Source organism: Xiphophorus hellerii, chromosome 11, assembly GCF_003331165.1.
Source record: "Xiphophorus hellerii strain 12219 chromosome 11, Xiphophorus_hellerii-4.1, whole genome shotgun sequence".
Classification (NCBI taxonomy): domain Eukaryota; kingdom Metazoa; phylum Chordata; class Actinopteri; order Cyprinodontiformes; family Poeciliidae; genus Xiphophorus; species Xiphophorus hellerii.
The window spans coordinates 11,955,620-12,009,762 of NC_045682.1; the positions used below are offsets into that span (position 1 = coordinate 11,955,620).

General features: G+C 39.7%; 1 protein-coding gene across 1 annotated transcript; it reads left to right on the plus strand.

Moving 5' to 3' along the window:
• Positions 1-2,864: 2,864 nt before the first annotated feature.
• On the plus strand, positions 2,865-53,143 carry ephb4a (eph receptor B4a). The gene is made up of 17 exons (XM_032576900.1): positions 2,865-3,776; positions 31,261-31,331; positions 33,894-34,181; positions 36,228-36,618; positions 39,478-39,630; positions 42,661-42,996; positions 43,109-43,233; positions 44,109-44,274; positions 44,554-44,653; positions 47,001-47,065; positions 47,203-47,316; positions 47,687-47,934; positions 48,026-48,241; positions 48,367-48,516; positions 49,390-49,583; positions 51,663-51,821; positions 51,935-53,143. The coding sequence occupies exons 1-17, from the start codon at positions 3,692-3,694 to the stop codon at positions 52,041-52,043; spliced, it is 2,970 nt and encodes a 989-aa protein (XP_032432791.1). The 5' UTR covers positions 2,865-3,691; the 3' UTR covers positions 52,044-53,143.
• Positions 53,144-54,143: the final 1,000 nt, after the last annotated feature.

The window sequence follows — 54,143 nt, forward strand, 5'->3', positions numbered from 1 at the left end:
CTGGAAAGGAATGTTTTCATGAGGCACCATCAACTGAATGAAGTCATCAGTTGAACTTGAATTTCTTCTCTTGTAAAAAGTCATAAAAGATGATGGTAAAAATGTGCACTAGGAGGGCAAATGGGGTTAAAGGTTTCAGAACTAGGTGTTGTATTGTGATGTGTTTGCCTCGTTGCAAACTTTTCCCTTTGGAAATAAAAAAAAAAAATTAAAATTGAGTTGCCTGATAGCCTCAGCTTATCCCCAACACTACAAATAGGTACCACAGTGTGCACAATCCAATGGAAAAACATTTTTCATTCAATCTGAAATCCTGCAAGGTTTTTTTTTTCAAGCTTTAGATTTCATAAGAACAGCCAAATATTTTAAAGGCATATCTCACTTTTATCTGCTTTGTAAATATTCTCTATTGAACTTCACACGACAGAATCTCAGAGCTGAACGTTGGAAGTAAAATTTATTTCCTCATAAGCTGCAGGTAAACATTCCAGAGTTCAATGACTGAAATAATTTTAAAGTAATCTAATATACAGTGCTCTGACTTTTTGTGTATTCATATCTATTTCATGTGGACAAAAAACAAAGCAAAATCATAGAAATCTGTTGAAATTTACCTCGCATATGAGCAATGTAAGACGTTCCATTCTTCTGACTCATCTTCAGTCAGAATTAACCAGAGTTTGATGTTTCGTCATATTCTTTCTTTCCTGAATGTGCAAAACAAAGGAAATCAAGGCTGTCAGCTGCACTGATAACTGAACTAAAAGAAAATTAAAGTTAATACAGTTTAAATCAATGAACTCTACTCTGACACAGCAAAATAAACACAGCAAACCCTTCTTTTCTGTGAAAGGGGGGAGAGCTGCTGGTCTTGATTCGCCAAAATTAAACATCGGCTCGGCCTTGTTAGCCAACTTGAATTGCAAATGCCTTATTTACATTTTGTCATTTAGACTTAAAATTAGCATTTCCTCCTATTTATTCTGCCGTCTCGTTCCGATTTTCTTCAAAAAAAAAAGGGATTTCATTCAGCTCCCAAAGGAAAACAGTCATTAATTAAATAAGAGAAAATAAGCTGTGCTGCAAGTCTGATGCAATGAATCAGTAATGTCATGGCTGTCATTAAAATACACTGTGTTTAGAGAGACTGCTGCCAGAGAATATTCACTTTTTCCTGAAAGATGTGATGAACATGTGAACCTCTAAATGAACAGCAATGCACAACAATAAGATTATAAAATAATGTTGTGTTGGGATGTCTTTGAATTCAATATAAGTCATCAAAAATCTACAAAATCTGACTGAAGCATTAATCTGGTCCTTAAATTTCATGCTGCATAAACTTATACTACCAGTGTCTTTAAAACCAGGAAGCCTTTCAGTGCTGTTTACTCTGTTCCCGTGAATTGCTCAATTTGGAAGTTATTGCCAAGTAATAACTTCTATGAGAGATATTCTTAAGTAATGTTTTATCATTGCAGTTTATTCGAACTGCATGCCTCTGCTTGCACTAGGACGTTAGGCGTTTTGAAGTCAAGTTACCTGGAAAAACTTAACGATGCACCGGAAACTGTAATCTATCTCAAAATAAAAGCTCAGCATTTAATAACAAATAAAGGTATTAAAACTAAATTTGTTTTCGTTTCTTTCCATCTCTACGAGGCAACTATTAAAGCAGTTTATTTCAAAAATAAAAAGACAACACAGCTTCCTAAATGATACAACCATCAATATAACGCATCAGTGCAATGCATTCCCATAATCGAACGAATCTATTGATTTCTACACCGACCTCTTATATTAAGTATAAACTTTCAGATTTATAAATTTATGTATCTACATCAGTTGTTCTCAAAGTTAAGGCTTCATGCTGGAACATAAAGGCTTTGACATGATTTCTTTGAATCAAATCAAATTTTAAAATGGGGGAAAAAAAAATCTTTCCATAATTCTTGCAAAACCTTAAAACAGAGTACAGGGATGTGTGTGGTTGTGCATTGTTACTTTACTTAATTTTAAAGCATAATAAACTTTAGTAATATAACATTATCTTTCTAAGTCATAAGCTCAAATAATTTATAAATATTTTATCAGTTGAGCTGTATTTATTTCCTGCCAAGATACAGTGTATCCTTTCTCATGTTCTTTTGGACATGTATTTGTCATTTCACATTTATTACATTTTATACCATAATAATAAACTGGGTTTTCATTGTCCAAAGGATATTGATAAAGTTGTGTCTTTTTTTATTATCATTTTTATTCCGGTAAGTTATGTTTCACGTAATAGAGGCCGTCAGTTACTTTGCATTCTACCTTGAAATGACCAAAAATGCAAATTTGCACTTGCTAAGAAGTGATTGTGTTTCCAGCGACTTCATTAGTGTAGGCGTGTACCTTATGGCCAAAATGCAGTGTTTATCATAAAGTAACTAATAAGTAATTAATTCATTAATTGATTAATAAATATGTATTTAGCTCAAAGTAACACGCCTGAAACAGAGTGATCAGCCAACATGCTGCTGTAGGACAGAAATGTTCAAATGCAGCGACCCCAAAGGGAAGAATAAACTCAAACACAGTCATCCATTCTGCCTTCTGCAGTCATCCTTAAGTTTCTGTTTGCAATATTATTTCTAGAATACGTCCGGTTAGAGCTTAGATTACCCTGTTAAAACGTCAAATGTTAAAAATGCTAAATTCAGTGGGTATAGAATGAATAGTTCCGTCAGTCCCCAGACCGTTTAACATTTCCCCTGTAGCCTGTGTTGTGTTTTATTTTGAAGTAGCCGGACGGAAACGGAGCGTCACGTCGCGAGCTTGTGACTCTTGCTGTTATGGAAACCAGGGTGGGAGGGGCTAACTGATGCCAGTCGACTGGAGGTTTGATGCGGAGATGTCGTCCTCGGTGACCAGCTTAAAGCTCCCCGTCCTGCGAGCTACTTCAACATAAAACTTTTGAATCTCGCCGCAGTGTAGCCTTTTCTGCTGACTTGCCTTTTGACGAAACCAGACGTTTTCCATCGCGTCTTGTTTCATTTTCTCCTTAAAACTAGGCCAGGCTAAACCTGTCGCGCTGTATATTCCCCCCCCCACTTCTCTCCTTTAGATTTTTTCCCCCTCTGCTGAAGACAACAATTCTGGTGTTTAAGGGAACATTAAGAAGAAAAACACTCACTTTTCTGGACTTTTTCTTTCTTTCTTCTCCAGAAGATGCGGAATAACCTGTAAGGCGACTGAAACTAATCTCTGCAACTATCAGACCCTGCGTTGATGTCCCCTGGTTGCGGCGTCTGGCTGCCCGGTCATTGGGCTGAGGGGCAGATTTTTGTGGTGAAGTCGTGTGGAGCACAAAGAGCTTTTTAATGCCGAGCAGTCAGGTTTTTCACCGTGTGTTGACAGAGGGACTGAGGTAGGAGTGGAGTTACAGCGCTGGGGTTTGCTTTAAGACCTACACTGCAACACAAAGTTAGTCAACTTTTCAGTTACTAATAAAGTAACTACGTCCAGAAAGGTTTTTTTTACCAGCTTCCTTTGGTCCAGGGTTTATAAAAATCATCACCGTCTGATGATTTTTTTCAATCAGGAGTCCGATTTAAATGCAGACTGGTTTGCGATCACAGCCGATCTGCCAGTGCCGCTGGGATTTTAACCCACGTCCATTCATTTTTGACCACCCGGCTTCAACACTATGGAGGTGATATTAAGGAACATGCTGCTGCTGCTGGGATGCATCTTATTCCTGGACTTGGCTCGTCTGGCTGATGCAGAAGAAGGTGAGTCTGGTTTTTTTTGTTTTGTTTTTTTTAATCTGCAGATTATGCGTGATAAAATGATTATGCTGTGTGAAAATCTTCAGTAAAAAAAATACCGCAATCTCGTAGTATCACCACCAGCACCTAAAAGCGGTGCGAGCCATGTAATCAGCCGCTTAAGGCCCTCCCGACCAGCAGAGGGCGACGAGGAGCGCTGTGTGTATTTATATTTCTAGCAAAAAAGTTCGAACACTAAATAAACTAAAATAAAACCAAGTGTTTCATTTACTTTCCACTCTTCTTAAAGTTAAACCGAATCAACAAAGTCTGAGCTGTGTTCATGTTTCTTGCCTATTTCATAAATTATTTCCTGCCCCCCCCCTAATATACACTGTAAATAAGATTTCTTTGGCAATAAAGCAAATGAGTTAATCAAATTTGGTTGCGTCAGCCATGCCAAAACTTCAAAAGTTAACGAAAAAAGATAGAAAACATGATATTCAGTGTATCTTTACACTGAATATTGCTTAAAAAAAAAAGCAATCACAATAAAAAAAAGAAAGCGCCTTTTGAGGGCGGGGGCAGCTGCTAGCATAAACACATATCCAATAATTGGCTCAAAAGAGGCAGCTCCATTCTCATAGTAACATAACTTAGCATGTTAGCAAGTGTTTTTATTTTGGTTTATATTCTAAATTAGGAGATCAAACCATTTATTTTCATCCACTGCATAGCAACAGGTTGGGAAGGGGAAACTCTGTGCTCTGTGCTGCAAACTCTCACACTTTTCCAACAGGGTCTTAGTAGAAAAGAAAGTGGTAGACAGGAAATCTTTGCGGTTTTGAAACAGTAAATTAAAGAAGAAAAAGAAAAACCTAAGTATACCTTGTTACATATAACCGGCTCGTTTAAAAGGCTGCCATTTTTATACCGAAAGGTCCAGTAAAGAAAGAGCTGAGGCTACCATAGGATTTACGAGCATGTAGTGGTTACAACGCAAAAGTCATTTACCAAAATCTCAATGTAAAAGGACACAGGTGTGTCATAAATATCTGGCTATAAACTTCACAAGGTGGATTATATGTTTCATACCAGTTAGCACTGAAGCCAGAAATGCTTGGTTTTTGTACCCCCTTTAAATGTAACACAAAGGGCCTTTCTGAGTCCACTTAAACTGGATCCAATTCCATTTCCTGTGGGAATATTAGCCAGTCATACCCTAAAATCAATATTAAAACATTCAGGGGCAAATATTGGCCTGGTGAGATGTTTATTGGGCCAGTGCAGAGTGCTGCGGCAAGCAGTAAAACATCCAACCCTCTGTATCAAATGTGCAGTTTGCCTTGTAATTTATATTCATTTCTTGAAAGCTGCCTTGACATTAACAGAGAAATTGTCTCGGATCAGTTTCGTGAAGCATTTCTAATTACACTGGGGAAAATACAATTTTTGGTTGACTACGCAGGTGTAGTCACGTTAGTGGCAGTTGTCAGATAATTTGCCTAACACGAGAGTGGATAGATGAGTACAAGTGACAAACAGCAAGACTAGTGGGATCATGCTTGTGTGTAATGCTATCGTATGATCCCAAGAGTAAACAGCTTGGAATAGTCTCAGGAATCAATTTTTATCTCCTGTTTGGCTTTGCTTCGTTTTGTTAATAGCTTGGTTTCTCTACATCTGTGCATTGGAGTGAGTAGAAACCTGCCTGGAGTCTGTTAAGAATGCAGCAGGATCACCTGTCTGCAAAAACCTTTGATATGAAATGATCTTTTGGAAATAATAGGCCTGTGTTTACTGCAGATCAGATAACCACTGCTGGGTTGTTTTTTTTTTTTGTAACTGCAGTGTTTTTTTTTGTTGTTTTTTTCCTTTTTTTATGGAAAACCTACTGCTGTGTGAGCTGCTTATGGTACTTCAGATGGGAATGCCAGTTTATACATTTTTTTTTTGTTTTGTGTGTAGATTTTCATCCCCATATGCCAATGCTTAGGCTGTAGAAGAAGTAACATGATCAGCCTTAGTAGCTACCTATAGCATACATTTCTGTGGTGATTTCCCTCCTCAAGGAAGCTTTTTCATTTGCCGAGAAAAAGAAACATTTTCCATGAAAACAATGTTCCCTTTAACAATGAATGTACAAAAAGTTACTGTAAACAGGAACACAGTGAACATGCATGACTTCACATCTTGCGTGGCAGGAACACAAATCTGTCAGCTGCGTCTGGTTAGGAGGATTCGGACCTTTCCTCTTCCACAGACTCGCATTTTGTTTTTTTCTGCTGCTGTGCGCTGTATAAACAGGCAGCACATGAGGCATTACCACTGGCTTCATTAAGTGTGTCTTTTAGGATGTGTGCATACACACCCACGAGAGAAGCGAGTTAAATTACGGAGGCTGAATTCTTGCGGGGAAGACTTGTTGACTTTGTAGTCCTAGAGAGAAGCTTGGGATTTTCCCAGACACTTAATTTTGGTCAGTTTTCTTAAATCTGGAATACAGGTTGTTAGAGGGGCTTCTTCTAAAGCCGGAGCTGGAGCCTCTGCAACTTAAGATCAGAGTTGTAGCTTTGAGGTTTTGTTCATTCGGCGTGAGACAAAAATGCTTAACCTGAGGCATTTGTGTGGATTCTTTGTCAGATATTAGAGATGCACTGATGAGAAATTTACAGCCAGTAGGCTTAAATTGATTTTAGCCTATTCATATTTCTACAAAAGTAACAAGAAAGCACTATTTGTACTTGTTGCATAAATTTAAAATTGAGTGGTTTAAACAGTAAAATGTTTATAGTTAAATTAAACTGCCAAAAGTTAAAAAATAGGTATCAAAAACCAAAACATACATTATTTTTGTCAAAGAAGATGGTTTTCTACTCGTTTTTTGAAGTTTGTTTGCTACCAACTAGAAGCAGAAAGATATTTTTAAGTAATGTCTGATTTGTTTTACTGCTCGTTACATGTGTTTGTTTGGTTTTTTTGTTCTGTTGTTGTGCTCCCACCAGCTGAAAGCACCTCATCCGATTCCGAGCCAATTTCTCGCTGCGTCTCTAAAGAATACGAGCCGCTAGAAAATCACAAATTGTCACAGCTAATCTATTTCCCCCATTCTTTCAACGATCATAAGCTGGTTGTTCCTAACAGGTGCAGCCTTAAGTGGAAAACAGGGATTTAGATGGCAGCCAAGGAGTCGGAGCACCTAGTCGACTGACTCCAGAACATCTGCGTTTTGCCAAGTGTGAACAAGATGTCTGGTTTTCGTTTCTTGGTCTGCGTCCCACTCCTCAGTCGGTGCACTCAGGATCATTCTCCCCCCACTTGTTCTCCACCTATTAGGGAATTCTGTAATGAACTGATGGGAGGGCAGATGAAGCTCTCAGCTGCCAAATCTCTCCTCCTTTTCCAACTAAAGGATAAATGAGTCACTTACACACACCGCTTGCTTGTTCATTGCTTGGATCTCTCACGCTTCTGTCTCTATGAAGATTAAAACACAGACCTCTTGATCAGATAATTACTTTGGCTGGAAATTAATAAGGCGCTTTGGGTGGAAAATTGTATCGGGTCCACACATTTCACCATCGCGCGCACACACCCTTTAAAACCACACTTTTCTCTGCTTCACTGTGCATATAAAAAATGTATAATGCACAGAATACTATAACCAACGCATTGAAGTAAAACTGCATATTCTTTTTAACCACTATTAATAATTTGTACCATCAGTGTAGACTTACTACAATTTTAAACCATGTTTGACTTTATGAATGTTAACTCTAAAGATCAAACTTAACCTAAAGTCCTCATCTTGTGAGTTTCTGTTCCTCGTTCATGCTGTTTTTCAGAATGCAGCCAATGGCACAAGCACTGCAGTCTTTCCCAACTGTTCAGATTCTTTTGCGACGCCGGCGCTGTCATCAAAAGTAGTCTGTGCTATCAAATTCACGTGGCTCCAAGTCGTTTTTGTGAGCCCATGTCAAATTGGTCATTTGCTTAGCTGTATGAGGTGTAACAGGTTCGTAGAAAGCCGTGCCTCTTCGCAGTTTGTGCATTTATTCAGAGCAGATTTTATCTAAACAACCAAAAAATCAGGGGGAAAAAAAACAAAATGCAAATTATTGTTTTCTATTCTCTACCTCACTGCTGCAGTTCTCCTGTGGGGTGCCATTAAACTATAATTAAGTAATTAAAGAGCTCTTTCATCTGCAAACAAATGAAAACAATTTGGACAGCGTCGTGGAATAATGGCATTGTGGCTTTGTTTCTGTAATAGTTTAACTTTTTCTTTTCTTTCTTACGGAAAAGTACAACTGATAAGGAACACAAGACTTTTTCTTTTCTTTTCCGAACACTTTTGAAACTATATTTGCTGGACACGTGGATACAAGCCTGCAGCTTGGCTTTGCATTCAAAATAAAAAAACAAATTCAGCGCTTAGGGAAAACTTCCAGTTGTGAAAACATGTATCATCATGGCATAGAAAATATGGGAGGGAGGGTCTTATGCTAAATTATTGTTAATTTTACAATAAATATAAATTCAGCAGGTGTTTTACCTGTAGTTTTGCTTAGGTCACTGTATCAGAATCACATAGTAAATAAATGTTTTCAATAACATTAAAAATGTAGTAATTAGGTACGTACTAGATTTTTTTTAAAACAGTAAGTACATGTACTTACACGTTCTTACACTTAAATGCTTGCCAACACCGAGTACCAATACAAAATCTAAAAAATGTCAATATGCTCCTTATAATCAATTATTAAATTATTTTTTTTATTTTGTATTATTTAGCATTTATCTATTTTATTATTAAGTGTTTAACACACTCGATTTTAGATATTCTGCTGTCAGTGTAGAATAATCTGTTCTAGTTTGAAGCGGCTACGTATTTTATGTTTTAAAGCAAAAGCAGATTAAAAATATTTTTTGGAATCGCCCTTTAGCCATTCCCTAAATTGGAAACTGCAGTCAGAAGCCAACTTCGGCTTTGTTCAAGGTTGTCTGTAATGTGGTGGCAGCTAATGTCATATCAACACTGGATAATGTCTGGTCCAGAGCAGTGTGTTGGCTGAGAGCCTCTGTGATTTTCACTGCCTCTAGTCGTCTTCAGAGTTTGATCCAAAGTTGGTTGTTGCTTGTTTCCCGCTCCAGTGAGAAAACCGCTTGAACTCAACGTCATGTTGGTTTTTTAGACGTTCTATCCAATTATATTGGAAGTGATTGGTTTTGTTTTTTCTCTTGACAACTTTGCTGAACATAATTTGCAGTTATCCTGGAAATACCTCTATACTGCAGACATGGCTCCTCCTCTACTAGCCGTCATGCTGCCGCTAAGTGGTTTGTTCATCTCAGTTGCCGTACGTTGTTGTGTTCTTCGTTTTATTTGGCTCCTATTCAGTTTATGGTGGGTTAGAGTGTTTATGTACAACATAATACTGTTTGCTAGAGGGGAAATAACACTAACATCATTCTGGTATCAGGTTCTGTGGTATCGGGGAACTTTTCTGAATACTAGTACACACATCGTACTGTTACCAGCATCCCTAATAATAGCCAGCAGAAGAGGAAAAAAATAGTTACTTTTCTGTTTTATAAATAAAAGCAAATAAATCATTTTAGTTGTACTTTTTTTGCAGTAACTGTTGTAATTTACTCAAGGTTCTTTATCTGGGTCAATGTCCACCTGTAAGTCTGCCATTTTAGTGTTTGTATTTCTGAATGCAAATCCTTTCTTTACACATCGATACCTTGGATTATGCCCTGCAGCTGCTAAACCCATCAGTCTTCAGGTCATCTTCTTATTTTCTATGCAAGGAGAGAGTTGCAGCTGCCAGCAAAATTTGTTTAGCTAAGACCCGTCACGATGCAGTGATGAGAGACATCCACAGCATTTTTTAAGATGCTGCTGATGGATGGATGGATGGAGAGGTGAAATGTCATCCTGTTACATTTGCTCTTTGCACAGCTGTAGCGCTCTGCTCCACATTACTCTTACTTAGACCAAAGCAGCCACATGCACAAAAGAAGTGGCATTAACACGTTTTGTTTGGCTCCTGAAAAGGCGCATGTGCAGACACATTGTGAACAATGAGCTCACAGAGCTCTCAGCTGGTGGACTAAAGGAAAACCAAGACAGGTTTTATACATAAATTTTCCAAACTGTGTTTCGATATGTTAACACATTGTTAATGGACAGCTTTTATTGACCCATACGGCTTATTGTTCAAAAAGAATGTTGTGCTTTTTGCCTACATTTTTGCTAGAAATGCATCAAACAGGCCCTGACTGGCCAACACAGATTTCTGGATTCTTGTTTTTGTTCCAAAAACTTTAATTCATACAAACCAATAAATAGATGCTGAATAGCATCTATTTATTGGTAGTTTTAATGCAACAATTACATTAAAAACCCATTAAAAGAAGCAGTTCCACAGGTTCTTTGACAATTGTAGCAGTTTTAAAATCAAACAGAAAAGGAAGGGATTTCACTGTTATCCTCATTTATGCACGGAAGCATATGTCTTTATCAGAACCCTTTTCTAAGATCAGACAAGATGTACATGGAAGAAGTTTACAGCTTTATTTGCTATTATTTTAATATCAATTCCATAGGAAATTCAAAAGTGAGAAATTCTATAAACTGTACATGTACTGCTAAAATTTCAAAACATTAAGTACTAAATCTAATAACTGCAAAACTTTTTTTTTTTTTTTTTTTTTACCTCAACCCAAAAGCAGCCGCCCTGTCTGGAAAAGCAAAGATAAATCCACAGGCAACTGGAATCTATATCTGCATTCACCATCTTGTTCCTATCAGTGAACAGGCAGAAGTACTGCCAGGTCTTTGGCGTAAATTAAGAATATAGTTATATAATACACAATACAGTCATATTTGACAAGTTAGAATATGCGTTCCGATGAGCCCTGTTTATCTGACTAAACGTACCTAACAAACTTAACTAAGCATATTTTTACTGTGAAGCCAACGTTTCTGCTTTAAAATGTTTTTTGTTGGTCTGGTGTATTATGCTAACCTTGAATGTCATGTTTTCATTATCTTTAAGTAAAAAAGTATCAGAATTAACAGAAATTAATGTTTGAAAACATAAGTCTTTGTGGCTTTAATATATTTAATGTGTTTCACCATATGGAATGAGTTACTGAAATAAATGAAGTTTTGAGTACTATTTAGATTTATTAAATATCACTGGCGTATGGCGCGACGTCGCCTCTGCTTCTAAAAAGAAATGACCATTAATGAGCTCTTATGGTGGGAACATTGGAAGAGCTATTGTGTGAAGAACAAAAAACAAAAGTGGTGGGTTCTTTGCACATCCTAACTTTTAAAGAGGAATCAGTATTTGCCAAAATCTTTTTGGATCCAGTCAAGCAGAGATCCATCACAAAACTCTAATTAGACCATCTCTTGTTGCAACGTGTCTTCATGCTCACAGTGGCTTCTTGACAGATATTGTTTTTGAATTTCACTGAACCAACATGCCATAGCATGATTTTTATTCAGCATCTGCTTGCTCATAAATTCATCCTGAGAAAGTATCTGGTTTCTCTTGGCTCTCCAGAAACAATTCCAAATGTGCCTGGTGTAAGCAGGGAATTGTGCAGCTTAATGCCAGCTCCAGTAATATGCCGTAACGCCACAAGGACCCGATGCACTGGAGGAGCGTTCCAGATGGAAACCGTGCAGGGCGAGCGTGAACGTGACAGTTTTGGGTGAGGTTTACCATCTAAATCCGGATTCGCAGATGTTGTTTCTCAACATCACTCTTCCGTTTATCTTTTCACCTCCCGACACCGTCGTCACGTGGCCAACACGAAGACGCTATGCTGCTGATCGGTGCAAACTAAACTTCACTTAGCGCCACAGATGCAGAAAAGAGAGCTTTCATCTAAAGGACCTTACTTTAGCCTCAATCCTGTCTTTCACAGACGTGTACCCTTTTCATTTGCTACTCTTTCCACGTCCTTGGTCTCCTTGATGTTTGACTGGTGCTATTCTGTTTTCTCTTGCTGACTGTCTCCCCTACCATGGAAATGTGGATCGTTTCCCAGAAATCCTTTTAAATGGAACCGATTTTTATAAGAAAGGGATTTGCATTTAAAGCACCCTCCCCCCCTCTCTCTCTCCCACTTCTGAAAGCCTGTAGCCCTATCATCCTCAGCACCTCAATCCGATGATTAGCTTCCTCAAGAGTTAAACAGGCATCCGAGTGCCACAAGTACTCTCAGCCCGTGTCTCTCTCTCCTTCTCTCTCCCCCTCTGAGAGGGGATGCATGTGGCAGCTGGGAGTTGCAGGTGGATGATAGCTCGACTCGGTGAGAGGATACACCCCGAGCCCATACATTCATGTCAGGCACTCACTTTGGAGAGCCAGTCTGTCTTCCACCCACACGCTCCTCTCTGAGAGCGGGACACAATGGGGACAGGCTGCAGTGGTGAGGGAATGAGGCCACAGCCTATCAGCCATAAGCACCAAGGAGAATGGCACTTTTAGAGGGATTGGGGAGGGAGTGAGGGGGTCCTCTTTGAAGTGAGTCAAGGAGAAACGGGGAGACTGGCACGAGTGAATGAAATAGGCAGAGGGTGCGAAGGTTGCACGCATGTGCACATCAGCACGCCGAATAACGAGCCAAACGTGCATGCCGTCGATTTGCAGTCTTTAGAAGGGCGCGCTGTGAGCCAGATAGATGAGCCACAATGTAATAAAGGGGCTAAAAAGGCCTTTAATTAGGAGACAACAACAGAGAGGAATGCATTTATCTCAGGTCCATCTTCCTCATTTATCTTCCACACACATCGCTGCTGTTATCAGAGGCACGCCGAACATTGTGTTGGGGGGTGGAGGGGACACCCTTTGTGAGTTTTTTTCTTTTTTTTTTTCCTTTTAGCGATCTATTGTTGTGGTATGCCTGATGATTTCTATTTGTTGCTACATTCAAAAAGTAAAATGAAAGCCACACGAATGACGAGGCTGGTGTGCGAGGCTTTATGCAAAATAAAATAAAAAAATCTCTCAGCTGGAAGTGTTCGCCATCAGCAGGCTTGATTTGGGGTCTGGGAATATTTTTTCCTCCACACGTCATCAGCTGACCTACATCTCGCTTTTGATATGGCCGTTTTTATGTTAAAACTGCAATTCATTCGGTTTCAACATCAGTCTGGAGAATCCGTGCATATTTGCATCTCCTCTCACCTTGAGGATGTCTCCCAGGGCCTGCGTTCATACGTCGGTCTGAACCACTCGGGCTCGGCTATAAACGGCATGACAGAGACATTCCCGAGCGCCGGCTGCCTTCCTGTAGCTTGCACGCAGCAAAGAGCTCCAAAATGGAGCGGGCCACTTCAATTAAAGCAGCATTAAACACCTTTTTGGCAGCTTGCTGTATATTCCTCTCCTTTTTGCCTTCCATCAAGCCTTTTAGATCACCAAGAGATTGCTGTCTAAAGTCAACCACTTCCTTTTCATTCTAAGATTGGACAAAAGTGAGATGCAGACATTCAAACCATTTGTGAACTACTAAATCCAACCACCCGCTGAAAAGCAAATACGTCTGGGCTCTGAAGGCAAAATTATGCTCTTTGTTCTCTTGCAGGCGGCTTCATATCCGACAATGAGTTTATCTATATTCTAGATATATCGGTCACCGCCACACAGACATGCAATTGCAGGCTTGTAGAAGCAACGCATGGACCGATGAGGAGAATTAGCTCTCAGCGTGTATGTTGTCTGTTGAATATAAAGCAGTGTGCTGCCACAGAATAAAGCAGGGGAAATTCTTGCACAGAGTCGGTCCTCTCGTGTCTTTACTTAGATGTGTCAATCCTTAGATGGTTTATTTAGCTGGAGTCTGCGTCGACTTCAAGCCGTCCACCTCCCACTGCAGATTAGTCACTGAAAGCTTTGGGTGTGTGTTTTCATTTGCCTTTGTACCCCAGAGTAAATTGCAGATTGGAAGTGCATAAGCATGACACTGTATGTTCGGGAGTCAATGTGAGATTGTATGGTGCATCGGTCCTGCGGTGCCTTTTTTTGGAGGGGAGGGATTTTATTTTATAAACCAACACAACATCGTACGTAAATATAAGATGGAAGGAAAAAGTAGCACCACTTTCAAAAATTTTTACAAGTAAAGAATGAGAAAACTGGGTCATGCATTTGTTTTCTTTGCTACTTTTACACAGATTCCTTTTAATAGCATCCAGCTAAATCAATTACCTTCAGAATGCGATTTATTGCTGCTGAACGAAAACTGTAGGAGGTAACGTTTGCATTCTGCCAGAAGCCGTATAGAGGCCACAGCAAACATGTGGCATACATCACTCTGAACTAATCACTGTCATGCTGAAAAATGGTGGTGGCAGTATCATGCTGTGCAGATGTTTTTCTTAGGGTCAGGAAAACTGGCCAGAGTTGATGGGAATTTGGGTAGAGTAAATGCAGCCCAATCCTAGGAGGAAACCTGTTAGAGACTGCAACAACCATAAATGCAAAGCCAAAACTGTAACTGATGGTCTATCGCATTAAGTTTTAATAAAATTATTGAAGTCTGTGCTTTTATTGTGACGAAATGTGAAAAAACGCATATTGTGCAAGGCACTGCATGCATTTTCTAACAAGACAATTTTTAAATGGAGCACACCACGTCTCGGTTTTTATTCTGTCAACATTTTCCTTTGTAAATTCTAATTGAGCCATAGCTTAACTGGCCAGGTGTCTGCTCTAATTATTAAAAGACACAGGGAAGACAAGGTTGGAAGAGTTTCCTGCTGGGTAGGAAGATCATCCCAGATTTTAGCACTGTGTGACTCCAAAGTGTTTGCTCAGCAGGGAGTCCGGTTTTATGACTAACCGGTTTTATGACTTACCCAGACCTCAACCTTCCTGATGGAAGAAGACAAGTGGATAAATATCCTCTTCAGACTGAGAAAGTGTCTGAAAACAGGCGCATAACCTGCATTTTCTTTTATTGCCTCTGCCTTCAAGCTTTCTGTAAAGAGGATGGCTTAACTTAGGCTTTTCCAGTTTATAGAGTGCCTCAACGATCTTTGATTGCTCCGAGGTATAGTAGATAGTGAAATGTTCATATTAAGATATCAAATTTGTTTTTGAGAGGATTCGGCACTGAAGAAAGACGAGGCCAATGCAATTACTGATGATTTCTGTCCTAGCATATGTGTTAAATCTCTCCAGGATGGCAACACGTTTAACTGTCTGTCATGTAACAATGTTGTGTGGATGATAAATCGATGAGTTAATCTCATGAACGGTGTTCATGAGTGGTAGAGATGTTGTTTAGCAAACTAAGATTTTAACATTTATGTCTTTACGTCAATTTTGATTGAAATTAAGTATACAGAAGAGAGGGAGAGATGGCCTTTAAAACTGTTCACTAATAGATTTGTTTTTAAATGCTGAGATGTCAAGGTCTAAGAAAATAATGTATGTTTTAAAATGAGAAGAAAACATCAATCATGCGATCAATTGTTTGGATGAGTTTCCTATTTTTAAAAGTAAGGCATCCATGTTGACCCGTCATTGCTTGTGTTTTCTGTTCAATAAAAATGTTAGTTGGAACAAGGTAACACCTGGATTCATTTTGGTTTGAAAAATATGTTTAATGTCAAGTTAAAAAAGCATTAAAGAAAACACAGTCCCTATAGAGCCCATCTAATGCATCCGAAGTGCGTAAATTTATAGGTATATAATTGTGGCATGTCTTTATGTTTGTTAAGCACAGTTTGTTAATGTTTAATGTGAAAAGTTGAAAACATGGCTCCTGATCATTTTCTTCTCAGATAAGAAATTACATTTTTGGCCAGTGTGCTTGTTTATTAATATTACCAAACACAGATTAGAAGCAGCTGTACACGTATTTGTAGTTTCTGATTAACTCAATTAAAAGGTAATGAACATTTTGAAAGTTAATTGTATATCTGGTTTGGAAAAGTCTTGAATTTCAAACTTCATAATTACATTTTTGAATCAGTAAGTAACCTACTTAAATAATTACTGCAAAGTAGCTCTCCCCCCCCCTCACAGTTTCCAGCACTATAATAAATGTTAAACTTGTTGATACCAGCAACATTTCTTGCAACCTGAGTGCACACAAACATTATGTAGAGAGCCATTGCTTTCTAACATATAGTTAAGGCAAAAATATATAAACACAGCATAGGAAACACAAACTTTTTCTCCATTGTTTGATATTTAATCAGTCTAAACTTTTCTTGATTTAGGCCAGTTACCATAGTGTAAATATGCTAAATGCCAGAATAACTATGATTTACAAAATGCATTTCTTCTAATTCAGCGGTGTGGCTTTAATCAATTTTGGAAAGCCCAAATGTTTTTGGGGATGAGTGTTTTTGGTGAAATGTATCAACCCAAGAACAATTCCTGAACAAATCCTAATGATTTTCTGAAGATGCTGGTAAGAGAGTCCTGAACCCCATGGGCTGAAATGCCACTGAGCATGGAAGAAGCCGATCTCAACAGCAAGATAAAAAGCTAGATCACAGTTTGCAAAGGCACTCAGAGATACGTCCACAATTTGTGGCCTAATTCAGAGCTGAGAAGGTGTGTGCCAGCAAAGTGGCCTAAATAAACTAACCCAGTTGCACCAGTTCTAGCTGCTGTGAGAGAGAAATCCAGAATGTTTGAACTAACTCATACGATTTGAAATGGAATTCCACCAAATACTAAAATATTTTATGTGAAATTTTGAATTTGAAGAAAGTAGAAAAATAATATTTTATTGTTCTACCATTTAGCAAATAGGCATAACCCTTACTGGCCTAACACAGGAAGAGATTAGTCTGATTTAATGGCAGACAGTGAAGTAACAGTGTGTGTTAACATGTGGTGTAAAATATTTAGATTTCTGTTTTTTGTTAGCTGTAGATGTCTTCGGACAATGTTTCTGAGAAACAAGCAGCCTTAGTTCAGATATCAGCTATACATTATTTAGGTGTCCTGTGGCCACGCTGAAACCCAAGAAAATTGCACTTTTCTTTAGAGTCGTTCTTATGAGACTACATGAATTAGAAAACTGACATTTTGATAACTAATGGTTATGGTTTCATTTTTCAACAGACGATTTAAAGCAAATTTAGAGATTTAGACTAAAAATATAAATGTTTCAGAAACGTGTATGTTAGATTATAAAACGGATTTTATTTTTCTGGTGTGGTTTTGTTTTGAAATAAGTTTTTATAATTCTAAAGAGTAGGTAGCTATATGAAATGACACCACGCTAACATTTACACTTCAGTTTAACTCTGCAGTTAGCTAAATATGCTACCTTTAACACTTACATTTTAGAATGTAAAAATCTTGACAAATCAGGTTCCTAGTTTTATTTCCCGAATATGTTTTGTGTATTTATTCTCTAATTTAAGTTGGAAAACAGCCTCTGAAGTTAAGTAGTGTTGAAGTCAGAGATGCTGTAAACTCCAACCTCACATGGCTTCCACACTTATGAACTTTTATAACATACGGCAGGATTTCCCACAGTGTATTATAAGCCTGGCGGGCCACCAAGCTTTATTTGTTCTCCCATCAGGCTAAGCATTGTTTATTTATTTTAGGTTTTTTTATTATTGCCTTTTTTAAGACTTTATAGCTGGTGTTTAGGTATTAGACTTTCAGTCTTCCAATAACGCATCAGGTGATATTTTCAAACTTCCTGTCAACTTTAAACATTTTAACATGACTGTCCTTGCACCCCGAGCACCAGGCTTAGCATGTTTTCTGGGGGAAACCCTGTACGAAATTAGTTTTTGAGCTTTTGATGGTTTGTACAGGAACATTTTTAATTAGTTGCATTTAGCACTGTACCACTGTTTTCTGACTTTCTACTGGGGTGCTGATAAGTTGGGCTTGTTGTCATTCAGAGATGTTGTGTGTAAATATTCTCTCAAAAGTTGCCTGACTCTGGTTCTGTTCCCAACAAGCTTGTTCCAGTGTTAAACCGGTGCTAGAACTTGCTTAGAGCAAGTTCTTTCTGTTTCTTCCACTACAAACACTGGATCTGAAATGAGTGTTTTAGTCAGTAGACCAACCACTAACTCGGGTGTTGTGAGCATCATCGTTAAAACTCTTGAGTTAGATTTACTTCTAATCTACCCTATTTGGGGCAACAATAGTTAAAACATTGAGCTTTGACATAATAATAGAAGAAGCAGAGCTTGATGTCTCTTCTTCTGCTGTTTCTGCTCATGCTGCCCGTCATGTGAAATAAAGTGATGTTTGAATCTAAAAGTATCTTTGTGACCCTGGTCATAAACACTGTTAGGTCCCTTCATACCACAAAGCAATGTTAATTATGTGAGATGTGTGTGTGTAGATCCCATTTGCATTACTATCAGAAATACAGGTTTGGATGAAGCGTTCCCAAATACCAACTTTGATTTAAAACAGCCTTTATAAATGAAGTTGACAACACTATGGGATCTCTTAACAGGCATGATGAGGCAAATACCTTCACTCTGATCCTCTCCAGAAATCCTCCCAGGGAGGATCTGGCAGTTACTCAAGGAGACGTTTTTAGTGACGTAATGATGAGACACAGGGCTAGCTTTAAAACCAGACCAGTCATTTACCTTGTTTTTATAGAACCAGTTTAGAGCTTTGTCCTGCCCTGGTCCTTGGAAATTGCTTGAGTGAAACCTTACCTTTGGGGGATTATAGGAGACATTTGAAGAACTTCTGCAATGTGAGGAGTCGGAAGGTTCTGAAAGGGCAAGAGTCATCAGAGTTAAAATGCCAGCATCGCACCAGTTTTTGTATGCGAGATAGTGGTCACTTGAAATTGTGTGCGACTAAATTGCAAGGAAAGTTTATATTTTAAACTTGATGTGACAACAGCCTTGAGGAACAGAAACGGGAGGTGATATGTTTCGTGTTACTCTTACTCCCAGCCTTTCTGTAACGCTCTGAAAGTCTTGCTCTTTCTTTCACATCTACAAACTCGAGTTTTATTGTTACCATGACCTTGTAGCACAGGTGCAACACATTCACTGATCAGAAAAAGATTAAATTGTAGAAATTTCAACCTGTTGGTTGCCAATCATTGAAAGCCAACCTGAAAATCGTCCAATTCCTTTCAGCAGGTAACTTCTTTGTGCATTTCCCGTTAGTTACTGTCACTTTTTTTTCTAACAAGCAAAAAATAAAAACTGAATAAGGAATTGGCAATTTTATAAAACTTACTTATTGTGTTATTTCTTGTTGAATTGAGTTTTTAAGCTACATTGGAATTTAAAATCGGTAGTTTTGGGCAAACCAATGGGCAAATTAGACACTAATTCATTTCACACTAGAACTTCACACTAAATTAATCAGTATCCTAAGAGATCTCTCTGCTTATCTGGTAGTGTATTTGATTGTGAATTTAAAAAAGTAATTGTAGAAAATCTAAATTAATTTAAAAAATAAAATTGAAATTCAGTTGTTTTTCACATCTGAGGATTTTGTATCAATGAGCCACCAGGGAGCTGTTGCAGCCTGCAGCCATGTCCTCAAGAAGGCTCTGAGTTCAGTTTAGCTGTTTTTGAAGAAGAGTTGACAAAGGGATTTCATAATTGAAAGCAGCAGGAACTAAATTCTCTCAGTAGCCGATCAATATTCCAAAGAAGCACAAATTCACTGTAAGGCAAATCCGTTTAACTAATCATGATGTAGGAGACAGATACTGTGGGTTTAAAGCCCAAAAGTTAAATTCCTGATTCATCTAGAAAGAAGAACATTTTCTTCTCTAATTATTTCCTTTCTGCTTATAGTACATTTTAAAAAATTTTTGCTTTTGCTTTTCTATGATGCACAAATGCTGTTCAGCAGCTGACACCATAGGTCAAAACTCATTATTGGTCGCAGCAATATAAATCGGCAGGGAACCAAGTTGAAGTCTCATGAGGAGACTTGAAGCCTCTTAACCTTAATTTCTTGTTTTATAGCAAGGTCAAAACTTTTTATTTGTATGTAATAAGAAGCTGATATTCACTTTGGTCCGATGTGACTTGAGTAATGCAGCAGTTTTTCCCTCCGGTTTTCCACTGTTAATTAAAAGGCAATGTAAATACATCGTAGATGGCTCTAGCATTTATTCATCTCAAATTGTTTTGTGTGCCAATACCTCAGATAATCTATTAGTAAATCTTTGCTTGTCACTATGGGAAATTAAAACATATTTTTAGGAAAAAATAAACCAGAAATGAAAGCTGTTTTGATGGGATTTTTTTCTGTAGCTCTGAAAGATGAAAAGGATGAACTACTATAAGTTCTCCTGGTTGAGACCTTTTAAAGAAAATGTACTTTTAACTGTAAATACCTAACATTATCGAAACATGTGTTGCCCAGAACATTTTTTCTGGAATATTATTGTTTTACCCTTTCCTGACTTGGCCACTTCAGAACATGTGAAGCTACAGATCTTGACCATGTTTTTTGAGTCGTTGTCCTGCTGAAGACTGAAATGTCACTCCAGTCTGAAGTCAGAGGACTGAGGGGCAAGTTTTCATCCAGGATATTTCTGTTCATTACTCCATTTGTCTTTTCCTTTATTCTGACTAGTCTGTCATCTGCTGCAGAGACAGTTATCCTTCTGGAAGCTTCACCTCTATCCACAGAAGATTGCTGGAGCTCTGACAGGGTGACCATCAGGTACTTGATCACCACCCCGACCAAGGCCATTCCCTCTTCCGATCACTCAGTTTAGACGAGCCACCAGCTCTAGGAAGAGCCCTGTTGGTTCCAAACCAATGATGGAGAACCCTGAGCTCATTGGGACCTTCAAAGCAGCATAAATATTTCTGTATCTTTTGCCAGATTTGTGCCTCAAGATCATCCTGTCTCAGAGGTCCACAGACAATTTTATGGATTTCATGCTTGGTGTTTCTGCTCTGACATGCACCGTCAACTGTGGTACACAGCTTCCCTCCCCATCTGGGGAGTTGGGATCAACTTCCATGTTTACACGCCTTTGAAGCGAAAGGACACGAGTTAAGATTACAACCCCGTGCCATAACCTTTATGATAATTTCCCAACTCTGACACACTGAAACTAATTTAAATCACTCAAGTTTGAACATTACTACAGGTTTAAAATGGTTGAAACCAGAATGCAACAGTTAAATTATTTTTTTAGTTTACAACAAGATTAGCTAACTAGTGAATGTGATCAATGGAAAACTCTGTCACATTAAATCCAAGTGATTAGGGTGAAATGTTGAACTTGCAAACCAAAATATCAGTCCTGTTTCATACTTTACAGTGAAAATACATACTGTTGTTGATGAGTGTTAACCGTGTGATGAGTGAAACAAAATGGACCAAGAAATGGTCAACGCGCTCTATTATGAAACTCCACTTTTGGTTCAGGTCACATACAAAAAGTGCTACCTCCCTCCGGGGTAACTTTCTGCCCTGCCAATCTGATTTAACCCTGCTAGTTCCTGCAAGGTAAATGACATCGGTAAAGCTACCGTTGTCCTTTGAGAATGTTCCAGCCATGGAAATGCACCTTCGTTCTCCCAGTGTTAGCCTCCTTCCCATTCTAGTCGCACAACAAGCACATCATCATGAGGTCAACATTCTGGATCCTTCATGTTTTAATGTCATCAAGGCAGTACACATCAAGGCTGAATGCCATGTGAGCATTCTGCTTATATTGCTGCAGTTGCCGATTTAAATGGCAGAGACTTGCAACTTGTAGCTTTTGGTTGTGGTGATTTCCCCAATGGGTTCTGTGTTGTGATGCTCTTACAGGCTCACTGTCCAAATGCATTTAGTGTTTTAAATACAACCCAGCGTATATGTGCGCCATCCTTAGCATGTTATTCTGCATTGAATTTTGCCGATGGACATTGGATTAGATGGACATTGGAATATCATCTGATTTCTCACTTCTGTGCTCACCTGCAGACTGAACAGCTGCTATCTTTGCTTGGTAATAAGTATGTGCTCTACAATCCAACATTACCCCTTATAGTGGTTACTGGTTTATTAATAACTCCTGAGATTGAGCGTGGTTGCAATATTAGTGGGCAGATGTAAATCCCCGTTCATGCCTGGACCTTTCAGTTGGACAAAATGTAATAAACAAAAGGATGATCTCAAAACGGGGCTATTTAGAGGTCAAGGATCACAGACCGGGTCTCCATTGTCTTTAGAAGCATCTGTTAGTTCTGTTGAGTGTGAAGCATCCTCCCTAACCAAGCCACATCCTGTCCTGGGAAAGATGCAAACCACAGCCCTTTTTTAAATGAGTCCCTACAGACCAGAAAAGCACGACGTGTCAAACATTAACACCTCTTTCTCATCACACCCTCATTCCTTTGATCTCACTTTTCCAAGACCTACACTTATAGTAGCTAAGGCCGTCCACATGTACCCACAAGAAGCTTTTTGTCATGCAGCAGACAGGGAGGGCGTCCATGTCCCGCTTGCTACTGTGCATGTGAAAGATGTGTGTGCTGGCGGCCGGCCCCCACCAGACCAGGAGACAGGAAGGGGACAGGAACTACGGGAAACCGAGGTCTAATCTCCCTAGACACAACTCTGTCAAAGACACACAAACACGAATTGCACTCACACATTCAGCTTTGTAGCTTCTTGGTATTTCTTTTTGTTCACAACACTGAAGAGCAAGCCCATTACGGAAATCACTTTTGCTTTTCATTTGCACTGAATGCTCAAAAATTAAGATTATCTTAAAGTGTTTTTTGCAGCACGCGGTTGGCAATATCGGAAGGATCTACTAACTCCTGAGCTGATTTTACTGTGCAGGCTTGATAAAAGTATAAATATTCCTTTCCAAGGATGGATTTGGTTCATCTGACATGCTTGTGGGGAGGTTGGTTAGATTCAATAAGCTTCTTCACTTAAATCCTTAAAGCAGAGTGTCTGTGTCAATCATTATCTCTGTCTTTACAGAACCAGCAATCCTTCATTACACCCCCATCTCTCCAAAAACTCAGACTTACTCACCAAGAGAGAGCAGCTGCACTCACCATTCTTTATTTATTTGTAGCTCAACAATGTGTGGGACTTTTGATGTAACTTACTGAGTGCAAACTGTCGATGTGCACCTGGAGAGAGACTGTCTGAAATTGGGCGCCATCGTCCCCATCTTAATCAATATTTCAATGTCTTCCATTGAAAGCGGGCCTCTCGCTGTGAACGCCGACTGTACGCTCCACCTCCATGCAGATCTGATATCTGGTATGCCCTAAATTGACGTCTGGATGTGGAGTGCTGGGAAAGCGTAACCTAGCCCTAAGTCTTGGCGAGAAAGCAGTTCAGAGCATTTTCCCAAACCCTGAATTATTGAACTACAGTCTATTCAACATAAAAACATAGAGTTGTCAAAACTGTGCAAGGTACTGGAAGATAGATACATGTTGTATTTTAAAGCATTGGAGAATTAGATTTGTTAGCAGGAATCCCAGATGAACAGGGAAGTCCGAGTTATAGCTGAAGGATAAATCTCTTATCAAGACATTACGAATTAATATGGTAAGCCGACTTGAGGCATTCAATCACTAACCTGATGCAACGTATGTGAGGACATATGTCAGCGAATTGAAATATAAAAAACATAAAGGGAATAAGTTATTTGCAATGCAAGTAGGAGGTTTGACCTTTTTAAAAACCTTTTAAAATGTGGACGCAAGGTTATCCAGTTGCCAGAACCATGTTACACAAGGTTTTTTCAACGGTATTCAAAACCACCAAAAATTTCCATCATTCTATTCTGCTTTAAAATCCTTTCAATGAATTGCAAGTGGCAGAATTTAATCCAGTTTTAAGGAAAACGCCGCTGCCCTCCCCCAGCTGTTGCTGCTCACTTCCATTTAGGTGTCCACTACTCTTGTTACACATTTCCCACTTACAAGCAAGACTAATTCAGTTGTCTGTAAGCATTTCAAGTGCCTCTTAAAAAACACGACCATCAATTTTGGCAGTTCAAAAATGGCCAAAATAAAAGGTGTTTTATTCTGTTCAATAACCTCTTAGAAACCACTTTCAAACTCGGCAGGAATTTGTTCCATATTTTATGTTTAAGGCTATATATCAAAATCAAATAAATTTTCTTTAAGGACTATATTATAAGAACAGCTTTGAAAATATATATTTTCAGCCTTCCTACTGTGACCTAATCACATTAGCAGCAGAGGTGATGGCACACTGTGTGAGAGATCAGCTGCTAAAAACAAAGACACAGCTTTGCTTAAAAGAAAGTCCAAATGATTGCAGGGTTGACATTTTAACTGACTTCAGCAGTCTATTTTAGCACATACCACAGCTAGCATTACGAAAACAGCAGTCTCCCTGTGTGTTTCCCAGAGAATGTAGAGCCTTACATTACCTCAAACTTCTAAAAGGCTACACATATTTCCAAGTTGTGCATGTTTTATTGTAGGCAGATCGTAAAAGTCCAAAAGGATTAAAAGAGCAACTTTGCTGTAATAGTTCAAGTACTTAACTCAGTTAGATTACAAATGTAGACTCTAAAAATTCTCACTAATATATTTCAGCCTTCCTGTTATGCTCTGAAAGTCATGCTCTCTCACAGGAAAAATGATCTGAATGGTTGTTATTCAGATCCCATCAACTTCAAAATCACTCATTTCCAATCAACAGTACATGGCTGTGCACCTCTAGTAGTAATCCATTTATTAAAGTATTCCTACAGCATTTTAGTTTTTAGATTATTTAAAACATTGTGACTTTACCATGGTACCTTAAAAACTGTGGTGCATTGAACTAAAACTTATCACACCATGAGAACGTGATATAGATGGACATTTTTAAGATTTCCATATGTTTTCAAAGGCTAAGCTAAGCCGCAGGTTGTAGTCGAGGAAGCAGTTTTCCAAACATTTTCTAGACATTTCATACAAAGGCCTGTGTAGCAGAATGCAAATGCCTGTATCAGTTTGAGGTTTACCTTTGAAGTGTAAAGTTCAGGTAGTTTCTAGTCAATCCCATGTGTGAACACAGCAGGTAATCCACCCGAGCATTCACGCTGAGCCAGTTTGCATGCCGATAATGGTTGCTGTTTTATATTCCGTCTCTGCTTCCCTGCGTGTTGATTTCCATTGCCTTCTTTGAAGAACAGCAGATGTATCAAAAAACATACGGTGTTAATATCAAAACAAAAACGGTAATCGTTACTAATAAGTTTTTCTCTTGTATGTTTTGTACAGGCGGCAGTCGTGAGAGCACAAAAAAATGTTATGAACGCAAATATGATCCTCGGATTCGTATTTCATCAGCCTTTCCCTGTGTGTGCCTTGTATTGATTATGGTCATTTGTGGGCAGAAATGGCACAAAAGCTTCTGTCAGTCACACATTTTCTGGGTAAATGTAAAATGAAAGGAAAGTACAAGGTGTTCAGACATACGTGGTAGCAGCCTGGCTCTCCGTTAGTGGACCATACTCAATGTCGAGAGTAATATTGTTAAAACCCACTGCAGCTCATCAAGATTTTTTAACATTTTTCCTGTTATTTCCAAGTCCTCTGACATCTTTTTCCCTTCTTGAATTCCTCCTTGTTATTATCCCCCCGTCTCTATTTCTCTATAGGTGCACGAGGGTAATTGGCACTGTGTTTCTTTAATTAAAATGAGGTCTAATTGTAGCTGAAGCAGGCCAAATGTTCTTAGGCCTATAATTTCCCTATCACACTCCAAAGACACACAGAGAGTGGAAAACGGGGAGGGAGAAGGCATGTCAAGAAGAAATTAACATGCAACTTAAGAACAGTAGATGTTATTAAAAGAAGAGTTTCATGTCAAATGGGTCAGGTTTTGCATTTCTGAAGAGATTTGTTTACTGCGTCTTCAGTGCTGGGGGAATTCCTTCTCACAGATTTCTTCTATTTTTGCTTTTTTTTAATCACACTTCACTGTTATCAACAAGAACATTTTAACACCAGACGAGACAGTCCAAGTAAATGTGATAATCAATTTTTAAATTGTGATTTAGTTTTTTAATAAAGCTATTCAAACCAAACTCGTTGTGTGTTTAAATATAAATTTAAATAGCATCACCAGACCATATTCCTGGCAGTCATGGAAGTGATTTACAGATCTGTTTCTTGGTGATGTCTTTTTTTTTTTACATCTCAGACACTAAAGATTCATGTCTAAATTAGAAACAGGTTTTGGTGCCAAGTCCAACCTTTAATGACAATTGTACACACCGATTAATACCCAAAGAAATGCATAACATAATCATTAAACAATTCTAAGTAAATGTTCTTATTGCACACAATATTATATTTCTTTATATTTAAATAAGTATTAAATAAATAGCAGTAATGGGTGGTGGTCCTTTACCACCACCCAGGTCCTTTCTTACTGTGGAAGGAACTAAAGGAGTTTTCTTTGACATTTTAACGGTATTTTAAACTGTGAGAATGGTTTGATAGAAAATTGTGAATGTTTTATAACTGTGTCATTTTCAAAGCTGAGACTAGTGACTGACCCGTCCGTACTATGCAGACTTGTAAAAAAAAAAAGTCTGCATAGTAGACAAGTAGAACCTGTCTGACAGCTTGAAGTATGAACACTCTCAAAAAGCAATACCCATAATGCCCTAATTGTTTGCCAAAAAACAATTTGCTTATCTATACCTTTTAAAAAATATATTCTCTTTCTGATTGGTGTACGTATGTGAAAGACTGAAGCCTTGTTCACATGGGAATGTTTTTTCTTACTAAACCAGGAAAGTTAATAACTGTTTATGCCTCACATCCACACACAAACAACAGTGTATGTGATACAAAACTTAATTTCTTTATTAAACAGATTCCAGAGTAAAGGTAGTTCCCTAACATATTCATCTGGACAATGAAAATCCATCATTTGTGGAAACACTGACTGATTAGTCCAACCTCTAACCAAGACATATAACCCCGGACACATTATACATAACAACAACAATGGCGGATTACATGTTTGTAATGTTGCAGAACTTCATTAATCAACTTTAAGAAATCCTGTGTACACAGTGCCATTTAACTCACACTTTTTATTTTTTGCTTCACCTGTGTTCATCAAGAACCACTTGTGGATATAGGCATCTGGTGTCTGTCTCCAGCGGTCATCAGGCGAGAGGCGGGGTACGCCCTGCGCAGGTCGCCAGTTTGTCGCAGGCAACACAGAGACAGACACCTAACACCTCTTTAGGTGTTAGTGTGTGCATGCTTGCACACACTAACACCTAAAGAGAATTTAGAGACACTCATTAACCTTAATGGTAATGGTTAACGTGGCTCAGGTGTAAAGCTCTGAGTGGTCACTGTACAGCATTTATTCAGTCCATTTAACATTTAAAACCCCTGGTGGTTTAGCAAGCTTTTTCTATTGTAAATGAACTTATTTGAAAAGTGCAAAACTCAGGTTTTCTTGTTTGATTCTAAGGGGAACATACTTTTTATATTCCTGTCTTGTAATGAAAACCCAATACTATTTCTCTTTGTTTTAAAATAATTAAAATAAAGCTATCCCTGCCAGCTGTGATATCAAACCCACCAACTTCTCACTAGCTTCTCAGTTTCTCCTCTATTGAAAAAAAAAATGGCTTGGGCCCACATGTAATAGTTTTCCACTATTGTAATTCCAAAGCTCCGACGTAGTCTCCTCCCTTGCGCCTGTATCAGTTTAGACTTCTCGAGTGTCTCTTAATGTTGACAGTTGTCCTGTAATTACTGTACAATCGCTTGTTGTGGGTGTTAAATGCGGCCAGATGACGAGTTTCCATTGTTCCGACATTTTCTTGCACCCGGGGCAGTTTTCCGGCAGTGGGTGGCCGCCACCGTCGAAAGAATGCAGAGGGGAAAAGCCGGCTTCCTCTTACCAGGGCTTAACGCTGTTTTTGCTCCAGTGAAAGGCATGGCCGTGCAAGCACATAATAGAAGCCCTGGCTGCCTCATAGAAACACTCGCGCTCACGCATCCTGCCTCATAAAGCTTAATGATAGAGCAGTGATAAACAGTGATTACTGTACCTGTGGGGTGGGTTGTTTCTTTTCCACCCCTTAATGAACACCGAGGCAGGTGTGCATCCAAAGGCAGAGACGAGGGGTGTCCTCTCAGGAAGGTTTGAGGTGGTGAAGTGTAGTGTTTTGTTGTTTTTTTATAAGTATGCCGTAGCGACCTCAAAGTAGAGTATATGCAAGGAAAACACCGAACTGAAATCTGTCACCCAATTATCCTCTTTACCCACCAAGCTTTTTGCAGGCTCGCCTTTCTTCCTCTTCTGTGGCTGTTTTAAAGTAGTTGGGCTTCTGTGGTTTTGTAGAAAAGAGGCTTTAAGGCATGCATGTTGCTGTTCATAAAAAACAACACACACAGCAAGGAAAATCAGAGAAGCAGGTATCACAGAAGGAAGAAGTCAATGATTAGAGTCCAATCTCATGTACCGTTTTACTCCGTGGTGTGATTCTATGCAGCACATGCAGGCCTATAAGCATGATTAGCGACTCTGTGTCATTGCTTTCATTTGCAGGGTACCTGAGACAGCTCAGTTAGATGGTGTAGATGGAAAAATGTCACCAAGGTGGAATGCAGAAAGCTGGATGTACGTAATGCAGGCTGTGTGTGGCGGGGAGAGAGGAGTATAGAGATGGATTGCCTCTATTTTTGAAGTCTTGTTGTGAAAATGCATGACACCAGAACAAGTACAATTATGATTTACTGTCAGAATTGAATAATCATTTCCCGTGTCCTTCACCGTTATTGACACGCCTGGTAAAGTCGTGCATAGACCTAAATTAAATTGTGTGTATGGAGTCTTTGTGATTTTAAAATGTCAGTCTGCTGCAGAGAGAGCAGCTTTTTGGATTTTTTTTTTGGGATCTCTCTTCTGTTTTCCCAACTGTGTGTGGGAGGAAGATGTACCTGGGTATTTGTCCAGCCTTGTTTGGCAAATTTAAGCAGGTAGCAATTTTATTCTTGCCATTTCCTGACTCATGAAGACCAGCATTGCACGTATCTTGTTTACCTGCCTTTCTCAGTCTTTCACACTTTAAAGAGTGTAAGAGAAAATGGAACTCTGTCATGTAAAACTTGGACGTTTGACTGCATGATAATAGGAAAACATGATGCTACTAAATTGTGTTGATCAAGGATGGGTAATCGTTTATCTTTATCGTGGAAATTTTCCTCATTCTGTGATAAAGATAATAAGCTCTAATTTATTATCCCCAAAATGCTCAGTTTTGTTGGGATTGTTACTTATGTGTATGTCCACTGTGTTCAGTGCTACCCTGAATAAACGCCACATTTATATTTAAAAATCAGATTAAAGTCAACTATTGCTTACAGCTTGGCAGTGCGCTTGCAGTTCCTAACATAATTATCATAGTGAGCCATCTTGGTAATTAAGTTTTATTCTAAAGCAATATTTGTTTTTGCGAGGCTGTTTTTGTGACACAACGCTGTGTGTTTGCCACATTTACAGATTTTTGTCTCACTTAAATGCTTCCTGTGCAGCTCTAACAGGAAGTCATGGATTAAAAAAAAAACCTTGGCTTACAAAAATAAAGTTGTAGTCCAGAAATGAATCATCATACAGGAATTCATTACCTATTGTCTGCTTAATACACTGCTGTTTTTCCTGGGAAATAGTTTAGTTGCTGCTGTGCAAGACAGCTTTATTTGATATATTGATTCATTTTTAATGACGCATTATCATTGCCTTGAAGGATGAGAAAAGTAAACGAGAGACCTGGATGTGTTTCTGTGTTTAGCCAGAACTCCAGAATCCCAATATGCCTTTACATTTGTGTCGAGTCCAACCCCGAAGGCACTGTTCTCCACCCAAGCATGCAAACTCCTTGATATTGCAGCCGGATAATTAACTGACAGTTATTTTAATTATCAGCTTTAAACAGCATCTGTCTTGATCCAGCTGCAACTGACAAATTAGTCTGAGTGCAAAGTCATTTTCTGTTTTTTTTTAAATATTATTATTACTACTTCTACTTAACACGCTTCCAGTGTATTTTATTTGGGGTAAAGGTTTAAGTGCTGACTAAGGCTTCCTCCTACTTCACAAAGTACCACAAAGTTGCGCGGTACGGGTGCTGCTGTTATTTTTATGAAGTGCTATTAATGGTTTTAGGTGAGAATGATTGTGCAAAATATTCTCAAGTACTGTACGCTCTCGGTGTATCCTCAGCTTAATACACTATGCAGGCATTAATGACTTTGGCAGCAGAGTTTATCACACTGGAAGTTGCAGCCATCCGTCTGTGAATGTGGCATGAAAAATATTTCACTTGCAAGTCATTTTCTATACTGTAGGCTGCAACTAATGATTCCCTTATTTTAATATTGTTTAATCTGTCATTTTGAAAATAAATGCACAGCACTGTAAGCAAGAGCCTAAAGCTATATATTTTTTTTTTTTACAAATTAGAATGTTTTTTATTAAAGAAGCAAAAAACCAAAAAGTGTTGTTGAGTTTAGGTTTTCTGCACATTTAATGTGGCAATAGAAGCCAAAACTGAAATAATATATCAAGAAAACTGTTTTTTTAAATACAGAGGTAGATTTAGTGTTTTATAGGAGTGTCTTTGTGCCGAGCGTTGTTTTGTGGGGTTATGAGATGCCAACTTCACTGTCGGGCCATATATACGTAACCTAATTCAACAAAGAACCCTAATAACCTCAATGATAAACCTGCAGCTCCCCCAGAATCAATTTTCATGGAGGTGCTCTCCTTGATCAGAAGCGCATTAAATCTTGTTTATTGGTTAAAAGCAAACTGCCCCGGCTTATGAAATAGGCTCCCTCGGAGAACAGGTAAGGTCCTAAAAGCCAGCGTGTGACAGAAACCTCTCCCCATCAGTGTAAATACAAGTCCGGGTGTGCCGACACGGCCGGGAGGAAAACAGATGAGAAGAACCAAGCGCGTGGCTCGCGTTACAGGCGGTTCAGGTCTCGGGTTTTATTGGGATACTGAATCTTTGCAGAGCAGCACAGACTGTTTGGGAACTGGCTGCATGCCTCTCAAAAGCAAACCCAAAAAAATCAATCCCATTGTAATCACAGATTGTGACCGGAAGGGCTTAAATCTTGGTACGTGCGTTTTTGTGTGTGTGTGTGTGTGTTTGAATCTGCAGCTTTCCACGGAGAAACGCAGGCTCCTCACTCCGGGTTCAGTGCGACCACAAGCACAGCAGGCCACTGGGAACAGAGGGGGACGTAGGGGAATAAAAACAAACATTAGAGTAAAGACAATTTTGAGGCTAGTGGGAATGTTGTGTTGATGTAATTGACTGGTGAAACTCCATCTTCCGCCCTAATCCTAGTATAAGCCGCGACTCGTACTTGGCAGAGAACTTGGGACTTGAAATATGTTCCCTCTGTCGTTTTGATTTATTTCTCTGCATGTAAATCAGTTTTATACGTGTCATTTGTACATTTCACGCTGCTTATAGTTTTGTGGGGGGGTTTTCTTTCGTCCTTTCACAGAGGTCCTGATGAACACCAAGAGCGAGACGTCGGATCTCAAATGGACCATCTTCTCCCAAGACAAATCCGAGGTATGTAACCCCGCCGGCGCCCTGTTATGTATATTTCAACACGATCCCAGCGGTGAGTGCGGATCTTCGGCCTCCAGCGGTTTCTTTGTTACTTTCGGTCATAAACAAATTCCTTCTGCAGCCACTGACAGACTAAAGGAAACATCAGTCTGAATGTGCCGTTTTAGTATATGAAAAGCAGATGCTTTGATATATCCCATCAACCTTGGAGTCGCAGTGACTGGCTGCCCACAGTTTTGGATCCCCCCCGCCAGAAAAAGACATATTTGTAATTCGATCAGTTGAAGAGTGGTTGCAGCGGTTCGCTTGCCAGCAGCGTCTGTGGCCATAACTACTCGACTCGCTGATGTCTCTGAAGAAAACCAGCCAGATTTATGCTGGTGGATGGGGGGATGGAAAACGGGGTAAGCCTGTTCTTTTGATTGAGACGGAAACCAACAACACGCTGACAACCTCCAAATAGTTCACACAGTTATTATCATGTGAAGCGGCTCATCAAAAAACCTCATGTTGACAGAAAAATGGCAACTTTCTGTTCTTTTTTTTAATTTTTTTAAGGTTACATCAGCATTAAAGACTGCAAAACAGTGATTTAGGTAGTAATGACAAGCAGGAGCCAGAGATATGCCACACGTATCTGCATCAAAGGGTGTGGGCATCAAAGGGTTACCATATGGCTCTTTATTTTTAGTATTAAAGGAAAAGGATACTCTTCATTGTAGCAGATAGAGACATAATTCCATTTGTGTTATACATTTTCTGTTGCTTTATTTGAAAAGTAATATCAGAGAAATTTGATTAGATTCAAGTGAATCTCCCATGCAACGACTTCATGGAAAAAGTAGTTTTAATCATATTATCAGTATAAATCCACTGTTTAACTCTGTAGTCTTCTAAAATACGTCTAAACTCTGTGACTGCATGTCACATAGTCGGCGAGTAATGTCTAATCCGTTGTTTTATTTGTCCCAGACGTTGGTTTACTCAAAGAAAACACATCAACAACCCCTACAGTTTCTGATGTTAGCCTGACGAAAGTTTGCTTCGCTCTTCACTTTTAGCTGTGAAAGTCTTAAAGAGTTTCTTGCATGTACAGCAAGTTCCATGTCTCCAGATCAAGATTTGGATATTTACTCAATCCAGAACTTTCCATTTCTTAATTCTCAGCCATTGCTTGGTGCAGTTAAAGATGTTTTCAGCCATTGTCACATTACACAGTTAAATATTTTCCAGATATTCTCAACAAACACAGTAGGGTTCATGGTGAATTTTGTCATGATGAGCTAGTGAGTCTTGCTGCAGCAAAGTGTCAAACCATGACACTTCCACATACATGCTTTACAGTTACTAAAAGGGTATTTTCTGGATGCGTTGTAGACCATTTTCCAAAAAATAAAAAGGGTAATTTCCAGTCACTTTTGAGACCTATTTAAATCCCTTACAAGACATAAGTTGCTACAATCTTCTTTCCTACGGCCTCGAACAGCTCGTTAAGTCTCAACGTTGTGCTCACTGTCACCTTAAATTTAGAAACTCACCTTACTAAACGTCTAAGCAAACTCCCTTCAAAATGCAGAGCAGCGCTCATTATGTGCTCTTGATGTGTATAATTTTCAGCCATTTCAAGCCTAAATTGTGAGGGTGTTCTCATTTTTTCATGTCTAAAAATCGCCTCTTTTAACTACACTTCATCATAAACAGATCATTCCTTTTAGTTTAAATTGTTTGGTTATGTTACTCTCTAAAGACATTTTAAAATTGACTTGCAGTCTTAATTTTTCGCATGACTATATTTCCTACAGTGTTTAGCTTTTTTTTTTTTTGATCTGGAGGGAGTTTCTTCCTTTAAGTGGTTTAGACCTGCCTGTGAGTGCTTTCCTTTCATTCAGACCAACATTCTGCCTCCCTCCGCAAATCATGTGCAAATGGATTTTTAAAGATTTACATATTTACATAACCGAATTTCTAAGCCTCGCGTTTAAGCAAATCTGCTAAATTTCGCCTCAAGTATGTTAATTTCTTTCTTGATTTGCGCTCCTGGGAACGCGGCGATGGTGAACATGTTTGCTGTTGTCTCAGAAGTCAAACATTAAAGCATTTCGCCGTTGTGGCTGGCTCCCGAACAAATGACGACTTCTGAGGAGAGGTTTTGCCTGTTACACGCTCGTGATTATGTTTTAGTCTATAAATGTGTTTGTGAAATCTCTGTCTTGGATGCTACGGGAAGCAGTGTGCCTTGTTTGACAAGTGAGACTTGGATTCCCACAAGCTGTGATGCAGCTCAGTGGGAAGAATGATTTAACAACCCAATTTCAAATTTAGGCTGCATCAACATCCACAGCAGGCCAGATTTTTTCCCTCAGGTCTCCGGCAGGTGTAGCACAGAGGAGCCAGAAAAGGTGTGCAGCCCGACTGGGATTAATGTAGATTTTATTATGACCAGTTATGTAAACACCTGAGCGATTTTAAACCTGCTCACTGGTTTTCTGGGTCAGATCATGTTTTTTTTTTTTTATTAAATTTTTTCTAACACTGTGTTTGACAACCTTTTGTTCTCTTCAGTCTCAGTGGGAGGAAGTGAGCGGTTTGGATGAGGAGAACAACAGCGTGAGGACCTTTCAGATCTGCCAGCTGGAAAGCTCGTCCAGCCAGTGGCTGCGCAGCGGCTTCATCCAACGACGAAGCGCCTCTCAGGTTTACGTGGAGCTGCGTTTCACCATGATGGAGTGTTCGTCCAGGAGCACACACCACCGCAGCTGTAAAGAGACTTTTAACCTTTACTACTACCAGGCGGACTCCAACGAGGCCACGGCCACGTATCCGCCCTGGATGGAGAACCCTTACACTAAGGTACAAAGTTTCCTTTTCAGAAAACTAAAAATTCCTGGTTTCCTGTAGAAAAGGCGTCACAGAAAAATCTGTGACCAGTTCAAACTCAATCCAGGTTTGAACTGGTGAGCTTCTTGCTGATAATGGTATTTCTCAAACAATGTAAAGGTTTTTTTTATTTCAAAAATGTGTTTTGTAATCGTTCATTACAAAATAACAAACACCCAGCTTGACTCGACTATAGACTTTAGATTTTGAAGTTGGATGATAAATGTGAGGATTCCTTTTACACTTTTTCTTAACTCCCAGTGGGAAATAAAATAAGAACAGTTCAGACAGTGAAAGTCATAGCTCTCCCAGCTGTCACGAGTTCAGTATCCAATATGGCTGCCACACTTATAAAAGGCTATTAAAGTTGTAGATACAAAACTATTTATTATCACTTCTCCCATATTAGATCTTATTAAACCAGAAGAATGGCACTGTTCATCCTCTATGGATGAACAGTGAGAGTTTGATTGCAGAAAGTGGAAAGAAATACAACTGGGATTGGCTCTTATTACTAGACGTTGGCAGCAAAACGGGAACCAAATCATTCCCAGCTCTGAACCTGAATGCGCCAAACACTCAGTCAGGTTTTTTTAAAACTTTGAAGTAGACCTTTAGTTTGGCACCAACGTTGGACCCTCCAAAGTGTGCACCAGGGTCACAATTTACAAACCAGAAGAAGCAGCATTATTTGTAAATGATAATATAACACGTTAGAATTAGGAGCTTGTATAATGCCAGTGGGTAGGATGTTCTCTTTCTAAGTTTCTTCAGCTGATTGGATCGTTGACTTTTCATCCTTAGTAAGCATGTTGCAACAGTACAAAGGAATGACTCCCTTTTTGTGGTACAAAATCTCATTACATCCCGGAGATGCACATTTTAACTAATAATAATTTAAACACGCCATTCCTGTGTTTCCTCGAGATCCAATCATATTAATTTGTGGAATCAATGAAGCCCACAGCAGTTTGTTTAACTGGCTTTTATTACCAAGCACCAGTGGAGGACTTTAGCATCTTTTAGCTTGCCAGCCAATCCATAAAACGTTTTATATTTTAAAAGCATATACATGAATATTTGACATTCATAAGGAGAAGACAGAAATTATTGATTGCTATTAAATCACTAAGAGCATTTTCCAGTCTCGAAACAAGTTGTACTTGAAGCTTAATATAACAAAGACAAAGCCAGGCAATGAGGTGCTAACAACAACTCAGTGACTCAGTTGCATAATGTTAGCTATTATCCTAACAGTCAAAAAAAAGAGGCTAAAAAATATAATGGTTTGTTTTTACTCTTAAATCATCGTGAACAAAAATGTTTCCAACTCTGGACAGCTGATGATTTATACATTTCTTTGTGTTTTTGTATCCCTTTTTTTTTCTTGAGTAATACGCAGTGTGCTTATTATAAATGATTGCTTTTTATTTTCAGAAAAACATGTTCTTAGACAAATTCCTTTTGTTTCTGTATCTATTTGGCTTAGTTTTGTTTATTTTACAGGGCATGAACCAGTTTGTAGAAATAAAAGAAACTTCCTGTACTTATATAATTCATTTCTTTAGACATTTGGTCACTTTTATTCCTTGTCCAAACTGAGTTATTGCCCTAAGGGAACAAGCACTGTTTTAAGTCCCTCCTTGTCTCCGTGTTTAATCTGTTTCCCATCTTTCCTAATTTTTCAAACATCTACAGTCTTACTCAAAAGTATTTTTACTCCTTGAACCTTTCACAAACTTCACTGCGTTTCTGATGACATATTAATTATGATTAATTACTTCCAAGTCTGCAGGTTCAGCCTCAAAGTGTATTGTAACATGTACAGGAGGGCTATGAATCAATCTAAAATCTCTGTGGTCTGTTTGGGAAAATCTTCACTCGTTTGAATGATTTACGACGTCTGTTTAATCGGCTAAACAGACTGACACGTGCGAAGTTACCAGTGGTTGGTTTTTCAGCTTCGCTCTCTGGAATCCGGCCCTTACGTAATACCTTTTCTCCTTCTTCCTGCCTTAGGTGGACACAGTGGCTGCAGACTTTCTCCTGAGGAAGGGTGGGGAGCGGAAATTCAATGTGAAGACCCTGAGGCTGGGCCCGCTAACCAAGAGGGGTTTCTACTTGGCCTTTCAGTCTCAGGGCGCCTGCATGGCTCTGCTCTCTGTCAGGGTGTTCTTCAAGAAGTGTCCTCCCCTCGTCAGCGTGCTCTCATCTTTCCCGGAGACAGTCCCCCGTTATTTAGTGCAGGAGGCGCAGGGTTCGTGCGTGGAGCACGCCTCCCTGCAGGGGCCCCGACCCCGACCCCCTAAGCTGTTCTGCGGCGAAGACGGCCAGTGGGTGGGGCAGCCGACAACTTCCTGCGCTTGTCTACCTGGATTTGAGCCGGTGGAGATGCAGACCCGCTGCGCAGGTGAGACGCCAGATATAAAAAAGAAAACCATGCATATTCTGGCAGACAAAACAATGAGATTTGAGAGGTGGGGGGCATACATGTTTGAGAGGAAATAAGAGACGAAGGAAGTTAATGAGGCAGGAGAGCGACTGTGACACTGTGGAGACGGTGGGAAAGGTCAACTTGAGCTTCACTCATCTCTGAAAAGGAAGAGCAGGGTCAAAGGCGTCCTGCTGCGGCAGCTCTGGGTTCAGCTCAGATAGAAGGAGCTCATGAGGAGCTCAGAAGTCGGGAGCGGGGGAGGCGACGCGTGAAGGTGGCGCTCCGGGTAAAGATTGTATCAGTTTGAGAACATCAAAGCAAAGCACACAAGAAAAGAAGGAAGAAGCAGAGTAATTCTCTGAGGAGCTGTGTAGCAGCCTCCGTCTAATGAGTCCAATTAACATGCCTCGTGCGCAAACACTCCCGACGTGCGCGCTTAGCACATCCCACCACCGCGGACAAACGCACAGCGCGACGAACAAAGAAGCACAAGAAGGAGCGGCACATTTTCTCCAGAAAAGCGTGCTCCTTGCTGCATGCTTGTGAAAGCAGGATTCAGCTTGATCTCGGTGGGAGGTATAATGATTTCATTAAAAAAAAAAGGAATAACTTCTAACATTATGTTTCTGGTGAAGTGCCATTTGCAGCATTCTGTCACAGAGGAAAGCTGTGAGGGAAAAACACTCGCTAGGCCATAAAAGGAAATTGCCTCCATGGAGAGATTGGACAGTTAATTTGCTTCATAGGTGGGTCATTTTCTCAAAATGAAATTGACACCTAGCTTTGAAATCATAATCGTTTTGCTGTTCCCGGGACAATACGTATAGATTTAAGCTCAATTCAACGTCCAGAACTTAAGAATGCTGTCAAAATGATTTAGTGTTATCAGGAAGCTTGAGCAGAGTGTTTAAGCTTTGTCTTGGAAGTGAGCCTTTAACCGTGTTTTTATACGACTTCTCCGGGCCGTTACGTGGCCCTAAAGGCTGGTGTAGCCATGCCACAGTGCAAATGAATGGATTGAAAATCCTCACTCTGTTGAAATCCACCAGCTGCACACACTTTTTCAATAAACTCTATGTCCTCTAACTGATTCTCCAATCTTTCTGCTATTTTATTCTTGCAGAAATCAAAAATGTTCACCTCTTTCATGAGATGAAACCTCTGCCTCTTGCTCTTTTTTCCCCACCACTTTAAGCTGGAAACATCATTCAAACTTTAAACATGTCACAAAGCATGATGTACACCAAAAGCTTCAGCAGTTGGATGTTTTTTTTATGGGTTGTGTAAAATCACAGTGTTATTTTTCAAGTATTTGATCAAATACAGCTTTTTTCCACCTAAAACATCATCATGACATGACCCACTCTACCGCTAAGCTACATTACCACAGTCCACAATTTCTGCTTATAGCCTTTTGCTACTGCTACACCCTTAACAATACACCAAAAGTTTATATGTCAGAAGGAAGAGAAATGAATAACGGGAACAGTGTCGAAGGGAATTTGAACAAAATGCGTCAGAAGTAAGTAAATCAATTCCTAATAGCCTAGTTTTACGAAAAGCATATAATTATTTATTGCTGTTATTTGCTGCTGTGCTCGTATTTTCATTTAAAACTTTATTTTTTCTCATTAAGACCTGCAAGGAGTGAACTTTCTCAGCTAACTTGACACATACATTCAATCAATAAACTTACGTAGCTAAAGTTAGTCTCTTCTAAACAATGTCAGTCAACTAATTTCTTTTCCTAGGACTTTCGGCTGCACACTGGTGTTAGAACAGTTTTAATTGAATACGTTAAACACTGCATGCATCTCTTGAGTCGCGGCATTCTCACACTTAAAAAATTGTTCTCACATGTGGGAAAGTTCCTGCGGCACAATGTCAGTCAGAGGCCCGTCGACCCCCGGGAGTCACGTCACTTCTCATCGGAAACAATGTCATAATTGGTGTGAACGTTTATTGTTTTAAATCTTCTGTACTTGAGCTGCCACTCTTGAGTGTAAACACAGTGACTGTGTGTGGCGTCACGGTGACAGCTGACATTCACATGCCGGCCGAGGCGCCGCTAGCTCGCTGTCTGCGGCAGGGGTTCAAACTCCTGCATCAACTGTTGATGATCATCACAATTTTTCTGCATGGTTTTGAAAGGAACAGAAAAGGAAATCTTATTTTTCTTATTGTCTTATGTAATAGATTTATAAAGGTAAGATGCTGCATGTATCCATCCCTCCCTCCACGCATTCACTGTTGAAAAATCCACTTGGATAAACGGCGAGAGCAGGCACCTCCTCTAATCTTAGATTCAGTTTCTTTGACACAATAGATTTGGCTCAGTTCTGTGTTGTTTTTTTTAGGAGCACAGAATAGTTTATTTATGTAAAAAAAAAAAAAACAGACTCAACAATATGTGAATCAGTAAACACAGATGTTTTCTTTTTTTTTCTTTTGCTCTCACAAAGACTCTAAAAATATGTGGTGTCATTATTAGAACACAGACCAGGTAAACCCGGTGATAGGCAGATGTCAGAGACAGACAGGTTATTTGCAATAAATTGACTATTAGCATCAGCCTCATTACAGTGATTGTCTCAATTTATGACTCTCATTACACAATTGTCTATCAATCTGAAACCATCTGCCACCGTGAGTACAGTGGGAGGGAAAGAAAATAACGGATGTGTTGGCAAATTGAGTTTGACCGAGGTCCGTCGAGGACACGGTGAATGTGACAATTTTGCATAATGCACTTTGACGATGAAAGTCATGTCTGAAGTTGGTGGAGAAAAAATTTATAATCTCTTCTCATTTAATCTCCCACTCTGTCATCTTCAGCCTGTCCCGTGGGTCAGTTCAAGTCGGGCACAGAGGGACGCTGCAGAGACTGTCCAGAATACAGCCAGGCCCCCATCAGGGGGTCGGCGACGTGTGCGTGTCGCTCCGGATACCTACGTGCGGAGTCCGACCCTGCAGAAAGCCCTTGCTCCAGTAAGTCCACATTAATCAGTCATTAATCCACTCTGTAGTGTCGGTGCTAAGCAACCGCGTCATCTACACCCTTGTTCTCGCCGTTTAACTTCCCCTGCCAGTCCTCACTTTGTTTAGTTTTTTTTTTGACACCTCTGGGTGTTATTTCCCTCTTTTCTCTGGTTTTCTTCAGCCAGCCTTCCCTAAGCTTCTCAGTGGGCTTTGAGATGCATGTCTTTTGTGACAGGCGGCTGGGGGTTGGGGTTTTTCTGCTTAAGTGAGGTACTGATAGTCTGAAGTGACACCTCCGTGTCGATTCAGGAATTTCAATTCAGACAGGTTTTGGATGTGTGAATGGGAAGCACTTTTAGTAATTAGGTGCACTGTGTGGAGATGACCATGAAGAGGATGTGGGAGAGAAATGACCGTCACGTTTTTGACTTGCTCTGTTTTCTGCAGGTGTGAAGTAAATTCCCACCAAATAAATACACACTAAATTTTATACCAGCAGCGATAAACTTAATTACAAAAGCCCTTATCTCACTTATTTATCATTTCATTTAGCTGTTTATAATATATTCTATTTTTTGCACTTGATTGCCTGCAAATCTTTATTACATATTTTTTAATTTGTATGCTAAATTCCTAGCCAGCCGTTTTATCCCGCTGAAAATGCAGCGCTGTAGAAAAGTATTTGCCTCCTCTTCCTTTACAGATTTTTTCTATTTTTGCTTCATTACCCTAAAGCGTTTCATACCATCAGATTTTATTATGGTAAGCTGAGTAAATACAAATTACAGTTTTCAAATGGGAGAAAAAGCCATACGAACCAATCTGGTCCTATGGGAAAGAGGAACTGTCCCGTAACCCTGACTACTGGTTGTGGCAGCAAGTAAACCTTTTATGATGCTTATACTTCTGTTCATCATTTCCAGAATATTTTTTTTGGATATCATCAAGATGTTTTTCTCTCTTCTTTTTTTTGGCCGGCAGTGATATTTACCATCTGACTCTGCCTTTGATGCCTTTATTGTGTTTACCTTAACCAAGGTAAGAGAGTTCTTCAGAGCTTTAGGCGCCGTACTGGGTTCATCCTGGATCAGTAGCAGATTGGTTTTTCCTCCCTGATCCATGTTTTCTCCATATGTGTATAATGACTCTTACTGTGGTCCACTGCAATCCCAAAGCATTAGAAAAAAATATTTTTAACTTTTTTTTCCCAGATCGGTAAATATTTAATGATGTAGTTTTTCTTTTGTTACTGAATTTCTTAGGCCAGGGTCTGATGTTTTGGTTTTTGACATCTTTTAATCTACTTCCTGTTTCAACCAAGGTTTTATTTTAATGATTTCTCTGTTCTAAACCTCCGACAGTGATCAGACCTGAGTTTAACTTATAAAAATGTAACCAAAAATTGAAGGTAATCACGGATAATCGACCATTTAACAAAATGAAGGGAATTACGTTTTCCTCATTGGGCTTAGTTGGTCGAACATCTTTATTCCCTCATTATTTCAAATTATCAGTTAAAAATGCATTGGTTATGTCCTCAGATTATCCTTGTCTGATTGTTTGGTTGACAAATGTTAAGTTTTGTTTTACAGTCTTTCTTTAAAACAACTGCCAAATATGAAGAAATGTGTCAATCGAATGTATTCCAAGTCCCTACAATCCCTTATTGGGTGTGATGTTGTCCCACTTTGGTTTTTAATGAAGAGCACTATTAGCACTGAAATCACCCGCAGACTCAGTGACAAAGCTCTGTCTCTTTGGCAGGAAGTGATACTGATTCACAGAGCCTGAGTGGTCTCTCTGTTTAGTTATGCTTGGCTTGAGGCAGTAGCTATCTCCTTACAATTTTCAGACGGCGATCATTATCGCCGCGCCTTAGATGAACCTAATTGCACCAGTTGAGTTCTGCAGAACACGCTCCCGCTGTGATGCAAAGTCACTGCAAGAATATTGTTCTGCTTCGTGACTGAATGAAAATGTTGCCAGTTTTTAATGCAATAAAATGTAAAAAAAAAAAATTCTCGTGACCCCTGTGTGGGTCACGAGAAAGATGTGAGCAGAGTACATGAGTGCACTCCTGTTGTTTCAATGGCATTCAGTGGCACTTAAAAATTAAATATGATTTTGACCTTTTTGTAAAACAATGCAGTATGCAGAATAAGTACTTGTGTTTTGCAAAGATTTGTTATTGAGAGCCAAATGAACAGTCACAATGCTTCATTTTTATAGGATGGAGAACAGTGGCATCCAAAAGTGTTCATATCCTTTAAACGTTTCCACATTTTGAAATATTACAGCCAGAAATTTTCTGTATTTCAGCACAAAGTCGTGCTTAAATATGAAGTGGAAGGAAATGGTACACGGTTTGCATAGTTTCCGAATAAAATACAATGCAACCAACTAACTTCAGAGTCCAATCGACTGATTTAATCTCAGTATAAATTCAGCTGTTCTGTGAAGGTTTGTCAGACAATATTAGTAAACAAACAGCATAAGGACGAAGAAACCAAGCAGACAGGTCAGAGATAAAATTATGTTTAAATCAAAACGACATCTCAAGACCCTAGAAACTCACTGTTTGAAATAGAAAACCTACCAGGACATGATCATTCACCTAACCTACAGTAAACGGTTATAATGGCAGCATACATTGCTTCTACAAAGTATCGACTCAGAGGGCTGAATCCAAATGCAGACCAGACATTTTTGTTTTTAATATTAAGATATTTCCTTCTGCTTCAATCATGCACAACTCTGAGTTTGTCTGTCACATAAAATTCCCATAACATGAACTGAAGTCTGTGGTTGTGTCATGACAAAATGTGAAAAAGTTTAAAAGGTATGAATACGTTTTGCAATGTGATATAAATAAGTGATCAATTATGACATTAGAAATATTGTCAAAAAGGAATAAATTGGCCTTTTTTCTTCTCAATGTGGTAAATATAGAACTCCGACTTTAGAAAAATTAGTCAATCCTATCTCACAATAAAGCCAATTAGCAAAATTGCTCACTTCTATATATCTTTGCTCCTGCAGAGCCTCCATCGGCTCCTCGCAGCGTCATCCCCCAGATCAACGACACCACGCTCACGCTGGAGTGGAACGAGCCTCTGGATAGAGGCTACAGAGAGGACCTGAGCTACTCCATCAGGTGCTCTGTATGCAGGTCACCCAGGGGAACCTGTCTCCCCTGCGGAGACAACGTCAGCTACCGTCCGGCTCACGAAGGCCTGCAGGGTCGCAGGGTGGAGGTGTGGGGTCTGCTGCCTCACACAACGTACACCTTCACCGTCCTGGCGCTCAACGGGGTGTCTCCGCTCAGCACCAAGGAGCCTGCTGGCGAAAGCATCAATATCACCACCAACCATGAAGGTGAGAGACAAAAGCACTGAAGTAAAAAAAAAAAAAAAAAAAAAGAGAGAGAGAAGAGTTTAAATAGTCTGTATTTCGGTCGATATCTATAATCCTGCTGCTATCTGTGCAGTGCCATCACTTGTGTCTGCGATTCGGAAGAGTGACTCCACAGAGAGCAGCCTGACTCTGCAGTGGTCGGTCCCAGATCAGCCGCACTACAACGTGCTGATGTATCAGCTGCGCTACTGCGAGAAGGTAAACGCCGCCTAACCAGCGAGTGGCCATTCAGGTTCAGTCATTTATCTAGTTTGCTCATGGTTAGACTCTTCTACAGCTCTTTTAATAAACTTAATCTGGGTCCTGATCTGCTGGGTCATAAGATTAACCAGGAAGTTTTAAATTGTTAATGAAGCTTGTTGGTTTCATTAAAACCAAGCTTAGATGCTCCAAAGTTCTGTACAGACAGATTTAAAGAAAACTTGAACATTATAACGGTGGCACGTTGATGATTATGACAAAGAAAGGAAAAATTAGGAAAGTCTGGTTATCATCATTGCAATATTCTACAAGAATCTTATCTGATGATTTCCTGATGTTATTTTAGAAACTGAACTAAATGGGCAAAAAGATTCCCAGTGAAGCAATGGGAGGTGTCTTCTGATTGGTTGATCCCAGTGAAAACAATTCAAACAATATGAGGCCTAAAACAAATCCCTGAGGCTCTCCCCAGCTACTAATCCTCCATCAATGGCCCCCTGCAAACCTCAAACCCTTAACGTAAAGAAATTGAACCCCAAACCTAAACAAGTAATAAAGAATACTGCTAGAAGATAGAGTTCCTGTGTGACAAAAAGGACAGAAACCTTTCAGTTACAACCTGGACAGAACTGCAGCTGAGATCAAAACCTCAACCTATTTAACATCCCCAGGTTAAGACTATTTTGATGTGTCATCTTTGGATAGTAAGAAAATCCAGGGTTACTTCAGGCCAGTTTCATTAAACATATTAAGATGCCAACGGTTTGCTTCTTTAGAAGTCTTCTTGGCTTGACCCAGCTATTTCTTTTTTCACGTTTTACTCCATATTCATACTTTGTTCTCATCCAGCTTACTTTGGTTTTCTTTGGCAGGAGAGACGCAGTGAAAATCCGTGCTCATACACGGAGACGAAGAGAAACCAGGCTGTGCTAACAGACCTCCGCAGGGCCACTCAGTATGAAGTGCAGGTTCGGGCGCGCACCCAGGCTGGATACGGCAGCTTCAGTCCTGCAATCGTCTTCCGCACCCTGCCTGATGGTAAAATGTTCTTGTTTGCTCTTGCAAAAAAAAAACTCTCACTTCTTTTTTTTCCATTTCCACTGAGATTTTTTTTTTCTTCTTATCAGCATTCTCAATCCCTGGACTGTGTTTGCTATGCATTCATCGCCTGTGAGATAGTGTCCTTGTTATTAACGCAGATTCTTGTAATGTCCCATTTGCTACATCGGGGTAAACTCTGTGGTTTGGCTTTTGCACCCATAACTTTCTGAGTAAATGTCTCTTTTTTCTTTCTTCTTTTTTTTTCCCCACCTTCAGGATATGACTCTGCCTCCCAGTTCTTGGTGCCTGGCATCCTTATCGCAGTCGGGATGCTGCTGCTAGTCATTTTTGTCGTCTTAGCCGTCTTCTGCCTACGGTGAGAACAAGGGGACAAAGGAAAAGAGGCTGAGAAGAAGACAAATTTGCATGGGAAAAAAACCCTGCTAAAACAACAGGAAATGTGAAAGAAAAGCGCTGGGGAAATCGAAAACCTAAAACAACCGTGACCCCCATTTTACAGTTTGGCACCACTTTGTTCTTTTGTTTATACCTATTGTATCTTATCAGCGATAGATTTGCTCTGTGCTATCCTCACTTTTTTTTTTCTTCTTTTTTCTACGTCTGTGAAACAGTTCAGACACAAAGCAGCGTTTGTGATTTCTTTCGCTTACGCAGCTAAAAGCTATCCTGCTCATTAGAACGTTTTCCTGAGGCTTCATTGTTTGAGTAAATAGTGTTGGATGCCACCATGGAGGGGGAGCAAGAGAGAAAGTGCATAGATCTGGTTAAGGGATAGAGACGACGGTAGAGGTAGAGGGCAGGGAAAGACAGGATGCAGTCGTCCCAGCCCTGTTTCCACAGGACAGGAGAACAATAGCTGTGACCTTGTGGCACATTCACACACACACACATACACCCCCCCAAAGCAGCTACTGAGGCCCAGATCTGCCTCAAACTGAGGGTGGTGCTTTACTGCTATTTTAGGCTTTTGAAGTGGGAAAGAGAGAGACAGGAGCGGTGGAAGGCGGTGATCCAGGAGCCACAGGCTCGTTACGGTCTTGTAGGGATGAGTCCGCGCCGCCGGAATCCTAATGGAGCCGCTTGTGTCAAAGAGCGGGACCATAGGGGTCGGCTCGGACAACAAGTCATCTTGTATTGTGCCTTTAAGGTTTCCGAGGATTGTTGAGGCCAGGCGAAGGCCTTTCAAACCGGGCCAGTTGTTGTATCAAAGAATACACAAAGTATAATTGATGGAGGTGGTTTTTTGTAAACAGAGCGCATTTTACCTGGAGGGACGTGTTTTCTTTTTTTTTTTACACTGTTCTTGTTGAAGAGTATATGTTTTATCACAATCAAAGAAACTGTTTCATCAAGATTTTATGTGATAGACCAAACTAAAGTGGCATGTAATTGTTAAATATAAGGAAAAAGATACAAAAAATGTATACAGATAAAAAGATGTGACATGAATTTGTAATGATTAGGTCATCCAAATTTTCCTGCATGTTGAATTGTCCCAGACGTTATCACAATAAACAACAACATCGTTGTTCTGAGGCCATTTTCAAGTAATGCAGTGGCATTATAATGCAAGAACACTTTCTCAAAGATCTCTAAACTTTAAATTCTAATAAACATTTAACACTGAACTGGGAAACATTTTAAATATCCAAAATAAATAAATAAAACAACAAATACAATGAATTATGTAAGTAAAACTTTTCTTTTTTTTTGAAAAATGAAACCCAGTGCATTCTGAAAGTTCCTATTTACAACATGAAGTCCATCTTTGTGTAATTTATTCTTTATGTAAATATCAAAGTCATGAAGATGAACGAACAGATCAGACAGTTCAGGGGGAAAGTTTATTATAATTATAAAACAATCTCCCAAACATCAAAGTCCCACGGCAGAGCTGCAGTGATCCTCGGCTCAGATAGGAGAATCTGCAGATAGTCATCTCCTAGTTGCCATAAAGCATACTGCTAGAAGTCTGCCAGAAGTGGGGTATTTGACACAACAATCATGTTTAAAAGCGCTTAGACAATCGGTGTCCTCATGGACCCACTGAAATTCATGTAAATGTTTTTGTGCTGACGGCTAATGGACTGAAAAGGTGCTGCGGTCAGATGAAACCAAAATTAAACTGGCCAATCTCTAATGTAGATGATGAGTTAGCCTGCACTCAGCATCCTGAAACACGGCGATGGCAGCATCATAATGTGGGTTTTGTTTACTCTTCAAAGAGAAGATTTCTTTTTTTAAAATGACGTTCCCAGATCTCCATCCAGTCCAATTGGTCTTGAGATATTTTGCAAAGAATAACGGGGAGAAATTTCAATCTCTACATATGCAGAAATAGTGGATACTGACTACAAATGTGGGCCACACATTTCAGATTTTTATTTTTATGAAACATTAAAAAATATATATATAATTTTTCTCATATTATTCACTTCTTTGTACACACAAAATCCCAATAAAATACTGTGAGTTGTGGTTGTAAAACAAAGTGTGAAAAGTTTGACTTTTTTAAGGAGCTTTTGCTGTTAACTTTGGTGTTCTTATTTCCATTTTTGATCCGTTAGCATCTACTGAAATAATCCTAACAACAGTAGCTTGAAAAAGTCTTTAAAAAAACTTGAAATACTTATTTATTCTTTGGGAAACTATGCTTGTGCCATAATCTTGTTACATTTATGCTTCTCTGTTTCCCGCTGCAGCCGACACAGCCGAGTTAAAGATCCCGAGCTGAGCGACAAAAACAGCCAGTACCTCATTGGCCAAGGTAAGCCATTACGGACGCCGGACCTCGGCTGATTTATAACCTGTTCACGTCACAGAAACCATTCCTAATGCTGCTCATAGTTCTTGAACATTTCTTTTCTTTCCTTTCCCACGACTCTGTTTGTCCGTTTCTTGCAGGGGTCAAGGTTTACATCGACCCTTTCACCTACGAGGACCCTAATGAGGCGGTGCGAGAGTTTGCCAAGGAAATCGATGTTTCCTTTGTCAAGATAGAGGAGGTTATCGGCGCCGGTACGCTCCACTCAGGCTTTTCCCACTATTACTACATGTGTAAACCTGGTTACCTTTCTGTGAATTCATTTGGTTTGTGGCTTTCCTTTTGCCTGATCGTCCACTTTAAAAAGAATATTGTTAGTCTTTATCTAATTTAGCCTTTAAAATTGATTCATAGGCATTGTCTGGGCTTCTTATTTTAAAGACCAAATTCAATATAGTTGCACCAATAAAGCAATTAACTGATAAATATGTGGCCAACATTATTGGCCCTCATTTTAACAAAAGGACACCACTTGCTGCGAGCGAGCTTTACATTGGCTAGATAATGCGCTGATACTCATAATGTGGAAAACAGCCGCTCTAATGGGTGTTTATGTGTCTGCAGGCGAGTTCGGGGAGGTGTGTCGAGGACGGCTGAAAATCCCAGGGAAGAAAGAAAACTACGTGGCGATCAAGACCCTCAAAGGCGGCTACACCGAGAAGCAGAGGAGGGACTTCCTGTCCGAGGCGTCCATCATGGGGCAGTTCCAGCACCCCAACATCATCCACCTGGAGGGCATCATAACAGCCAGCTGTCCAGTGATGATCCTCACCGAGTTCATGGAGAACGGCGCGCTGGACTCCTTCCTGCGGGTCAGTGTGACAACAGGCGCTGTCACGCCGTCTCCCGGGCCGACACGTCCACACAGCGTCACGTCTAAAGCGTCTCTGTCCTCCCCCGCAGCTCAACGACAGCCAGTTCACTCCCATCCAGCTAGTGGGGATGCTGCGCGGCATCGCCTCGGGCATGAAGTACCTGGCAGAGATGAGCTACGTCCACAGAGACTTGGCTGCCCGCAACATCCTGATCAACAGCAACCTGGTGTGCAAGGTGTCCGACTTTGGCTTGTCACGCTTCCTGCAGGAGAACTCCTCCGACCCGACTTACACCAGCTCTCTGGTGAGGCAGCAGCCAGGACTGATTTACTTTTTACTCACAGTTCTGTTTGCCGGGGAAAGTCTCGGTGTATGTACGTGACGATTTTTAGACTTAATTGTTTGCTTTTTCTTTTTTTTTAAATGCAGGGAGGCAAGATTCCCATCCGCTGGACAGCACCCGAGGCGATAGCCTTCAGAAAGTTTACCTCTGCCTCAGACGTGTGGAGCTACGGCATTGTTATGTGGGAGGTCATGTCTTTTGGAGAGAGACCGTACTGGGACATGAGTAACCAGGATGTAAGTTTCAGCAAAAAACCCACATGTTGCTGCAGCTGGGTGATTTGCCCTGAAAATAAAATCTCAGATTTTGTTTTTTATATCGGATCTGATTTCCGATTTTTTTTGGAGGTTTTTTTTGCTTACTTTCTGTTATTAAAAAGAAATTACAGAAATATTTTTCAAAAAAGTGGCTTTTGTTCGAATCATCCCTTCTGTAGTTGAACGATGGAGTATATGAGAATTTCTGCTTAATTACAAAAATAGTCAAAATATTAGCAAATAGGATGCAATTCTACCAGAAATAACTTAAAATTATGAGAAAAAAGTCGTTTTAATGGGAAAATAACTTAGCTATCAGGATCTAAAGTGTGCATCTCAGTCGGCAGGTTTGTTTTTTTCTTCAAAATTTGTTTGGACAAAGTCTACTTATAATAATTTGATGCTGATGTGTTGTGTCCTAATATTACGACTTTATTCTTGTAATTTAAAACAGTAAAAAAATCAAAGTCCAAGTAAACAGAAGCTTGTTAAACAAGATGGCGCCTCACAGTGTGCTGACATCACTGTGAGCTAAGGACACCCAAAGAGAAAACTGGTGACAAAAAAAACCCATTTATTCCAAATATTTAATCTCCGAAACCCCAAAATTTAATTAATCGATAAAATCTATTTATCGCTACATCGAGCCAGTTGTAATAATCAGTTTCTGAATCTGTGCAAATTACTTACGTCACTACTTGGGTATTAAAAACTGAATTCTAGTCATCATGTTGCTAATTATATACGCCGTGTTTGCGCCCTCACTAAACTCCTTGCATCTCCGAATCGATGCAAACATCATTTAGTCGAAACACTTTGTTTGAACAGCAGCTGTTTGTCTCCCATTGTCAGGTAATCAATGCCATCGAGCAAGACTACCGGCTGCCCCCGCCGCCCGACTGCCCCTCCCACCTGCACCAGCTCATGCTGGACTGCTGGCAGAAGGACCGCTCCGCACGTCCCCGCTTCGCGGACCTCGTCAGCGCTCTGGACAAACTCATCCGCAACCCGGCCTCGCTGAAAATAGTCGCTCAAGAAGCAGGAGGGTAAGAGTGAAAACACGCAGCTGTAGAAAATGTTGCATTTTTTCCGTCGTTCGGTGATCTAAGACTTTTGTTGTAGATGTGATGATGAGTCACTGTTTTTGTCTGTGGCTTGTCCACATGGTTTGGAGAAAACTACGCTGAAAGCTCTCCTTACTATTTTGGCTTCAGCTACGGTCAAGCAGCAACCTCTCCTCTGTTGGACACAAATCTGTTTGGTTTCATGCACAAAGAGGTGAAAGCGTCTTTCATGCCACAGAAAACCTGTAAAATTCTGTCATGATACCTGCATGAAGACAGACTAAATTTGGAAACTCCAGCGCTGATGACGTTTGCATATTTTGTCGCACTTGTTTTGCATTGTGCAGCCCTGTGTTTCAGAACAATACATTACAGCACCAACATTGAATTTATGCCAAGGTTCTGTTTGTCATTGCAGTTTTCCACATTGCTAATGGAAAGCAAACATGGAAAAGGAATTATGTTGGCCTTTTCAAATAAAAGCAACAAAAAAAAACTTAACTGTCCATTAAAAAAATTAAGATTCCATATCAAGCTAAGGAATTATGTTGGCCTTTCAACATAAAGCTTTAATATTTCATGAGTTACATTGAACTACTGTACCTTGGGCATGATTCTTTATCGTAATAAACGGCTCAAAATAAAAGCATCTGGTCAAGTAAAAATGCCCTTTCAAAAAAGCTCACATATGATCATCAAAATAAAAGTCTGTCCTTTTCATGGAGAAGGTTCTAAATTGCTAATGGAGGTAAGCTAGTCATGAAAAAGAGATTATGCAAGGCCTTAGAAATAGAGTTCATAGGTGACCTTTAAAATAATTGTCTTGCTCTTTCATGGGTTAAATCATTAAACCTGCTTCAAAAATTACAGGTCTTGAAAGAGCAACCGTTTCTTATGTTGGTTCTCTGTAATGTGCCGTTATTTAGACGCGAATGATCAAAAAGCAGTCTGGTTTTGGATGGTGCTAGTTTCTTCATAAATAGCCTTTTTTTTCTTAAACTTTATTCTCCAGATATGTTGTAGTCTTCACATCTTTCTTTTGTTTTTCTTTGGATTTTAGCTGCTGTTTTCGCTGATGTTTTTGTTTTCTACTCTGCTTAACTCTGACCTTTGAATCACTTAGGCATAAAAAACTCCTAAATTCAAAAGATGGAATGGCGCTGTATCTACAGAAAAAAGACTTGGCAAGGAATCTATTTTTAATTGAATATAGAGGCACTTTACTGTCAGACGAAAACATAGTTTCCACTTGTCTTGTTTACATTTTGTAAAATCAGTAATTTAACACAGACAGACATAAAGTATTTACGCACCAACAATGTGAATCTCAACAAACCTCAAGCTAAAATGGAAAGAAATAGGATATCACTTCTTTAATCTTTTGGATTAAACTGTTACCTACATGCTGTTGTTGTCAGACACAAAGACTGGTCAGAAAATTAGTAACAATAAAGTCCACAAAGAAACTTGGGAAGACATTTAGTAGATTTTTGTTGAACTTTTGCTCAAAAGCTTTGTAAAACATAGGATAAAACTCAACTTTTCGACATGCTAAGCACTCTAAAATAGCTAGTTTAAAACCATAACAGTACGTATGTCTTAATGACATCAACGCAGAGGCGGACTGATCTGTTTCTGATTGACTGACTGTCGCGGTAACACACAGATAAAGTCAGCAGCATGTGTATTCCCTGATTGAAAGGGCTGCCAATGTCTCTTTCTGGGGTCATTTCACAGTCCTGACAGTAGCAGGACAGCCATTACCCTCCCACTGCCCACTCCAAGATGCCACCTCAGAGTCCTGCTGTGAACTGTCAGCCACTTGCTGTGCCCATTTCCCTTCCTTCGCATTCTGCCTGTCAGCTGGTTACATACCGCTGAAGACGCTCCACCCCTGACAAATCCCATTGTTTGTAGCCGTCAGTCAGCGCGCCTCAGATTATACCTCTCCCCACCAGCCCAACATTGCTGCAGGACGCGTGGAAGCTCCTCGCGGCTGTTTTGGTGACAGTGAATGTAAGTCATTCTTTTGTTTGTCGGCTTTCTCCACCCCCTCTACAGGCCGTCCTACCCCCTGCTGGACCAGCGCGCACCTTTGGCTCTCTCGCCGTGTTCTTCAGTCGGCGATTGGCTGAGGGCTATCAAGATGGAGCGCTATGAGGACAGCTTCCTGCAGGCTGGCTTCAACTCAGTAGATCAGCTGGCCCAAATCACTGCACAGTTAGTTTCTTCTATTCCCAACTGACTCGTCTAATGTAGCTTTTAATTTTGATTGGAAGTATTTTCAGGTGCTTCAAAGGCCTTTACCATCCTCCTTTTTCTGTCTGTTTCAGGGATCTGCTGCACATGGGTGTGACTTTAGCTGGACATCAGAGGAAAATCCTCTCTAGCATTCAGACAATGACCTTGCAAAACAAGAGCACGGCGACTGTGACATTCTAGCTGCTCTGCCCTTCTTCATCCTGGACGTGAACACAGCGCACAGGTGTGTGCTGCCGTGTCCTAGAGCACTCTGGATCCTTTCCTGTGACCCACTTTGAACACAAACTGAGGAAGGAGGAAGATTGTATTCACAACCAGGGAAAAGAACAAAAATGAAGAGAAAAAAAATAGCAGATAAAGATGAGTGGTGAGACTCGAACCAGTCACCTGGAGTAACCAGGTGGTAAAGTCATCTAGACTTTCTCTGTCAGATTTTTAAAAGTTTGCAGTCAGTATTTTTACATCTAGCAAGTATAGAACCAAGTGCATCTGCCAAACCACGATGAGTGACAAACCAGTGTTTACACAGTTTCTAAAGTTTCATTCTCAAAGTGTCGTTTACTTATATTGTTGCCCTCCCCCCCCAAAAAGGTTCCACTTTTAACCAAAGGAGACAAAAAAAAAATGCTAATCTAAAAGTTATCCTTTGTTTCCAGTTTGCTTTTATGATTAGGAATGAGAATTTTTTTTGTTTGATTCTGGCTGTCTTTTTATTAATCCTTCTGGATCACCTTTCATGTCAGTACTGCACAGTCTAATTACGGGAATAGTTTGCTTCCATTATATTTCAGAACGACCTCGTCTTTACTCAGGTGTGATGTGTAATACAGACTTCAAGGAACGCTGTACATGCCCCTAATCAGAAGCCTCATCTTCCTCAAGTCTGGCTCCTCCTTTGCCTGCTACAAAAAAATACAAGAGGAAAAATGAGGCACAAAAGAGACATTTCAGCACTTTTGTCATTTCAGAGTGATTTGTAATCTTGTGCGATTTGATGCGTTTATCCTGAGCTGTGTTTCTGTTGGATGTTTTCTGCTGGCAGCTCATTTTTGTTCTAATAAGCCAGAACAAGGACCAAGTGGACTCAAGAGACCAGAGAACACTGTAGAATTGGATTTTCCATGTTATCTGGCCTCAAAACATGTTTTTAATCGATATTAGTGATAATGTACATTTTTAATACTCTTATTCTGTATTCTCCGTCATCTTCCAGTGCCATTTATATGTCTATATGTGGTCTTAAATGACTGTTTTATAAAGCAGATATCTTTCCTGTGGGATTCAGTGTGTCTTGTTTTTTTTTTTATACCGTGAAGTTGAAACTCCTGCTTGAAAATAAGCTAACCAGCTAATCAACAGCTGCACTAGGTTTCCATGTTAAATGCTAACCAGTAGCCAGGTAACGAGGCGTCAAGGTAACGGCTAATCTCACGAGCGCTAGCTAGTTACAGTTAGCATGACTTCGCCTGATGAATTTGTAAGATACCCGAACAACTACCCTTAAATCATTTCGTTGGCAGCATTTTGGGTTTCCGGTAGGAATGATAAATGGCAACAGAGTGGCAGACAAGAGATAAACAATATATAATAAACACTGCAAGTTGTTCAGATGGTGAAATAGGCAGAAAACGTCGCTATAGCAACCGATAGCTGGACTTCCAGAGGTGCGTTTAGCTACGTCGCGATCAGCCCGTCCATCAAAAGCGAAATGGTGAATGTAGTGCAGAACAATCAGTTAAAGCACTCTCCTAAGGTTTGACGAAAATAAAAGAAAAAATCGTTTTAAAAAAATATCAATTTCATGGACTTGTGATAAAAATTACTAAAACAAAATATAAGATGGCGGCTTTCTTACCGCGACTCTTGTTAGCTTTAGGCATCGTTACTACTGTGTCGCTTTATTTAGAAATTAATTTCACTTCACGTTTTAGTATAGTGTTATTTCTGTCCTCAGTGCTGATAAAAATATTTTTAATCTTTAAACCACGTAGCAATTTACGTTTCTGTGCAGTCTAGAAAAGTATGAAATTAGATTTTAATTTTTTCCAGGACGCTTTGCCCTTCTGTCCCTCATTTTCCTCCCTCCCTAACTTCTTGGTGTCCCTTCGTTTATTATTTATTTTTCCTTGCGTTCTTCCTTCTTCCCTCCTTCCTCGTACCTTGTTTCCTTCTTCATTTCAAGAGTTCCCTTGGTTTTTTCTTTGGTTTTGTTCTCTTTTTTTTCCTTCCTTCCTTTGGTTTTCCCAAAGACTGCGTAAATATTGCTAACCAGCATTTGTT

What these genes read in the sequence shown, in the direction of transcription:
- ephb4a (XM_032576900.1), top strand. Translation starts at nt 3,692, where the DNA reads ATGGAGGTGATATTAAGGAACATGCTGCTGCTGCTGGGATGCATCTTA. An exon ending in TCTCCCAAGACAAATCCGAG is followed by an intron (nt 31,332 to 33,893) that starts GTATGTAACCCC and finishes TGTTCTCTTCAG; the next exon opens with TCTCAGTGGGAGGAAGTGAG. An exon ending in TGGAGAACCCTTACACTAAG is followed by an intron (nt 34,182 to 36,227) that starts GTACAAAGTTTC and finishes TTCCTGCCTTAG; the next exon opens with GTGGACACAGTGGCTGCAGA.